Below are 60,948 nucleotides of genomic sequence, written 5' to 3'. Positions count from 1 at the left end.
CTTACAATAAAAGTACAAAAAATTAGCTGGGCGTGGTGGCGGGTGCCTGTAGTCCAAGCCACTCTGGAGGCTGAGGCAGGAGAATGGTGTGAACCCGGGAGGCGGAGCTTGCAGTGAATCGAGATTGCGCCACTGCACTCCAGCCTGGGCTACAGAGCGAGAATCCATCTCAAAAAAAAATTAATAAGTTACATTTAAATGCCATATACATATATTTAAAAAAAAAAAAAAAAGACACTTCTCATTTAAGACAGAATAGAAATTATTTAAAATTAGGGGTTGGGGTAAAGGATGAGCTACATATTCAACGCAAATTATATTAAGTATTCACTATTCTGCTACCAAAGTAGGTCAATTATACTAAAGAGAAGAAGACATCTACGTGGACTGAAGCATTTTCTCACTTTGATATATGTAAATAATTTTCATGTTGTCTAAATTCTTAGGGTTAGTCAGAAATATATAATTCTCTTACAGACAGGTCAACTAGGGGAAATAAGTTAGCACAATCATTTGAATTGGTTGTCTACACACTGGGCAGGGCTTATTCCTTTTCTTTAGCTTCTTTGCACATGTAAAGCAGGCCATAAGATGTCCTGTTTTGCCATGGACAATGCAACCATTTTTAGGTCGACCCTGACAAATCACACAAGGTTCAATGGCATTAAGGGGCAAACTAGATTCCACACTTTCTTCTTTGTCTTGTGTTTCTTCCCTTTCAAACTCTTTCACGTCTTCTTGGCTGCTATAAATAATGCTACTAGAAGTTGATGGCTGAGAATAGTCCTCACTTTCTTGTGATTGTGAGGCTTGTGTGATTTTATCATCATTTTCCTCAACACACGACTCTTTGGAATCATTCACTATAGTTTTTTTACAATCAGGAACATCAAAGCCCTCTTCAGCTGGTGTTGAGTTTTCCAGTTTGGCTTTCTCAGAGATTTCCCCTTTATCTTTCCCTTTATCTTCAGGAAGCCAATTCTCACGAAGGGCCCAACATCTGTTGCAATGTGATGGAAGAGGGGGATTCATTTCATTGCATGAAGTGCATTTCCAATAGTCCTTCAATGAAATAAGACAGAGTCAGTTTCTGTAACCCTTTAACTACTAGTCACAGGAATGCTAGCAACTTTGCTATGTCTAAGGTAAAATATATCATACAACTCAGTATTCAGTGTTTCATGTTTTATATAAAATAGTCACCGTGAACAGCATGAGGACTATAGCTAGTTATATATTGGTATATTGGAAATTTACTAAAAGAGTAGATTTTAGGTATTTTTACCACACACACAAGAAAGGTTAACTATTCAAGATAATGGATTACATTAATTTGCTTGATTGTAGTGATCATTTCACTATTTACAAGTGTGTCAAACATCATGTTATATGTCTCAATTATACACAAAACAGATTTTTAAAAGGTCAATATGTAACAGTCTCTCCTAAAGTACAGTAAGTACACCCATTTTTTTCACTCATACCATCCTGAAAACTTCTAAACTAAAAATGTATTAACTGTGATGTGATATTAATCATGTACTTATAAAGTTCTCTGTTTCAGGACACAAATGCAGTTGCTTCCTTTAGTTGAAGCAAGTCTATGGGATCTTTTACTCTGTCATGCAGCCTATATCCACGCCCACCCTAGACGCTATTCCAAGAGTCCATCCAACCAATCTAGATGAAACCTGCCTCCTAGAGAAAGACTTCCTAATCCACCAGTGACTAGAAGTACCTTAGAAGTGCTCTAAAACCATGGCTTAACTGAGTATTCCCTAACCCTATCCACAAGAGAAATGCTAAAACATTTTTCACAGCAAGCATTGCCGCTAAAACCTACCATCCTTGGTCAATAACCATAATATATGCCCTTTACTTGTCTATCCTTTCCTGTGTTCTCATCTCTGTAACTGCTCAATGCTTCTTCCTTTTCCCAACGTTTCATCCCGCAAACCTTTCCACCGTGTGATTTGGATAACAAACTCTCCCACATCCCCAGCCTTTTTACATAACCTATCTTTTTGCCTTAGCTGAAGCATGGTTCTTGCCTGAGGACATTTAACAAGTAAAAACTGGTAAGAGGTCTTTCCATAACCATTTTGAGATTGCTTCACAAATGACCTTAAGACAGGGGCAATAAAAATAGATTATTCATTCTTCTTTTTTCAAGTTATACAAGGGGGTTTTTCCACAGGTCATAAAGCCAAAGAAAAAGGTCTTGCAATATGGAGTAAAAGTACATCAAAAAGTCCAATAAATTGCAAGATCGATATCTAAAATAATTTGAGTCTTTGAGTCTTAAAATAGATTTAAAAAATTAAAAGTATCTAAAATATTTTACTCAACATCAAATGATTCAACTAGTTATTTAAATTATTTTCTAATACACTAAAAACTTTGGAAACTCTTGAATTTTCATCCTTTTTTGCATTTGAATACTTAGTAACTGTTTATAACTCAGAAAAAATGGAATTTATTTCCTATTTAAATATAATGAAGGCAATATTAAGAACAAAAACTAAAGCACGATAGTTTTAAAAACACCTATAATACCTCAGGAAGTCAGTGAAGTATGCATGAGATGTAAACATTTAAGCCTTAATTTCTTTAATGGCAAATCCTACCACATTTTATAATACGAATCAATAATAAAAATGTTTACATTTGACTGGGTGTGATGGCTCACACCTGTAATCCTGGCACTTTGGGAGACTGAGGCAGGTGGATCACTTGAGCCCAGGAGTTCGAGACCAACCTGGGCAACATGGTGACATCTCTACAAAAAATACAAAAATTAGCTGGGTGTGATGGCATGCAACTGTAGTCTCAAGCTACTCAGGAGGCTGAGGTGGGAGGATCACTTGAGCCTGGGAGGTGGGGGCTGCAGTGAGCCATGATCCTGTCACTGCACTCCAGCCGGGATGACAGGGCAGGACCCTATCTCAATTGAAAAAAAAAAAAAAAAATAGTTTACATTTGACAAGGTTGGCAAAATGTTGGTAACAGTTAAAGCTGGGTGATGAGTATACTGGAGATACGTTGAAATTTTCCAAAATAACATCAAAAAGTGCAAATTCAGCTGGGCACAGTGTCTCATGCCTGTAATCCCAGCACTTTGGGAGGCCAAGGTGGGCAGATCACTTGAGGTCAGGAGTTCATGACCAGCCTGGCCAACATGGTGAAACCCCATCTCTACTAAAAACAAAAAAATTAATGGGGTATGGTAGTGCACGCCTGTAATCCCAGCTACTCGGGAGACTGAGGCATGAGAATCGCTTGAACCTGGGAGGTGAAGGCTGCAGTGCACTGAGATTGCACCACTGCACTCCAGCCTGGGAGAAGGGTAAGACCTTTTTTTTTTTTTTTAAAAAAAAAAAAAAAAGTTCAAATTCCAGCACCTAAAAATAAAAATTATAGCTACATGTCTCATCACAACAAATAAAAGAAAAACGCTTTATTCAGACTTTACAAAAACATTTTAACTTTATAAAAATCAGCTCATTTCAGAAAGTAGGCTAGACATATTTTCCTAATCTTGACCTTAATGAAATTTTTTTTATTTCTTAAAAAAAGTAGATATATACTTACAGCTAAGGAAATTTCAGGATCTTCTTCAAATGAATCTGTATCACTCTCCCCTGCCTGATACACAGTAACTCGATATACCTAATAAAACACATTCGTTAGCATCAATTCATCACCCTTTTTCCTTCAATCAGAAGGCTTCCTAGTAATAAGTCCTAAACAAGCATCATGTACTACAATATATGAGAAAGTCTTAGACAATTTCAAATAGAGTGAGTGAGTGTAAAGGGGGAAAAAATGCAGGAGAGAGAAATCCTTACCTACAATGGTAAAAGTCAATACAAAGGATGTTTAGGATGAATAAAACAAAACATTCAGCTAAGTGGTTTTACTTTATAAATAAATAATATGGAGATATTAAATAACAGGGAAATAGCTAGAAATGTTAAAGGCAGTCACTTCTGGGAGACAGATCTCTGAGGGTACTATTTGACTTTAACTGTATGCATGTTTTACTTTTATAAAAAGTTAATATTAAAACAGTAATTGAATTATATTTTTAAAAAGTGAACAGACCATTATAATAAGCATGTTCATTGAGGTCTATTGATTTCTCGGCATTAGTAGTCATATAATAATATAAATCAGATAATAAAGAACTATGAAATCCTCAGGTCCACAAACCAGTGTGTTAGTCTGAACAAATCAAGAGGTAAAGATTTCAAGTGAAATCTGAATTTATTATTATTCCAATCTCAAAGTCAATGAACATGGAAAATATTTAATAATTTTCCAATATAATTAGAGGGGAAAAAAAATACTACCTCATCATCTTCATCTGAGAGTTCTTGTGCTTCTTCACTAAGGCTATAATCTTCTGAGTCGAGAGATTCAACTTCAAATTCTACACTAAACTGATCTGAAACTGAATCCTGATCCAACCAATCACCTGAATGTTCACTTACACCAGCATCAAGATCCTAAAACAAGAAAAAAATATATAACTTAATAAACATCAGCTCTTGACCTCTGTAACAGCTTCCTAACTCATCCCTGTGCCTCTGCTGCTGCTAGTGGTGTAACACTTGGGGGATGGGCCTGCTACTCCGATCCGGGGGGTCCCGAGGGAAATCGGTGGGGGGAGGACTGGGCCCCCCCACCCAGTCATCCTGGAGCTGGTTGCCACGCACATTTCCTCCTCAGATCCATCCTGCACACTTAAACTAGATTAAGATTTCAAGGTTATTACTATGTTATTTTCCCTGTTCAAAACCCCACTGCATAAAGGAAAAATGCCAAAGTCTCTTGGCATTGAAAGTACATACAGTGTGACTGTATTAACATCTTTGTCTGTCTTCAACTAGACACCCTTTCTCCCTTACTAAATATGGACAATCCTGCCAGATCTAGATTGCTTCCTCAACTAATCTTGGCATTTCAACTTCCACACTTTCCCCCTCTAACTAGAATAATTTCAGTTTCAAAATCCTATTCATCCTTCTTTGACTAAGCCTTTGTCAATACTGTAACTGAAAAGGCTCTTCCACCTTTAATCATCCTTACTACTTGTATAATAATGAATTATATAGTCTCACAAATAAATTATGCAAAACATAACTTTGCAGGCATGATTCTCATCTGAAATATATACACTTTGGGCTAAGACCTGTCTTTACTCAACTTTATATGTCCAAATTGGTAGAATACAAGTAACAAGACACAACACTTATAATACTTATGGGTTTTTTTTCTTAGAAAAATGTCTCTTGAGTCATAGATACTTACGTTTTTTAATAAACTTTGAGATTTTCTTTTAAAGAGCCTTTAGAAAATTAAAAAACAAAACCTGTAGCTGCTCACCTGATTCCTCATTTCAAGACTTCAATAAATTGTGTACGAACCTAATAAGACCTTCAGGCCAATAACATTTGCTGTTAGTGGCTAAGGGTAGGAGCATATATTAAGCAGAAGGCTACAAGTGGAAAAAGTCTAGCAGTCAGGATATGACTTATTCTACACTTGCCACTAAGTAGCTAATTTAACCTTAGACACATCACTTAACTTATTTTATCTATTTATTTATTTTGAGACGGAATCTTGCTCTGTTGCCCAGACTGGAGTGCAGCGGCCTGATCTCGGCTCACTGCAACCTTCACCTCCCAAGTTCAAGCGATTCTCCTGCCTCAGTCTACCAAGTAGCTGGGACTACAGGCGTGTGTGTCACCATGCCTGGCTAATTCTTGTATTTTTAGTAGAGGTGGGGCTTCACCATGTTGGTCAGGCTGGTCTTGATTTCCTGACCTCAAGCAATTCAACCGCTTCAACCTCCCAAAGTGTTAGGATTACAGGTGTGAGCCACCGCGCCTGGCCCTTTTTTTTGCTCTATCGCCCAAGCTGAAATGCAGTGGCATGATCTCGGCTCATTGCAACCTCCGCCTCCCAGGTTCAAGCTATTCTCCTGCCTCAGCCTCCCAAGTAGCTGGGATTACAGGCATCCACTACCACAACTGGCTAATTTTTATATTTTTAGTAGAGACGGGGTTTCACCATGTTGGCTGGGCTGGTCTCGAACTCCTGACCTCTAAGTGATCCACCACCTTGGCCTCCCAAAGTGCTGGGATTACACCGCGCCCAGCCCATATCATTTAACTTCTAAAGGCTGTAGCTACTTCATCTAGAAAAGGAGCTTAGATTAAATGATATCCATATCTGCATCAGTTCTAAAAACGGAAACAAAGTATATTATTTTTAGGCCTCTGATGTCAAAAGACTTTTTTAAGAGTAGTGTTAAGAAGGAGAGTAAAAGCAACATTCATCAAGTTGCAGCTCTAATTCCTAACAGGGGCTCTACTACCAATCAGATTAGAATCACAAGTCAAGTTAGGACACAATTAACACTCTAACAAAGCAACCCCACAAACCAAATACTTCAACTAACTAAAGTGCACTAATTTTAGAATAAGGGGGTAAATCACAAGAAACATTAAGTCTCAGAAAACATACTCTATGGTAGGGGGTGTGCAAACGGTGGCCCATCACCCATCTACTTTTATAAATAAAGTTTTATTGAACACAGCCATGCCTATTTGTTGACTTGTTGTCTATGGTTGCTCCTGCATTACAAGAGTGGAGCTGAGTAGCTGTGACAGAAACCACGGCCCTGCAGAGCCCAAATAATTAACTATCTGGCTCTTTACAGAAAGTTTGCCAATTCCTGTCCTAGGATACTATAAAAAAATGCAATATTGGGAGTGGTTTTTAAAAGTTTTGGCTAACGTTCATAAAAGAATGCCCCAGAAACTATTAAATTCTCTCTCTATATATATTTTAAATATTATATATAAAAATATATATTTAAAATGTTTTTATATAATTATATATTTTATATAATTATATATATAAATTTATATGTAAATTTAACATACAAATATGTATTATTTAAAAACATATATATATATATATTTTTTTTTTTGAGACAGTCTCGCTCTGTCACCCCAGGCTGGAGTGCACTGGCATGATCTCGGCTCACTGCAATCTCCGCCTCCCGGTTCACACCATTCTCCCACCTCAGCCTCCCCAGTAGCTGGGACTACAGGTGCCCGCCACCACGCTCAGCTAATTTTTTGTATTTTTAGTAGAGACAGGGTTTCACTGTGTTAGTCAAGATGGTCTCGATCTCCTGACCTTGTGATCCGCCTGTCTCAGCCTCCCAAGGTGCTGGGATTACAGGTGTGAGTCACCACACCAGGCCTAAATACTATATATTTAAAAAGCATCAGGCTGCGGGTGGTGGCTCATGCCTGTAATACCAATACTCTGGGAGCCAAAGCAGGAGAATCACATAAGCCCAGTGGTTTGAGACCAGCCTGGGCAACAGGCCGAGACCTCATCTCTGAAAAAAAAGAGTAAAAAAAATTAGTCAGGTGTGGTGCTACACACCTGTAGTCCCAGCTAACTCTCAAGGCTGAGGAGGAAGGATCGCTTGAACCCAGGAGGTTGAGGTTGCAGTAAGCCATCATCATGCCGCTGCACTCCAGCCTGGGCAATGGAGTGAGAGACTATCTCAAAAATTTTAAAAAAAAAAATTGTTTTTAAAGCATCAGATAGGCTTGCTCTGCAAAGATCTTAGATTTTTGCAGTCAGAAATACCTAGAATTGTTTGAATTCCAATTGCGACAGTTGTAGGAACCTTAAACAAGTTATTTAAAACCCCAGTCTTAGCTAAAAATGGAATCTAAGGCTGCAAAAATGACAGAAGATCATAATATAAACTGTGTGGTGTACAGTCTAGAACACAGTCTTAGTTTCCCACAATTTACTAAACCCCAAAGAAAAGATGGGAGAGGAATGCACTTTCCTTTAACTCCCTTCACAAACTGGTGAATGATGACACCCAGTGATGACTGTAACATTCTCAAATGAGGGAAATTAAAATGCAGAAGAGAAAAAAAACAGGCCCTACCAAAAGCTTTCACAACTAGGGACTTAACCTGAAAAACGAGATTTTGTTGTTCTTGTTGTTTAAGATGGAGTTTCGCTCTTGTTGCCCTTGCAATGGTGTGATCTCAGCTCACTGCAACCTCCACCTCCTGGGTTCAAGCGATTCTCCTGTCTCAGTCTCCCGAGTAGCTAGGATTACAGGTGCCCGCCACTACACCCAGCTAATTTTTGGTATTTTTGGTAGAGATGGGGTTTCACCATGTTGGCCAGGCTGATCTTGAACTCCTGACCTCAGGTGATCCACCCGCCTGGACCTCCCAAAGTGCTGGGATGACAAGCACGAGCCACTGTGCCCAGCTGAGATTTTTTAATAGATAGGGTTTTGTAAGAGAATGCAGGACAGGACTACCAAAAAGAAAAAAAGAAATACCCCTCTACTGCACACTTTGATAATGTGGTGGGAGTTATTAAGAAATTATTTTAGGCAAATAGAAAGGGAAAGTGGTCCTTGGAAGGTTTTTTGTAGCTCCAGAAACATTTCTTGTCTAGCATAAAATCCTGGCTCTTAAAGGCCGGCAACCTTTAAGATGCAAACGCAAGAGGGTCCACCCAACATGGCAATTCCCACTGTCGTCTTCTTGCCCTTCCCCCAACAGGTACCTAACAGCATGGCTGCCCCTACATAACCCTACATGTGTAAAATGTCATGGCACGCTGCATTTGCAGTATTAAAGGACTAGAGTGGGAGGGGTAGGTTTCTCGAGGGCTAAATGACATGCCTGGTTAAACCAACCCTCTAAGCCCTATGCAAATAAGACACCACTCCCTCCAGCCATCACATAAAACCAGCTAGTATGTGAGGACTCCTCTTTCAGCTTTAGAGCACCCCCACCCCGACTCTGTAAGGGGGAGCTTCTTCCTTCTGCCTTCTCCCTTCTTGCCTATTAAACTCTCTGCTCCTTTAAACCACTCCACGTGTGTCCATGTCATTTTACCTAATTCAACTCAAAACAAAAAATCTGATGTTCCTCTACTCCTCAAAGCCGTATCAGTAACAAGGCAGTGTCCCAGGTACAAAGCAAGAACAAGGACTCCATTCAGCTAGAATTCTGATATAACTTTAACAAAAACTATACATTTAATGGGGGTCCAGGTGTTGTGGCTCAACGTCTGTAATCCCAACACTTTGGGAGGCCAAGGCAGGCACATCACTTGAGGTCAGGAGTTCAAGACCAGCCTGGCCAACATACTGAAACCCTGTCTCTACTAAAAATACAAAAATTAGCCGAGTGTGGTGGTGGGAGCCTGTAATCCCAGCTACTCAGGAGGCTGAGACATGAGAATTGCTTGAACCTGGGAGGCAGAGGTTGCAGTGAGCCAAGATTGCACCACTGCACTCCAGCCTGGGCAATAGAGAGACTCAATTTCAATAAATAAATAAATAAATAGGATATGATAATCCTCTTTTTAACCAAACTTGTAGGTTGTGTACTCATCAAGTTTTAATTGGATTCAATTTTATCACACATATTTCCTCTCAAGCACCTCTGTTTTTTCACTGGATTTATTAAGTTTTTTCATTTTTGTCATTAATGATCTATCTCCCCATGAAGACAAGAATCATATCTACCTTGACTACTACTGTATCTGCAGTGCCATCTCAACTGAATGGAATCTGGTATAAACTTAAATTATCTACGAATGAAGAACCTGCTCTCAGACCGAGCAGGAGCTCATTATGCCATCTAGTGGTCTACATGAGTAACAGCTCCATTAAATACAGTAATTCTAGAGGGCAGGTATGTGTTCAAACAATCACTACTTTGGAAGAGAAAAATAAAAAGATAATACAGGAATTAATAATAACAGGTAAAAGACTAGGATTACTACCACAATTTGTTCCATCTCCTACATCTTCTAGAGAACTATACAAGGATTACAAGGATTACTAATATCCAGAATAATGACCATCAACACTGCCATATTACCAAAAACTGTATCCAATCCTTTTGTTTCCCTGGGCCACATTGGAAGAATTGTCTTGGGCTACACGTAAAATACACTAACAATAGCTGATGCGCAGGGAAAAAATTGTAAAAAAAAAAAAAAAAAAAAATTCTAATAATATTTTAAGAAAGTTTATGAATTTGTGTTAGGCCACATTCAAAGCCATCGTGGCATATGGCCCACAGGGCATGGGTTGGACAAGCCTGTTTAAAGACATACAAAACAAAATATTCCACTTGTCAAGCATTCTTGTTAACAAAAAAAGATTTTACCAAACGTCTTTCAGTGACATCTCTTAAGAAATGCTGCTCGCTATTATTTTGGAAGTCTGTATTAGTAATTAAAAAGTACGGATACTCTCCCGTCATCCATGCAATAATAAATCTGCATTTCTTTCTTTTTTTTTTTTTTTTGAGACTGAGTCTCTCTGTCACCCAGGTTGGAGTGCAGTGGCACGATCTCAACTCACTGCAACCTCCACCTCCTGAGTTCAAGTGATCCTCCTGCCTCAGCCTCTCGAGTAGCTGGGACTGCAAGCGTGTGCCACCATGCGTGGCTAATTTTTGTATTTTCAGTACAGACATGGTTTCATCTTGTTGGCCAGCTTGGTCTTGAACTCCTGACCTCAGGTGATCCACCCGCCTCAGTCTTCCAAAGTACTGCGATTACAGGCATGTGCCACCACACCCAGCCCAGTATAAACCTGTATTTTACAGCATAAATAAATAGAACTTACCTGATGTCTAGACCTATCTGGCAAATGTTAAGTTCAGACTATGTTGACTTTTTTGCTGATGGCTGTAATAAAAGATATTTTTACTCTAAATAGTCAAATTGGCCTTAAAATGCTAAAATATTTAACTGAACCAAATTTTGGGTTTTGTTCCTTTATTTCAAAATTCTCAAACAACTCTATGCTCCAATTTATTTGAATGTACTATTGGTGCAGTGGTCCACAAATATTCTCTAATACATAGAGTGACACCGATAATTACTAATACTACTACTAATTTTACCAATACTAGTGTTACTCCACTATTTTCCACATTTCTCACAATACCTTGGGTTGAAGGCAGAGATCAATACAGTAGTTTTATTTTAAAGTAAAATTTAGCACCGTGTTTTGCATCAATCTCGTAAGACACATGTACATTCGATCAGTATGCTTGTTAGGACTGCCAGGACTACAGTTTAACAGCAAGAGTCTTGCCTTACTTAAAAATGAGAACATTACCGGATTCGACGGCGTCCCTGTAGATTCACTGCTACTGCTTCTTTCACAACATATCTCCCTTATTACACACAGAGCCAGGCTTTCATCAAAGGAAAGGGAAATACTATCAGATTTGTGGCGTTTTCTTTGTCGTTCACCAGATAATTCATCTGAATTTTCTTCTGGATATGTAAGGAAAAAAACATAAATTGCTGTACTGTGATTTAGAAAATTGAGCTGTTTTGAGTACCTATCTGTACAGAAACTTAGTTCCAATAAAATTAGCTTCAAAAGTTAACACTGTTTTATTGAATCTGTCCAACTAAGAGTTACAACAGAACACTAGCTGTACATGTGTATTTGTTTGTTTATTTATTTATTTTCTGAGACAGGGTCTTGCTCTGTCGCCCAGGCTGGAGTACAGAGGTGCAATCTCAGCTCACTGCAACCTCTGCCTCATGGACTTCAGTGATCCTCCCACCTCAACCTCAGCCTCCCAAGTAGCTGGTACCATAGGAACGCACCACCACAGCTCACTAATTTTTCTATATTTTGTATAGACAGGGTTTCACCATGTTGCCTAGGCTGAGAATACTATTTTTTAAGAGGTTTCTATTCTTCTTTCAGAACTCTATCTCCATATATCACAATTTAATCCATCTAATGAAGTTTTTATTAACCAAACAATCTAGGAATTTTATTTTCTGCCAAAACCAAACTTTAAAATATAAGAGCTCTTTTTTTTTTCTGAAAAGAGCCAAAGTGGTTAATTTACTTATAAGGTATTCTTAATGTTTCCATTTCTTCAGTACCCTACATTTCTTCTTTTGAGACAGAGTCACACTCGACCATCCAGGCTGAAGTGCAGTGGTACATTCTCGGCTCACTGCAGCCTCCGCCTCCCAGGTTCAAGTGATTCTTGTGACTTCAGCCTCCAAGTAGCTGGAATTACAGGCGCGCACCACCATGCCTGGATAATTTTTGTGTTTTTGGTAGAGATCGTTTCACCATGTTGGCCACACTGGTCTCAAACTCCTGGCCTCAAGTGATCACAGTGCCTCAGCCTCCCAAAGTGCTGGGATTACAGGCCTAAGCCACTAAACCTGGCTCTTCAGTATCCTGTATTTTAAACAGAAATCAAAACCAGTAAAAATTTTCCATTTTATTTTAAATAATAAATTATCTCTGAATGGGTCAGAATGTTAGACAAATCTGTTAGACATGAGAATCCTACCTTACACTAGACATAAAAATGAATTCCAGGTGGATTAAAGATCTAAATATAAAGAACAAAACCATGCAAGTACCTATAACAAAATATTCTTATAATGCTGGGGTGGAGAAGTATTTCATAATACTGCAAAGCCCTCAAAAAAAAAAGACTATCAAGATTAGATCACGTCAAGGTTTACATGGCAAAATAACATACCAAACAAAAGTTAAAAGGCCAAGGTCAAATTCAAAGATAATATCTGCAACATATATAATAAAAAAATACCCATATCATACATATTATACAAAGTCCTACCATATCAAGATAGACTGGATTTTTTTTTTAAGGAAACAGGAAAAAGCAAGTCACAGAAGAAATACACATGACTAATAAACATATGAAAAATCTTGAGTCATGTACTTGAGTAATGGAAAAAAAAAATCTCCTACCTCCTAGGGATCAAAGAAATGCAAAGGGAAATGATCTCATTTTTCACTCACGAGAATGACAAAAATTAAAATGAGACAATATCAATGATTTGAGAAAGGATTTATTTATTTATTTATTTGAGGCAAAGTCTCACTCTTGTCCCCCAGGCTGGAGTATAATGGCGCAATCTTGGCTCACTGCAACCTCTACCTCCCAGGTTCAAGAGATTCTCCTGCCTCAGCCTCCTGAGTAGCTGGGGATTACAGGTGCTTGCCACCATGCCTGGCTAATTTTTGTATTTTTAGTAGAGATAGGGTTTCACCATGTTGGCCAGGCTAGTCTCAAACTTCTGACCTCAGGTAATCTGCCCGCCTCAGCCTCCCAAAGTGCAGGGATTACAGGCGTGAGCCATCGCACCCAGCCAAGAAAGGACATTTTTATACAGTTAGTAAGAATATTAAATCGTCCAACATTTTGCAGGCAATTTCTCTATCCTAGAGAAATATTTTCTATCCTAGAAATATATTCTCTATCCTAGAGAAATATCTCCATAATAATTTAAGGATATATGTGCAAAGGTGTTCACTGCAGCCTTATATGTAAGTATTTAATAGGCTTATGGTATTAAGTGAAATAAAATCCACATCCCTGAAACAGGTACAACTCTCACACCTTTGCTCATTTCATTTCCCTCTCTTGGCCTATCTAACCAAAAGTCATCTCCTCTTCCTCTCAATTCCCAAAATACTCTTACATCCCACTAAGAATTTTTATGTTTTATCTCCACAACTAGATCACAAGTTCTTCACATGAGCTCTTAATCCTGTTTGTATTCTCTATCTTAAAAAAGGTGATCTTGGCCGGGCTGCAATTATACATAATGCTGTAATTAATATCTCTACATATAAATCTTTGAATTTTTAACTATATCCTTAAGATAGATTCCTAGAAATGGAGTTGCTAGGATAATGTTAAGAACTCTAAGACTTTTTTTTTTTTTTTTTTTTGAGATAAGAGTCTCATTCTGTAACCCAGGCTGGAGTGCAATGGCACGATTTGGTTCACTGCAACCTCCACCCCCTAGGTTCAAGTGATTCTCCTGCCTCAGCCTCTTGAGTAGCTGGGATTACAGGCGCCTGCCACCACACCTGGCTAATTTTTGTATTTTTAATAGAGAGGGAGTTTCACCATGTTTGCCAGGTTGGTCTCGAACTCCTAACCTCAAGAGATCCACCCGCCTCGGCCTTCCAAAGTGCTAGGATTACAGGTGTGAGCCACTGCAGCACCAGGCCATTTAAGCTTTTTTATAATCTGAAAAATTTAATCAATTTTTACCAACTTATACCAACTTGTAGACCAACAGTTTATCAGTGCTAATACACAAGTTGTAAGGATGAGTAAAAAATTTATTTTTGCTAATTTGATAGACCAAAAGGACACCCTTTAGGCATTTTTTAATATCTGTAAAGCTAAAATCACCAAAATTCACCCTTTCCCCCTATTTATTAGTCATTTGTATTTACTGTGGGAAATTTCTGTGAACTGTCTGCCCTTTTTGCTATTTGAAGTTTCAATGTTTTCCTTACTTTTACGTAATACAGACATTAACAGTCAAATTTAAAGTGACTATCTTTCAAATATGTTGCATTCTATTTTTATCTTTTAAACTCATTTGAAATTCATTTTGGCATAAGGTACAGATGTAACTTCACCTTTTTCCCAAGTAACTACCATTTGTTCTAGTTCCACCTCTGCCCTAGACACCTCTGCCCTTCCTGTCTTCTGCCCGCATGTACAAGATTCTGGTCTGGGTTCATTTACTCTGTTTCACTGATCTGACATTCTCTTTCATCTGAATCATACGGTCTTAGTTACTGTGACTTCCTCAGGCTACGGTCTTCTCCTCTACTAACTGTTCTCAAGTATTTTCTCTGTCTTTTTTTTCTTTTCTTGAGACAGAGTCTCGCTCTGTCGCCCAGGCTGGAGTGCAGTAGTGTGATCTCGGCTCACTGCAAGCTCTGCCTCCCCAGTTCATGCCATTCTCCTGCCTCAGCCTCCCGAGTAGTTGGGACTACAGGCACCCAACACCACGCCTGGCTAATTTTTTGTATTTTTAGTAGACACGGGGTTTCACCGTGTTAGCCAGGCTAGTCTCGATCTCCTGACCTTGTGATCTGCCTGCCTTGGCCTCCCAAAGTGCTGGGATTACAGGTGTGAGCCACCGCACCTGGCCCTTATCTCTTCATTTCTAAAATGCTATTTACTTTCTGTTTTAAAATTCATAGGTACGTACTATCATTTATTAAAAACAACAATTTAAAATTTTAACTGTTAAGGTGACTAAGAATAAAGGCGAAAATGGAGTTTATATGCCTGCCTCCTATTATCTTTTTTTTAGACTAAGTCTTGCTCAGTTACCCAGGCTGGAGTGCGGTGGTGCAATTTTGGTTCACTGAAACTTCCACCTCCCGGGTTGAAGCAATTCTCCTTCCTCAACCTCCTGAGTAGCTCGATTACAAGTGTGCAACACCAGGCCCAGCTACTTTTTGTTTGTTTTTTTTTTTTTTTTTAGTAGAGACGGGGTTTCACCATGTTGGTCAGTCTGGTCTTGAACTCCTTACCTCGTGATCCACCGGCCTCAGCCTCCCAAAGTGCTGGGATTACAGGCGTGAGCCATCACACCCAGCCACCTCCTATTAGCTTAACAGAGACTTGGCTAACTATAAACTCCAGGTGGGGCACAGTAAACTGTGCCTGCTGTAGTCAGCCAGAAAAATATTGCTAAATAAGCAATTTGTAAATCTAATAAAATCAAGAATGAAAAAACTCAGAGGTTAATTTATCTCAACCAAAAAAAGGGAACAATTTAATTAAGTCTAAAAGCACTAATTTCATTAAAGAAAGAACATCAAAAAGCTGTGTGAATGTGTCAAATACTCATATATACCTGTCTCACTAATCGCTCTCCTTCTAGATGAGGTAGATGGTCTAGAAACCAAATGTGAAGACGAAGGTTTCTCTTCCTGAAGCTCTTGCACAAGGTCCTAAGCATTCAGGAAAAAAATAAAATACAACAAACTTAACATAACCAGTAAGCTAATTTGTTGTAAATAACCTTTCCAACTGGCAAATAATATTACATTAGAATGAGAAATTTACTTAAAGATTACCTTTTGATCACTCCCACCTTCAAGGTGACACCTGTTCTCACTCACAGATGTACCTGAGTCTGATGATTCTGAGAAAAAAGAAAAAGAATCAGAAACTTGGTAGGTGGGGGGAGGGCGGCTATTCGGTAGATATGTGATCAGTCTAACACAAACCCTTATGCAATTTAACCTTTCAATAAACATTAAACATGTATTTTCCAGGTGGCACCCTCATACTAAATGTTGCAGATGTAAATAAAATAATTCAACTTTAATGTAGAAGAGCAAAGTATAATCAAGACATTAAAAGATTGTAAGATAAATTAGCAGAGAGACAGGACAGTCATTATTTGGTAGGGACAGGGAGTGTCTGAGGAGCAAAAAATCAGGAAATATTTTGTAGGACAATGTGAAAATAGGGCTAGGAAAGGCCATTCCAGACCAAGAAAATGCCATGTGAAAAAGTATCCAAAAGCAAACTAACAGTTCCTGTTGCAGGACACCACAAGCAGTTCATTATTACTGGAATGTAGGCAGGTTCAGATTGTAAAGGATCCTGGGCGTCTAGCCAAAGCAGGACTCAGACTGTCATTCCCTTATCACTGCATTCTTCCCAGCAGATACTTCAGAATCTTCCCTAATGCGATGTTGCAGCCACTCACCATTAAAAAGGATTTTAGTCCAAGAAAGAAAACTGATTTCTAGCTCACAGAAAATATTACATCCAGAGAGCAATAATGAACTCCTAAATGGTAATTTTAAGCAGAGAGTGACAAATCACTCTGGCAAAATATAAGAAAAATAGGGCAGAGGCAGGAAAACCAGTATTAGACAATTGCAATACAAACTTAAAACGATTAAAGCCTAAACTAAGGCATGGAAGACAAATTCCAGAGAAATTAAATAGGTAAAAACCAACAAGACCTGGTATTTAATAATAGAAGGCAAAGAAGAAAGGAGTTAAGATGACTCCAAGATTCTGCCTTGGGTGAATAAATGAGTGGCACCATTCACGAAAAGAGAAACTTTAGAAAGATAAACAGATCGGATGGGAAGATAACAAACTGAGTTATTCAGACACATAGGTTTCATTTGTAGTTGGATATACAGACTTGCAGCTCAAAAAAAAGTTTCAGATTTGGTATATACAGACAATCATCATCAAATACCCTTTACTACCCCCTTGGAAACATTTTCATCTTAACAGTGAACTTATGCCTGGACATTAACATTTTGAAATTATGCATTATCATATGTTAATTTTCTCTTTATACTATGAGTAAGGTATTACACTAATTTTCTTAAGTTGTACATAATAGGTTATATTGTCCAGGAATTTTGGATTAGTATAAACAGATGCTACAAAAAAGATGTAATAAAAAGGAAGCCCTAGGCCAGGCACAGCAGCTCACGCCTGTAATCCCAGAACTTTGGGAGGCCAAGGTGGGAGGATTACCTGAGGTCAGGAGTTTGAGACCAGCCTGGTCAACATGGTGAAACCCTTTCTCTACTAAAAATACAAAAATTAACCAGGCGTGGTGGTAGGCACCTGTAACCCCACCTACTCAGGAGGCTAAGGAAGGAGAATCGCTTAAACCTGAGAAGCAGAGATTGCAGTGATTCGAGATCATGCCACCGCACTCTAATTTGAGTAACAGAAGAGACTCCATCTCAAAAAAAAAGTGACAAAGTTGAGAACATGGAATAGGAGTTCTGAAGTTAATTCTACTGATATCTAAATCAAACTCAGACTGCAAATAATTTGTAAGTTTCCATCTCAGTAATATAATTTGTCTAGTAACGTGCCAAAGTTTATTTAAACAAATGAAGGAATTAATACATCAGGGATACATACTTCAGAAAATTCAAAATACTACCACAAATACTATAATTGTATATTTAGCTATCATACAATTTCTTAAAGAGCTTTAAAACAATAAAATGCCAAATCATCAGCCTAATAACTACTTTTATTCTGGGATAAAATGGAGGTACTTTTCTGGGCTTTAAATCCTAACTTTGGAAGAATAAGTATTCAACACATTTATTAAATACCACATTAATAAAACACTATACTGTGTGATGCAGAATGCAAACCTGAATAGGACATAGGTAACAAAAATATAAACAAGTATAACGGCCAGGCGCAGTGGCTCACGCCTGTAATCCCTATACTTTGGGAGGCCGAGGTGAGAGTATCTCTTGAGCTCAGGTTGAGACTAGCCTGGGCAACATAGCAAAACACCATTTCTATCAAACATACAGAAAAATTAGCCAGGCATGGTGGAGCGCATCTGTAGTCCCAGCAACTTGGGAGGCTGAGGGGGAGGATCATTTGAGCCCTGGAGGTGGAGGATGCAGTGAGCCAAGACCACACCACTGCACTTCAAGCAGGGTGACAGAGTAAGAGTCCCTCTCAAAAACAAAAAACCCACACGTATAACAAAGCAATTTACAATAAAATCTGAATATGGAAGAGAGGAAGTACAAGGGAGCGGTCATTTCATTCTAGGAACTAAATAAGCTCCTGAGAGGTGTTTTTTTGTTTTTGTCTTTTTTAAGAAATGAGGTCTTGCTCTGTCACCCAGACTGGAATGGCATGACCACAGTTCATTGCAGTCCTGTCCTCCCGGGCTCAAACAATCCTCCTGCCTCAGACTCCTCAGTAGCTAGGACTACAGGCATGCACCACTATACCCAGCTGATTTTTGTAGTTTTTGCAGAGGCAGGATTTTGCCATGCTGCCCAGGCTGGTCTTGAACTCCAGGGTCAAGTGATCCTCCTGCCTTAGCCTCCTAAAGCGCTGGAATTATAGGCATGAGCCATCACACCTGGCCTAACAGCATTTCTTAACTGTAGTTCGAGGATGGGCTTTAGGAAGGGTATAGTGTATTCAAAAGCAAACTGTGGGGCCGGGTGCAGTGGCTCACACCTGTAACCCCAGCACTTTGGAAGGCCAAGGCAGGCAGATTGCAAGGTCAGGAGTTCGAGACCAGCCTGGCCAATAAACTGAAACCCTGTCTCTACTACAAATACAAAAATTAACCGGGCATGGTGGCATAAGCCTTTAGTCCCAGCTACTAGGGAGGCTGAGAGAGAAGAATTGCTTGAACCTGGGAGGCAGAGGTTGCAGTGAACCAAGATCGTGCCACTGCACTCCAGCCTGGGTGACAGAGCAAGATTCCTTCTCAAAAAAAAAACTAAACTGTGTACATCTCTTCCCAATTCCATGTTTTTAGCCTTCAAATGAGAGTATTATACTATGGAAGTCAGCAAGCACATAAATCAGGGCTTTTCTCATGGAAAGAAGGTTGTAAAACACTTATTGACTTATCCATGTATATGTACCCATGTGCATCTTTCTGGAACAAGAACCCAATGCTTTTATCAGCTTATTTAAGAGAGATGTGACCCAAAAATAACCAGTTAAGAACCAGAAGTAGGAACATAAAATTCCACTTCCACAAATTGGTAAACAAAATTTTGTCTATAATCAAAGAAAAAGACCCATCCTTCATCCTTACACAATGTCCTACCTAGGTAACTGTATTATTTCCCAAAGCCTTTCAATACATTTTCAAGGTAGATCACTCCTAAATAGGAGCTTTTGAAATTATAGACCTTTCAAAACAAATCCTAACTCTGATATCCCAAGTCTTAAATTAATGTAACAGGGTATTTAACCTTACATTAGAACCTCAGTATAATGTGGTTTTAGTTCATATGTACTTCTAATAAATTTATCATATTTTTATTACTATATTAAAGCAACTTCTAAAGAGAATCAATTACAAAACATGCACATGAACAAAAATGTCTTTAAAATCTTTTTATGGTATTTATTCATGATGCTCAAAATTAACTTACCCTGCTGATTGACTACTACCAAGTTTCTGTAGATCATGGTATATATTTTCCTTGTAGACAGAAAAAAAAAATAACAAGAGATGTATATTTTAAAATAATTTGTATTAAGCTGGATTTAACCAGACTTTTACATACATACTTAGTATGAACTACTGCACACATTCAAAACCAAATTTATCATTGGCAAGCTTGTAGGCACATAAAAGGACAATAATTAGTAGCACAATGATTACGTACAGCTACTTTTAATAATTATTAAAGTCTCTCTAGTTGAAAGATTTCACACTGCCAATTCCTGAAATGTGCTTTGTTTGGACTTTACCAAACCTCAAAAAATGGGTGTGCAAGCAGGAAGCAGTTTAACGTACTTATTTTCAAACAGGAAAGTTTTTAGCTATGTGCTTAGTAGCAAACTGCCAAAAAAAAGTATTGAGTTATGCAAAATCCATTAAACACAAACTGCCAAAAAAAGTATCGAGTTATGCAAAATCCATTAAATAGGAATTTGATTATAATCTTGACTTTCATCAAGCTTCAACTTCCTTTCTTGATCTTAACACTTATTAACAGAGGCTGGGTGTGGTGGCTCACACCTGTAATCCCAGCACTCCGGAAGGCCACGTAGGGTGTTATCACCTGAGGCCCAGAGTTCAAGATCAGTCTGACTAACATGGAGAAACCCCATCTCTACTAAAAATACAAAATTAGCTGGGCGTGGTGGCGCATGCCTGTAATCCCAGCTACTTGGGAGGCTGAGGCAGGAGAATCACTTAAACCCGGGAGGCAGAGGTTGCAGTGAGCCGAGATCATGCCATTGCACTCCAGCCTGAGCAACAAGAGCAAAACTCCAACTCAGGAAAAACAAAAAAAACAAAAAAAAACTTATTAACGGATAAAGCAGCATTCATTCATTCAATAAATACAGACTGAAAACCAACCATGTACCAGACACTGGGGAAAACAAAGAATCAAACAGAAATGTATATGCCCTGATGAAGTTTATATCCTAACAGGAGGATAATTCATTTACCCCAGTATTCGTTGATGTCAAAATGGATTTTTCCTTTTCTTTTTAAACTAAGGATTTGAGAGAGTGTTAGTCACAAAATATTGCTCCTCACTCAATATTAAGAGGAAATATGATCCCAACTATCTTTTTTCACCCTTGGGAATAAGGATACGGCAACCTAAACCCACAACATTTTAAATTCATATCCTTTTCAAGTCAGTAATTTCTCCTATTTCTTATCTCTCAACATTTAAAATTCAAATCCAAGGAAATCATACTTCCAAACATTATCCGAAGATTCAGTATTCAGACCAGGCACAGTGGCTCACGTCTGTAATCCCAGCACTTTGGGAGGCCGAGGCAGGCAGATCACATGAGGTCAGGAGTTCGAAACCAGCCTGGCCAACATGGCAAAACCTCATCTCTACTAAAAATACAAAAAGTTAGCTGGACATAGTAGCATGCACCTGTAATCCCAGCTACTCAGGAGGCTGAGGCAAGAGAATCACTTGAACCTGGGAGGCAGAGGTTGCAGCCTGGGTAACAGAGCAAGACATCTCAAAAAAAAAAAAAAAAACTAGAAGATTCAATATTCAATAGGTAAAAAAATTCACCAATATACCCATATATTTTTAAATTTATAAAATTAAATCATATATCCCAAGGCCAGGTATAAAATGACAACATATATGGATATTAAACAGAAGTGATTCGTCTATGAAAAAATAATTATATATTTATAATATATATTATATAAAAATTATAATATATATTTAAAAGCTAGATGAAATTAAACACAGTACTATATTTAAAACTAGGTTAAAACACAGTTGCACATAATATACAAACGACTGGTAAAAATAACTTTTGGTAACAAACTATAGTCCTTCTATTCTCTACTTTTCTTAGTTTTCTGTCATTTCCTAATGTTCAATAATATAATATATACTATATTTACAATAATGAGGTTGTTTTAAAATTATAAAATCCCTTGCTCAGTTGAGGAAGTTATCTATTTTAATAAAATAAAATCCCATTTAATTATCATCTTTTCAGCTATACTATTGAGCATTAAATACTAGCAGAAGCTAGTTAACTGTTCCAGGTGAAAGCATTCATTCTATTTATTAACAGAATGAATGCTAAGGCTCAACACCGATTGCCTGTGCTAAACCAAATGTGACAAAGAATTCCAAATGTAGGCCGGGTGTGGTGGCTCACACCTGTAATCCCAGCACTTTGGGAGGCCAAGGCGGGTGGATTACCTGAGGGTGGGAGCTCAAGACCAGCCTGCTCAACATCGCAAAACCCTGTCTCTACTAAAAGTACAAAAATTAGCCAGGCGTGGTGGCAGGCACCTGTAATCCCAGCTACTCGGGAAGCCGAGGCAGGAGAATCTTGAACTCAGGAGGCGGAGGTTGCGGTGAGCCAAGATTGCGCCACTCCACTCCAGCCTAGGCCACAGAGCAAGACTCCCTCTCAAAAACAAAACAAAAAAAGAGTAATTGAGATGGAGTGTTACTCTTGTTGCCCAGGTTGGAGTGCAATGGCGCGATCTCGGCTCACCACAACCTCCACCTCCTGGGTTCAAGCAATTCTCCTGCCTCAGCCTCCTGAGTAGCTGGGATTACAGGCATGCACCACCACGCCTGGCTAATTTTTTATTTTTAGTAGCGATGGGGTTTCTCCATGTTGGTCAGGCTGGTCTCAAACTCCTGGCTTCAGATGATCCACCCGCCTCGGCCTCCCAAAGTGCTGGGATTACAGGTGTAAGCCACTGCGCCAGGCCTAATTCTAGAATACCTGGGTTAAATTCTGCTGGTTAAGTGCCATTATGATAAGTGACCACAAAAATGATCTCCAAAATATCTAAGGCTCAAATTTAAGCCTTTACTACTTGGTGGTATACTGTTTCTGGGAGTGACTGGAATAAAAATTTATAATAGCTACGACTAATGCTTGAATGCTTGGTATGTGCCAAAAACTATGCTTTTTTTATACAACGTCTCTTTTCAAGAGCTTTAACCTCCACATGAAGTATTTAATTATCCCTATTTTATAAATGGGGAAACAGGTTTATAGAGGTTAATCTACCTTGTCACAAAACTAGTAAATGACTGGGCTAGGTTTCAAACACTGGTTTATAAGATGCCAGAGCTCAGGTTTTCAAATAACACGCCACAGAGCTAAAAAATTAAAAATTTCAGCATGTCTTTTATATGTTTTAACAGTTTTTCTCTGACAAAAGTGAACTGAAATGTTAGCCCAACGGGCTTTTTACAACGGACTAAACTGAAGAATTACCTGTGCTCTTTCACGGAGAAGCTTGGCACACCAAACAAATCTCCTAGAAGATCATTTGAACAATATACAATATGTTGTTGCTTCTCATCATATAATCGTTTAGTCATAATATACTGGCCAAGATAAAAAAGAACCTGAAATAGAAATATGATTTCTGAACATTAAAGAAAACTAAATGTTAGTTTTAAATACATTTAATAATATACTATTTATCTGAATGGGGTAAACAACCAGCAACCATATCCACAACTATGTAGAACCACCACCATTTTTACTTAGAAGCTACTTTTGGCTGGGCGCAGTGGCTCACACCTGTGATCCCAGCACTTTGGGAGGCCAAAGCGGATGGATCACCAGGTCAGGCGATAAAGACCACCCTGGTCCCATCTCTATTAAAAATACAAAAATTAGCCGGGCATGGTGGCGGACACCTGTAATCCCAGCTATTCCGGAGGCTGAGGCAGGAGAATGCTTGAACCCAGGAGGTGGTGGAGGCTGCAGTGAGCCGAGATTGCGCCACTGCACTCCAGCCTGAGCGACAGAGAGAGACTTCTCTCAAAAAAAAAAAAAAAAAAAAAAAAAAAAAAAAAAAAAAAAAAAAAGAAGAAACTGGCCCCAGGTCTTCTGACTCTTAATCCAGTGCTCTTTTTACTACACATACTAGCTTTCACTACCTTCCTGTGTGCCCCAGAACAAAGATCCTATAACTGAGAACTACATCAGACAATACATACATTACTGTTACATAGTTTAGCATAAGCATTCTAAGTCTTTATGATGGCCTTGGCCAATTTTCTCTTTTCTATCTACTGCTAAATCCAAACTTTTTTGTTTCCTTAACTGATTATACAATGATAGTAAGGTCAATCCCAAATTAGCCCTAAAAATACCATTTAACCTGGCACTTCCCTACAAGCACTGTCTTTGGATTTAACTGGCTAAACAGGCATCAGTCTTAAAGGAATATTCTTATGTGACTGTGGATTGGACAGATTGTTGTCCAGCAGTGGGAAAGGAAAAAGGAAGAGAACTTAGATTTATTCCACCAAATATCCCTTAAGGAAGTTTCTAAAAGTATAGCTGGAGAGGAAAAGGATACGGAAGCTCTTCCTGCCCCACTATACTGTTGTAGGAAAGAAACTTTAATGTTTTAAGTAATCTGAGTCCCACAAACTAAGTGGGAGAGAGAACAGGCATATTTCAATCACACTGAAATTTTGCCTAAGGTGGCTCAATCTCTCACTGAAAAGCATGAAAATAATGCCTCTGTGCACAAATTTAAAGCTGGGGAATGCACTAAAATGCTGGATCTATTAAATAGAATATATGGTCATGAATCAGCTCATCTCTACCCCAGAAAGATCAGTATACTGTACTCATGTATCTCTAGTGCAGAAGTTCTTAACCTGGGATCCAGGGATGCCCAGGAAGTCCTTGGATAGAATTCAGGGGGTCCATTAATTTGGATGGGAAAAAAATTATATCTTTATTTTCACAAACTTCTAACTAGAATTTAGCTTTTCTTTCGATTATAAATGTAGGCAACAAATCACAACAGTATTAATACCTGTGATTTCATCACCAACAAAAATCACAGGTGTTTTCATATCATACGGTGCTTATGGCAAACATTTCAAAATATGACTTATATTCCTCACTAAATCAAAATTATATTTATTGGCCATGCATGGTGGCTTATGCCTATAATCCCAGCATTTTGGGAGGCCAAGGCAGGTGGATCACCTGAGGCTAGGAGTTCAAGACCAGCCTGGCCAACATGGCAAAAGCTTGTCTCTACTAAAAATACAAAGAATTAGCCAGGCATGGTGGCAGGTGCCTGTAATCCCAGCTGCGTGGGAGGGAGGCAGAAGAGTGGCTTAAATCTAGGAGGTGGAGGTTGCAGTGAGCCAAGATCATGCCACTGCACTCCAGCTTGGGTGACAGAGCGAGACTCCATCTCAAAAAAAAAAAAAAAAAAAAAAAACACTGTATTTATTATAGCTGCTTCTAAATCTTAGTACTTACTGTGTTAATAAAAAAAGCACATATATCACAAACTACTATTTTGGTAACCGTATTTTAGTATGTTTCCTTTGTAATTCTATACATTTTATTTCATATATTTAAAAACATGATTCTTAGAAGGAGTTACCAGTCTAGGAAGGCTTTTACCAGTCTACCAAAGGGTTCACAGCATAAAATGGTCAAGTACCCCTACAGGGCTTCTGCTTATCTGAGTTCCTAGCTGAGAAATGAAACTCGAGTATAATTAGAATTTTCAGCTTTAAAATATAGTCCAAATGACCACAAAATTAAATGTTGCTTCTTAATGAAAAATCCTTCTATATGGCCAATTTCTCCCCACAGTCTTGAAAACTTTAAGTATGGCTACATGTAACTAGTAAGATATTAGTTATCTCTTGATTCAGCTTACCTCTTTCATAGTATAAGTGTCTTTTTGTGCACCAACAGACTTTAATAACTTCAAAAGCAATGGCTTTGGTCTAACCTATAAAGAGAAAAGAGCTGTTATTATACTTCCAAAATTATCCCAGAACTATAGACCCTGCAGCAAACATATCCATCAACTTCAATAAAGGGGGTTTGGAAAAAATGCTGGGGAGGATCTAATTATTATGCAAGTATCATGGAATCATCAAGTATCATTAGTTGTGATCACAGATAGCATCCAATCCAAGACAGGAAAAATTACTTTTTCCTTCAGCTATTTATATTACCTGCTTACTGCCTTACAAACAACCATAAATTCTTAAGATCCAATGAGCTTACTGTACTGATCCAATGAGCTTATTGCAAGCTAACTTAGAGAATCAAAGAGAAATGAATAAATCTTTAGAGTGGATCCTGTTATCAATCTTCTCTAAAGATTAGGTTCCTGAAAGCTAGAGAACTTAACTAACTAACCCAAGCTGACAAGAGTAATTAAGAACAGATCAGACAACCAACCCAAGTCCCTTAACTACAACTCACCATTTTCTTCCTACTATATCATGCTGCCTCTTAGTTGGTCTACATTTCAAATATCTACCTGACAAACATTTACTGAGCTAACACTATGCACTGGACAGTAGTAGGTACTGCAAAAAAAATTACAAATAAGACATATGACCTATATTCAAGGAGCCTGCCAACTAGATTATGGGTCAATTTTTTTCTGTAAAGAGCCAGACTGTTAAGTATTTTAAGCTTTTCATACAAATGGTTCTATCCAAGTAAAAAGTATAGTTACTATGTAAACTAACAGGCACGGTTGCATTCCAGTAAAATTTTCTTAACAGAAAGAAAGGAAGCTGGCTGGGCGAGGTGGCTCATGCCTATAATCCCAGCACTTTGGGAGACTGAGTGCTAGAGGTTCGCTTAAGGCTAGGTGTTCAAGACTAGCCTGGGCCATACTGAGAGACCCCACCTGTACAAAAAAATTTAAAAATTAAAACAAAAACAGGCAACAGGGCAAAGCTGGCCAACAGGCTAAAGTTTGCCTGCCACTTATCTAGAAGTTTTACAAATGGTATTGAGAAAAATAATTGCCATGGGGGAGGGGAATGTAATGTACTTATATGCATTTTCTCTCTTCCTTTTATCAAAATCTGCAAAACTCAAGTATCTTTACAGCTTGCCACCACCCACACAAACTGGTACCTCTGCACCTCTCTTTGATATGCCCCAGTCCTGTGTCTAAATCTGACAGCTGTTTAAAATCTGACAGTACCCCCACTGGGAGTGTCTTAAAAACAAATTTTTTTAAAATTGCCTATTTCCAGCTAATCAATAAAACAAATATTAAACAACTGAAAAATTTAAAATACATATTGAATTATTAATTTTTCTGATTGCACTTTTGTTTTGTTTTGTTTTTGTTGAGACAGAGTCTCGCTTTGTCGCCCAGACTGGAGTGCAGTGGCCGGATCTCAGCTCACTGTAAGCTCCGCCTCCTGGGTTCACGCCATTCTCCTGCCTCAGCCTCCCGAGTAGCTGGGACTACAGGCGCCCGTCACCTTGCCCGGCTAGGTTTTTGTATTTTTTAGTAGAGACGGGGTTTCACCATGTTAGCCAGGATGGTCTCGATCTCCTGACCTCGTGATCCGCCCATCTCGGCCTCCCAAAGTGCTGGGATTACAGGTTTGAGCCACTGTGCCCGGCCTGCACTTTTTTTTAACTGTGCGTATATATGCACTTTACTTTCAGGCAAAAGAATGAATTCTCTCAAAAAAGATTTAAGAATTATCTTTTTTCTTCTGAATTTTTAATATATGCTATATTAGCTTCAAATTAGATAAAATAACTCTAAGTAAAAATCTGTAATGGAAGATGGGTGTGGTGGCTCAGGCCTGTAATCCCAGCACTTTGGGAGGCTGAGGCAGGCAGATCACCTGAGGTCAGAAGTTCGAGACCAGCCTGGCCAACACAGCGAAACTCTGTCTCTATTAAATACACAAAAATTACTTAGGTGTAGGCCAGGCACAGTGGCTCACACCTGTAATCTCAGCGCTTTGGGAAGCCAAGACAGGTGGATCACGAGGTCAGAAGTTCAAGACCAGCCTGGACAACATGGTGAAACCCTATCTCTACCAAAAATACAAAAATTAGCCGGGTGTGGTGGTGGGTGCCTGTAATCCCAGCTACTCAGGAGGCTGCAGAAGAACTGCTTGAACCCAGGAGGCAGATGTTGTAGTGAGCTGAGATCATGCCACTGCACTCCAGTCTGGGCAACAGATCAAGACTCAGCCTCACAAAAAAAAAAAAAAAAAAAATTCTGTAATGGAAAGCCATCAGTATATTAGTGACTTAAAAGACATGTATTAATGAGAAATGGCTATAAAAGATAATAGCATTCGTAATCTTACATTGAAGAACAGGAAGATAAATTATAGGTAAAGATCTAAATATCTAAAAAATTTAAATCTAGAAGAAAATATAGGAATATATTTGCAAGATAGGAGAGTTCTTCCAAAGCATGATAAGAAATTCAAAAGCCAACAAATTTTACTTCATAGAATTGTTCTCAATGGGGAAAAGACAACATAAAAGCAAATGCTACATTAGTAAGCAACAAAAGTTAAATATACTTGAAACACATAGAGCTACCCCAATTACTAAGAAAAATTTTAAAGAACCAAAAGGAAAATGGCCAGAGAGGACGAGGCAAATCCCAGAAGAAACAAATGACAGCAAAATGGAGGCCTGGTGCAGTGACTCACGCCTGTAATCCCAGCACTTTGGGAGACCGAGGCAGGCAGAACACATGAAGTTGGGAGTTCAAGACCAGCATGACCAACGTGGAAAAACCCCATCTCTACTAAAAATACAAAATTAGCTGAGCGTGATTGCGCGTGCCTGTAACCCCAGCTACTTGGGAGGCTAAGGCAGGAGAATCGCTTGAACCTGGGAGGCAGAGGTTGCAGTGAGCCAAGATCTCGCCATTGCACTCCAGCCTGGGCAACAAGAGTGAAACTCTGTCTCAAAAAAAAAGGAAAGGTGCCCAGCCTCACCAAGAAACTAGGGAAAAAATGAATTTAAACAATGGCACAGTACCTTTTATCAAAAAAAAAAGGAATAATAATTAAAGATTGGTAATATTCAGTGTCGGCAGGAGTGAAACTGTTAGAGCCTTTTGGTGAGCAAGTTACCAGCAGCAATCAAATATGAGTAAAATTTAGGACTCATCAAGCCTGTAATCCCAGCACTTTGGGAGGCCGAGACGGGCAGATCACGAGGTCAGGAGATCGAGACCAGCCTGGTTAACACGGTGAAACCCCGTCTCCACCAAAAAAATACAAAAAACTAGCCAGGCGAGGTGGCGGGCGCCTGTAGTCCCAGCTACTGGGGAGGCTGAGGCAGGAGAATGGCATAGACCCGGGAGGCGGAGCTTGCAGTGAGCTGAGATCCGGCCACTGCACTCCAGCCTGGGCAACAGGGCAAGACTCCGTCTCAAAAAAAAGAAAAAAAAAAATTTAGGACTCAGGAGTTCTAATTCTATAAAATATTTTTCTTTTTTCTTTTTTTTTAGACAGAGTTTCACTCTTTTTTTTTTTTTTTTTTTTTTTTTTTTTTTTTTTTTTTTTCCTCTGAGACGGAGTCTCGCTCTGTCGCCCAGGCTGGAGTGCAGTGGCCGGATCTCAGCTCACTGCAAGCTCCGCCTCCCGGGTTCCCGCCATTCTCCTGCCTCAGCCTCCCACTCTGTCCCCCAGGCTGGAGTAAAATGGCGCAATCTTGGCTCACCGCAACCTCTGCCTCCCAGGTTCAAGTGATTCTCCTGCCTCAGCCTCCTCAGCAGCTGGGATTATAGGCACGCGCCACCATGTCCGAGTAATTTTTGTATTTTTAGTAGAGAATACAAAAATACTCAATGTTGGGTTTCACCATGTTGGCCAGGCTAGTCTTGAACTCCTCATCTCAGGTGATCGGCCCGCCTTGGCCTTCCAAAGTGCTGGGATTACAGGGGTGAGCCACCGCACCCAGCCTATAATTCCATAAAATCTTTCTTACAGAAATAGTCACACGGGATGGATGTACAAAGCAGCACTATCTGTAATACTCAAAAACAGGAGGCAATTTTTAAAAAGCTGTCAGTAAAGGCATAATTTTTAAAATGGTATACTCATGCTATGGAATACTATGCAGCCATTAAAAAGAATTCTGTAGACTTTATTGACAAGGATGCAAGTCACAGAACAACTACAGTTTCATCTTGTTAGTACAACAAACAGGACAATAACATAGATTTAAATTCAAATGTAAATATATGTGGGTATGCACACAGAAAAAATCTAAAAGGGAACATGGAGCAAAAAGACTGGAATTTTCAGGTTTTACTTTAAAATTTCTCTAATGACAAAAATCTTTAAAACAAGCATGAATAATTTTTGTGACTTTTAGAAATCATTTTTAAAAATTAAATACTGGGAGGTCAAAAAGGAAAAAAAAAATCAGTCACATAACAAACATAACTTCAACCACGCTTAACAATGTAATGGAACTAATTTTTAAAGCCTATGTGGCAAAGGGCTAAGAAAATACTGACCAGTACTTAACAGTTTTTAACTCCACGCAGTTATGCCCGAGGTAGCACACTTTAAGTTATGCACATACAATGTCATTTACAGAGCCATGCTATAATTGAGGTATATGAAATTTAGTTTATCACTTCATAAAATTATTAAAAGTTACATGAGACAAAAATACTAACCAGGGTCTCTTGTTCAGAAGCTGGAATCTGTGAGGTGGTTACAGCACCATCAGTAGGTACAGACATGTTGGTATTGCACATTTGCCTACAAGAAGGAAAAAAAAAGACGATGAAAACTGGAAATCATGAAACATCTGCGAAAAATTAATCATATATAAAGGACATAACGCCTTTGTTAAAACTAAAGCTACAAGCAAGTCGGTGCTTACCTGGATCAGCAGAGAAAAAGTGGTGTGCGTCCGTGCCCACAGGTCTACCCTCCAATCGCCACTGAACACAGCTGGGAAAATGCATGGTTTAAATAGCCCCAGCTGGAGACAAGTCAGGACTTAACTCCTTTTACTGCAGTTTCGGAACGTGTCTGAACTTGACCAGCTCAAGAGGAAAAGCTGAGTCAACCTGCCCATGGAACCGGCCCAATCCCGCCCAGACTACGCGCAGCATTCATAAGAGCGACCCGACAGGCCCCTGCGATTACCCGGACCCCGCCGCCGAGGCGGCCCCGCAGCCCCCAGCCCACGTGACCTTTACCCTGGACTCCCGCGGAGACCTCCGAACCACTCCCGCCCCCCACCGCCGCGAGAGCCGTCCGAAACCCCGCCCTCCTCCCTGGCTGCGACTGCCCCAGTCCAACAAAACCTCCGCAAAGCCACGTGCCCCGCGCCCCGAGCCCCCGGCCACAAACCGCACAAAGGCTGCGAGCGGGCAGAGGCTGGAAACCAGCGATGCAGGGGACACCGTCACAGCCCAGAACCAGAAGTGACCGGTCGCTGCCGGGCCGGTACTTGCTCCTCACCATCCGGGGTTTTCGCGCTTGGAGTCGGGGGTCCCTCGAGACTCCCCAGTTTCCTTCACGGTGCCCGCGGAAGCACGACGTCCTGGGCCTCGGGGACCATTCCACTCTCGGGGCCAGGGCACTGGGCGCTCGAATGCACTAATCCGGGGAGGGACGGGGCTCCTGGCTGCGAAAGCAGCAGGATCTCGGTCAGAGGGGTCGGGGCCGCCCCTCGGGCTCGGCTTCTTGCTCCATCTTCCCGACGCACAGGGCCGGAGAGGCCCCACGAGCAGCCAAGCTAGCCGCGGTGCCACGGTGCGCGCCCCCTACCGCCGGAGGGGAGCGCGCGGGGCGTCGCGGCGCATCCGGGCATTTGTGCGCGCGCACACACCCGGCCCCGCTTCCGCCAATTGGGTCAGGGGCTCGGCCGCACCGCCTCCGGGAAGATGGAGTTGGGAGTGTCGCCCCGCGGGCGCGGCGTACTCTGAGGCGGGGTGGGGGTCTTGGCCGCGAACTGGGCGGGTGGGGCTCGGCCCGGGCGCGGCGCCTGCCTGGCTTGGCACTGGGACACTCCTTTAGCCGTTGCGCTATTTTTGTATTTCCTGTATTTACAATTCCCGCCCGTGGTGGAAACTGCGACAAATGCGGATCTCCGTGTCGCTGTTACCAAAAAGAAACCAAAATTAACAGCTGTTTAATACGTGAAGCCCACTGCACTAGCCGCTGGAGTTGTACACAAATGAGTCAAGGCCTGTTTTTAATAAAGATTAAAAATAGCACTTAAGGCAGGCTTATACACCGGTGCATACAGCTGTTGTGGTTGGAGAAGACGCTGGTTACCGTTGGTGGGGAGGGGAGCGGTTACTTTTAGAATGTTTGGGTTTGGCCGGGCGCGGTGGCTCACGCTTGTAATCCCATCATTTTAGGTAGGCCGAGGCCGGTGGATCACTTGAGGTCAGGAGTTCAAGACCAGCCGTGGCCAACATGGGAAACGCCGTCTCTACTAAAAACTACAAAAATTAGCCGGGCATGGTGGCGGGCACCTATAATCCCAGCTACTCGGGAGGCTGAGGCAGGAGAATCCCGTGAACCCAGGAGGCGGAGGCTGCAGCGAGCCAAGATCATGCAACTGCACTCCAGCCTGGGCGACAGGGCAAGACTGTTTCTCAAAAAAAAAAAAAAAAAAGTTTGGGTTTGTTAATCTACACATTCATTATCATTAAAATATATATTTATATGTTATGCACTGATTCTGACTCACCTACTTGCCCACAGAGGTGTGGCAAAAACGTTTTTGATGCGGTCTCATAAGTTGAAGACATAAAGAATTGAGTTAACTAAACCCAAAAACACAGCCGTTGCAAAGAAGGAACACCTTTCTTTGGCCAGTACGTGATTAGCTCTTTGTAAACAAGGGCCTTTTTTTATAAAGTTATATCCTTCCCTTCTGCAGCTTTTTTTTTTATAAAGTTATATCCTTCCCTTCTCCTGCTTCCCAGCCTACCAGAAAGTAACCTTCCTTAAACATAGTGGTCACTCAGTTGATTGAAGTTGATTGTCAATATTATTAACTTAAGAGATTTAATATGTGGCTTTTAAAAAGGTAATCTCCATCAGATCAAATACAGTGGGGTTTCTAATTGTTAGACTCAGTGCTTGAAATTGGATGAAAGAAAATCTCAAGCAGTGAGAAAATGTAAGCATGAAAAGAAAGATAAGTGATAACGCTGGGCACGGTGGCTCTCGCCTGTAATCCCAGTACTTTGGGAGGCTGAGGTGAGCGGATCACGAGGTTAGTAGTTCAAGACCAGCCTGGCCAACATGGTGAAACCCTGTTTCTACTAAAAACGCAAAAATTAGCCGGGCCCAGTGGTGGGCGCCTGTAATCCTAGCTACTCGGGAGGCTGAGGCAGAAGAATCGCTTGATCCCGGGAGGCGGAGGTTGCAGTGAGCAGAGATCGCGCCACTGCAGTCCAGCCTGGGTGGAGAGCAAGACTCCATCTCGGAAGAAAAAAAAAAAAAAGATAAGTGATAGAGGTTGATATTTGTTAAATATCAAGTGAGCGAATAGGTTTGTGCTATAAAAGTTAAGAGACATAATTAATTGCTTAGTGAATGCTGGAGGCAGTTCACAAAGGCCTCAGAGAAGATCACACATATTTTATGTCTTGAAAGATGGTGAGACTTAAATAAACGCAGAAAATATTCCAGGCACAAGAAAACTATCAAAAAATACAGAAAGGAAAATATAAAGAGGGCTGTTTGAGTTACAATAAATCAGTTTGACTTGCATGAAAGTCAAGAAGAAGTTTTAAGAACTTGGAGTCTTCTTAAATGCCAAGCAAGGAAATTTGGGCTTTAGACAGAGTAGATATTAGGAGCATAAAAACAGGTGATTTGCTTCAAACTGTATTTTAACAGGACCACCAGGTGTTGATTCAAACTCAGAATAGTCGGGCCAGCTGCCTTCTGGACCGACTTTCCCCCTTCTCATTGGCCTTGTGCTTTGAAAAAATTCTCTTGACAAAGTTATTAGAGTAGAAACAAAAGGCAGAACTGATAAGATTAGTCCTTTTCTAATGGAACCAGAAAAGAAGGGGCAGAAATGAAGGCAGAAGGGAGAAGCGGGGGTGTGGGAGAGAGAGAGAAGCAAAAAGGATTCACTCAAGAACCTGGTATTCAAAACTATGTGTACCAGCACTACCACAGCGGTACGACTCAGTGTCCACCTAAAGCATGATAATACTGCTTACCAAAAAAAAGTATGGAGGGAATGAAAAGTTGGGTTAGTTTTAAGTGATGCGTCACAGAACAGAATTCAGTGGTAAAAAGCTTAGGCTGGGAACAGAGCTTGAAACAGCAAAGGAATGAGAGGAACGACCAAAAAGCCAAGGGCCATATAGTGATGTCTGAAAAATCAGAATCAAGTAATAATATTGAATACTGCAAAAGTCAGAGAAAATGCGGAATAAGAAAGCAAGCGATCTGGAAAGTGGCGAGTAAGATGGAATATGAGGAGGTCGCTGAGAGCTGGGAGGAGGCGGTAGACAGCGGGGAAATAGACGTCTGGAAAAAAAAAAACTGAAGATCACACAAAAACAGCAGGAAATCCAAATCTCCCAAAGTGCCCATGGTGATTCAGGACGATAGTTTTCCCCAGGTACCCCCTCCACCGCATCCTCGAGAGGCCCACCAGCAACGGTGTGGTCAACAGCCCCAGGTCCGCTAGCAGACCCGCCCTTCCAGTCAAGTCCCTGGCACAGCGGGAGGCCGAGTACGCCGAGACTCGGAAGCGGATCCTGGGCAGCGCCGGCCCGGAGGAGAAGCAGGAGAAACCCATCCTCGATAGGCCTTTCTCTGATCTTTTCCCCTTCAGGCTAACCAGGATCTCCCAACCCGAAGACAGCAGGCAGTCCAATAATGTGATCAGACAGCCTCTGGGTCCTGATGGGTCACAAGACTTCAAACAGCGCAGATAAATGCAGGCAAGAAGATATGGCGCGACTGCCGCGTCAACGCCTCCTGCGTCGTCCGCCAAGGGTTGCACTTTCGTGGCGGACAGCTGGACTTGAGCAGCGGGAACCTGACTTACTTGCCCGGTGATCCCCGTTGCTCCGCCACTGTGACCTTGAACCCCATGCACTGTGACCTCTCCCCTTCTCCCCTTCCCACTGTGATTGGCACTTCCACAAGGACTGTCCCAAGTCAATGGAAAGGGTGGGGGTTAGAAGAAGGTTAGGGGGAACCCACCAAGTACTCAGAGAGTCAGACAGGGCCAGAAATAACGGTTTATCATGCTCATTAATTTGGGATTTCAAAACACAAATGAACTCACACCCACCCACCCCAAGTGCATGTCTTCATCACTTAAAAAGTGAGTTCCCTTTGGAAAAAAAAAAGAAAGCAAACCATCTGCTTACTCTAAAAGCAGTTGCTATTGTTTATGACTTTACCATTTAAAAAAATACAGACCAGCTGCTGCTGTTTGCTTGCATTCCCCAGTTATCCTGTGTCACTTTGCCCTTTGTTGTGCTTACTTGAAGTTTCTCTAGAGGCAAACTGCTTATTTTTAGTAGCGTTGTTCTTGATGCCCAAGAGGTGTTCCAAGAGGTTGAGATACTTCGAGTGTCTTTATATTCTTTGGGACATAAACTCTGCAAAACAAGGCTCACACCTGTAATCCCAGCATTTTGGGAGGCCAAGGTGGGAGGATCTATTGAGGCCAAGAGTTTGAGACCAGCCTGAGCAACATGGCAAAACTCTGTCTCTACAAAATGCAAAAAAATTAGCCAGGCGTGGTGGCACTCACCTGTAGTCCTAGCTACTTGGAAGCCAGAGATGGGAGGATGGCTTGAGCCTGGATAGGTTGTGTGTGATCCTGCCACTGCACTCCAGCCTGTGTGACAGAGTGAGACCATGTCTCAAAGAAAAAAAAAAAAGTCTACAATAGACTTATCTTGACCCAAGGGCCATTTCATACTTTATTAGTCACAACTAATCTTTTTTCTTTCTTGTTTTTTTTGAGAAGGAGTCTCACTCTGTCATCCAGGTTGGAGTGGTGGCACGATCTCAGCTCATTGCAGCCTCCACCTCCCAGATTCAAGTGATTCTCCTACCTCAGCCTCCCGAGTAGCTGGGATTACAAGCTTGCACCACCATACCCGGCTACTTTTTGTATTTTTAGTAAAGACAGGGTTTCACCATGTTGGCCAGGCTGGTCTCGAACTCCTAGCCTCAGGTGATTCACCCACCTCGCCCTCCCAAAGTGCTGGGATTACAGGTGTGAGCCACTGTGCCTGGCCACTACTAATCTTTAAAGTATGGTGAAAACGAAACAAGATTTAGCTCAGAAACCGTGTTTACAATGCTGAGTTTCACAATATTTATGAGACTATCTAAAATTACAGAAGTAGTTCAAATTCCATATGTCTTTCCAAACATCTGGAACTGAATAGTGTTATCTGAAAGGCAAAATCCGGGCTGGGCACAGTGTCTCACGCCTGTAATCCCAGTACTTTGGGAGGCCAAGACAGGCAGATCACTGAAGGTCAGGAGTTTGAGAGCAGCATGTGAAACCCCGTCCATGCTAAAAATACAAAAATTAGCCAGGCGTGGTGGTGCAAGCCTGTAATCTCAGCTACTTGGGAGGCTGCGGCAGCAGAATTGCTTGAACCTGGGAGGCAGATGTTGCAGTGAGCCGAGATTGTGCCACTGCACTCGAGCCTGGGTGACAGAGCAAGACTCTGTCCTGGAAAATAAAAAAGTAAAAAATAGGCCAGGTGCGGTGGCTCACGTCTGTAATCCCAGCACTTTGGGAGGCTGAGGCGTGTGGATCACGAGGTCAGGAGTTTGAGACCAGCCTGGCCAGCATGGTGAAACCCTGTCTCTACTAAAAATGCAAAAAATTAGCCGGGTATGGTGGTGCACGCCTATAATCCCAGCTACTCTGGAGGCTGAGGCAGGAGAATTGCTTAAACCTGGGAGGCAGAGATCATGCCACTGCACTCCAGCCTGGAAGACAGAACGAGAACGAGACTCCATCTCAATAAATAAATAAAGTAACAAATAAAAAGCAAAATCCCAGCAAATAGTGGATACAAAGACTTTTTGTTTTTACTTTGAAAATTAATCAACTTTTTGTTTAATTTGACTGAAACATGCAGAAACATTCACAGAACAATATTCAACAAAAGAAACCACCACCTGAAGTTCTGCTCTGAAGAAAAAAAAAAGAAGAAAAGAAACCACTACCCAGAATTCATATTTGTCATTCCTGTATCAAACATATTTTTTTCATTTTTATTTATTTATTGTTGAAACAGAGTCTTGTTCTCTTGCCCATGCTGGAATGAAGTGAGCCGAGATTGTGCCACCATGCCTGGCTAATTTTTAGTATTTTTTAGTAGAGACGGGGTTTTACCATGTTGGCCAGGCTGGTCTCGAACTCCCGACCTCAAGCAATCCACCTGCCTTGGCCTCCCAAAATGCTGAGATTACAGGTGTGAGTCATTGAGCCTGGCCTAAATATATTTTTTCAATGAAACTGCTTAAAAAATTAAAATCTCACTGTTATTCTTTATCCCATTCCCCTCTTCTTGATAATGATCAATTTGATGCCTGCCCACTAAGTCTGTGTTTTATACATTCACTGTAAATTTATGAATCCATAAACAACAGGGACAGTAGACTGCATACCTATAAGAGAATAGTCAGCCTTAGAGTAAGTTTCAATATGTAACAGGAAAAGCTCTCCTTATCTTTTTCAGTATTGTTTTGGCTCTTCCTGGATGTTAACTTTTAGAACCAGTTTGTCTAATTCACAAAAAAAATCCTCTTGGGATTTTGCTTTGCGTTGCATTGGATTGTTAGACTAATTTGACTTCTTTTCAGTATGAATTCTTCCCAGATAAGAACATGATATATCACTCCATTTTTTAGGTCTCTCTTAACATCCTGTAATAATGCTTTATCGTTTCCTCCTTAAAGGTCTTGTATGTTTGGCTAGCTTTTTTCTGAGGTGCTTAAGTTTTATTGCTGTTTATAAACTATACCTTTTAAAATTTTATTTTCTATTTGGTTATTGCTGACATATGAAACAATTACTCATTTTTGTGTTTTGATCTTATAGCCAGTCAGCAATACTGCTTTTTTTTTTTTTTTTGAGACGGAGTCTCACTCTGTCACCCAGATGGGAGTGCAGTGGCATAATCTCGGCTCACTGCAGTGTCTGCCTCCCTGGTTCAAAGAATTCTTCTGCCTCAGCCTCCTGAGTAGCTGGGACCACAGGCACATGACACCACGCCTGGCTGATTTTTGTATTTTTACTAGAGATGGGGTGTCGCCATGTTGGCCAGGCTGGTCTCAAACTCCTGACCTCATGATCTGCTCACCTCGGCCTCCCAAAGTGCTGGGATTACAGGCTGCATTTTCTTTTATTATACAGTACTATTAGTTTTTAAGTGGATGCTCTTGGGTTTTCTTTGTAGATAATATCATTTGCAAAAATCACTAACTTGTCTCTTCCTTAAACCTCTTTTTCATTTTCTTACAACCATTAGAATGCAATAGTAGCAATGATAGTGGGCATCCTCATCTTATTCATGACATTAGTAAAAATGCTTTTAAAATGTGATGTTTGCTGTAAATTTTAGGTAGATGCTCTTTATTACATAAAAGTTTCCTTCTATTCCTGGTTTTCTGAGGTTATAAAAAAGTATGAATGAGTGTTCAGTTTTATACACTGCTTTTTTATGCATCTAGAAATCACCATGTGGCTTTTCTCCTTTAATCTGTCTATGTGGTGAGATTATATTGATAGATTTCTAATACTGACCTTCCTTGTTTTACTCAGATAAAATTCTACTTAGTTACAAAAGATCTCTTTTTTGGACATTTATGGACTGATTTTTTAACGGGAAAAGTATTACATGATGATATGGGGGCATAATTGAGTTCCTGCTCTTAGAAGATAACAAATATTTCAGAGATTTTAGTAAGAATATTGCCCTGTTAAGAACATTCAGTTCTCTAAAGCTAAGTTCAAATAAGGCCCAATTCTTGGCCTGAGACTCTGGTTCCCACAGAGGCAATACAGGCTGAACTGGTTTGATAACTTTTACCACTGAGAGCCTTTTTTTTTTTTTTTTGAGACAGAGTTTTGCTCTTATTGCCCAGGCTGGAGTGCAATGGCGCGATCTCGGCTCGCTGCAACCTCCGCCTGCTAGGTACTAAGCGATTCTCCTGTCTCAGCCTCCCAAATAGCTCGAATTACAGGCATGTGCCACCATACCCAGCTAATTTTTTTGTATTTAGTAGAGACATGTTTCACTCTATTAGGCTGGTCGTGAACTCCTGACCTCAAGTGATCCACCCGCCTCAGCCTCCCAAAGTGCTGGGATTATAGGCGTGTGCCACTGCACCCAGCCACGACTGAAAGTTTTAAGAAAGGACCAGTAACAATAGAAGTCATCCTTTGGTGGAATGAAGAGTTTATAATCTCCCGGCTGACCTAAATCTGAGATCTGTGATCGTATCTTGTCTGACAGTTACAGAGCCACTCAGCTGGCAGAAGAAAGGTAGTGAGGTTGAGCAGCATCCCCACTCTTTGGGGTGGAAAGGTTGCTGGAGTTTCCCCCAGATTAAGTGGTTCCTGGAGAAGATGGAAGGAGTATAAGCAGTTCTGCTGGTAACTCCTAAGATGGCCACTACCTGGGTAATAGAATCCTGGAAACAAATGAGATAGGATATCTATTGGTAGTATGTGCTGGACTAGGGCAAAAGAAGTTGAGCTTCATTCACATACCGCTGCTCAACTTCCTACCAGGACCATGCCACAAGTCTTTGGAGAAATACCATTTGGACACCTGCCAGATGGAGGGAACTGATGGTCAATTGGTAATAATCAGAGAAACTGGGACAACCAGTAGAAAGGGGCAGAAATGTTTCCTATCATCTAGCTGAGGTTGTTCATACAATGAACCACAGTTATGTCCTGCTAATAAAAAGGCAACTAATTTTGAAGGGCAATTATGTAAAGAAATGTAATTTTCCTCTCCTTCCTCCTTGCCACCCCAACTGGTATTGGGATGGCAAGAGTCATGTGTGGTTTTCTATTGCTGTGTAACAAATTACCATAAATGTAGTAGCTTAAAGCAACACAAATTATTAGCTCACAGTCCATATATCAGAAATCCAGGTAGGCTCACCTGGTTCCTCTGCTTCAGGTGTCATAAAGCCTAAATCAAGGTGTGGGCCAGCTAGAGGATCTAGGGAAGAACCTGCTTTCTAGCTTATTAAATTGTTAGCCAAATTCAGTTCCTTGTGGTTGTAGGATGGTAGTCCCCTTTGTCTTGCTGGCAGTGAGGACCACTCTCAGCTCCTGAAGGCTTCCTGCATTCCTTGCCACACACTCCCCTCCATCTGCAAGCCAGCAACAGGGTGTTGAATCGCCCTTGTGCTTCGAACCTGACTTACTCTCCTGCTACCAGCCAGAAAAAACTCTGACTTTAAAGGCTCATGTGATTTGATGAGGCCAACCCCGATCATCTCCCTTTTGCCATGTAATGTAACAGAATCATGGGAGTAATATCTCCTCATAGTCACAGGTTCCTCCCACACTTAAAGGGGAGGGGATCATCCATAGGCAAGGTCACTGGGAGTCATTCTTGGAATTCTGAGTACAAGTAATAATTGGGAAGACAGAATGGGATGTGACAAGAAGACCTATGCCCTACATCCCACACCCCCATTCCCAGTTCCAGGTCACCAGGGCCACAAGTCCAGCCTGCTCTGGTGAGAGGAGGAAAGCTTTGAACCAAATATTACTTGAAGTTTCAAAATGAAGAAGTCAATATTAATTACTGAAATGAGACTGCTTTAAAAACTAAAAGAACTGGCTGGGGGCGGTGGCTCTTACCTGTAATATCAGCACTTTGGGAGGCTGAGGCGGGTGGATCATGAGGTCAGGAGATCGAGACCATCCTGGCTAACACGGTGAAACCCCGTCTCCAATAAAAAGATACAAAAAAAAATTAGCCGGGCTTGGTGGTGGGCGCCTGTAGTCCCAGCTACTTGGGAGGCTGAGGCAGGAGAATGGCATGAACCTGAGAGGCAGAGCTTGCAGTAAGCCGAGATCACGCCACTGCACTCCAGCCTGGGCGAAAGAGTGAGACTCCGTCTCAAAGAAACTAACTAACTAAAATAACTGAAAGATTATGGATTTGGATTAGATGTCATTGAGGGAGGCTGCTTCCCAATGAAAAAGGGTATTACATGGTACAGTCACCAAAACACATTTGATTGCAGTAAAACTCCAATAAGGAACCCTTTATATTGATCTTTTTAAATTAGGGCTTTTTGTGTGGGTTTTAGAGATTTGTCTATATTGTTCTTTCCTTATATACTCTTGTCCAGTTTTGAGATCAAGGTTTTAATGGTATCATAAAATGAGTTGAGTAGCTTTTTGTATTCTCCAAAACAGTTTGTATAAAACTGGAATGATCTGTTCATTGCAGGTTTGATGAAACTAGGCTTGAAGATGTCTTGGTATTAGAGATTTTTGACTACCATTTTTAATTTTTAAAATAATTATTGTTTAGGGCCAGGCATGGTGGTTCACACCTGTAATCCCAGCACTTTGGGAGGCTGAGGCAAGCGGATCACTTGAGGTCAGGAGTTTGAGACCAGCCTGGCCAACATGGTGAAACCCTGTCTCTATGAACAATGTTTTTGAAAAATTAACTGCTGGGCCGGGCACAGCGCCTCACAACTGTAATCCCAGCACTTTGAGAGGCCAAGGCAGGCAGATCACCTGAGGTCAAGAGTTCAAGACCAGCCTGGCCAACATGGTGAAACCCCATCGCTACTAAAAATACAAAAGTTAGCCAGGCGTGATGGCGGGCGCCCATAATCCCAGCTACTCAGGATTACGAGCATGAGAATCACTTGAACCCAGGAGGCAGAGGTTGCAGTGAACCGGGATCATGCCATTTTACTCCAGCGTGGGCGACAGAGCAAGACTCCATCTCAAAAAAAAAGAAAAAGAAAAAATTAGCCAGGCATGGTGGTGGGCGCCTATAATCCCAGCTACTCAGGAGGCTGAGGCAGGAGAATCACTTGAAGTCAGGAGGCGGAGGTTGCAGTAAGGAGAGATTGCACCACAGCACTCCAGCTTGGGCAACAGAGTGAAACTGTCTCAAAATAATAATAACTATAATAATAATTATTATTATTGTTTAGATTTGTTTCTCCTGAAGTCAATTTTGTTTATGGTTTTTCTAGAAAATTATTTATCACAACTTTCTATTTTTTAGATATGATCTTTTGATTTATGTGTCTACTATATCTGTAATTATGTTGTCCTTTTCAATCTTATAATATGTTATTTAATATTAGGGATGTCAGCCAGGCATGGTGGCTTATGCCTGTAATCCCAGCTACTCGGGTGGCTGAGGCACGAGAATAACTTGAACCCAGGAGGCAGAGGTAGCAGTGAGCCGAGATCACACCACTGCACTCCAGCCAGGGTGACAGAGTGAGACTCTGTCTCAGAATAATAATAATAATAATAGGGATGTGTTCTAATAAGCTAGAGTGAGTGGGTGATCATAGTCCTAATGGAGGCCTATTCCCAGCAATATGAAGAGATATTTATGGCCCAAATACAGTCATGCACCACCTAACAACAGTTCAGTCAGTGTGGACCACATATACAACAGTGGTCCCATCAGATTATAATGGAGCTGAAAATTCCTATCACCTGTTGCCTAACTGTCTTGATACGGTAACAAAAGGCATTACTCATGCATTTGTGGTGATGCTGCTGTAAACAAACCTATTGTGCTGCCAGCTGTATAAAAAAATAGCACATACAGGCCAGGTGCAGTGGCTCAGGCCTGCAATCCCAGCACTCTGGAAGGCCAAGGCGGGCAGATCATGAAGTCGGGAGATCAAGACCATCCTGGCTAACACGGTGAAACCCCGTCTTTACTAAAAATACAAAAAATTAGCTGGGCGTGGTGGCGGGCGCCTGTAGTCCCAGCTACTTGGGAGGCTGAGGCAGGAGAATGGCGTGAACCCGGGAGGCAGAGCTTGCAGTGAGCTGAAATCACACCACTGCACTTCAACCTGGACGACAGAGCAAGACTCCATCTAAAAAAAAAAAAAAAAAAAAAAAAGCACATTCAATTATGTGCAGTACACACACTTGATAATGATAATAAGCCACTGTTACCAGCTTATGTATTTACTATACTACTTATTGTTGTTTTAGAGGGTACTCTTTCTACTTGTTAAAAAAAAAAAGGTATTCCAGAGGAAGGCCTTGATATCATATGAAATGGCAACTGCATGAGTGGAATTGCCCATGAGGACGCTCCAGTGGGACCAGACATGGAGATGGAAGACAGTGATACTGGTGATCCTGATCTTGCATAGGCGTAGGTGTGCATTTGTGTTTTAGTTTTTAACAAAAATGTTTAAAAAGAAAAAAAAAGTAGGCCAGGCATGATGGCTTATGCCTGTAATCCCAGCACTTTGGGAGTCCGAGGTGGGTGGATCACCTGAGGTCAGGAGTTCGAGACCAGCCTGGCCAACATAGTGAAACCCTGTCTCCACTAAAAAAAATTAGCTAGGCATAATGGCACATGCCTGTAATCCCAGCTACTTGGGAGACTGAGGCAGGAGAATTGCTTGAACCCGGGAGGTGGAGTTTGCAGTGAATGGAGATCACACCAATACATTCTGCCCTGGGTGACAGAGCGAGACTCTTTTAAAAATGTAAATAAATAATAGAAAAAGCTTATAGAATAAGGATATAAAGAAAGAAAATATTTTTGTACAGTGTATTCATGTTTTAAGCTAAGTGTTATTACAAAAAGTTTTTAAAAATTTTTAAAGCTTGTAAAGTAAAAATGTTGGCCAGGCATTGTGGCTCACGCCCGTATTCCTAGCACTTTGGGAGGCTGCTTGAGTTTAGGAGATCAAGACCAGCCTAGGCAATATGGCAAAACCCCATCTCTACAAAAAATGCAAAACTTAGCTGGGTGTGGTGGCGTGTGCCTGTAGTCCCAGCTACTCAGGAGGCTGAAGTGAGAGGTTGGCTTAAGCCCAGGAGGCAGAGGTTTGTAGTGAGCCAAGATAGCGCCACTGCACTCCATCCAGCCTGGGCAACAGAGCCAGACCCTGTCTCAAAAAAAAAAAAAAAAAAAGTTACAGTAAGCTAAGGCTAATTTATCATTGAAGAAAAAAGATATTTTAAATAAATTTAGTGTAGCCTAAGTGTACAGTGTTTCTAAAGTCTACAGTAGTGTACAGTCATGCCTTAGGCCTTCATATTGATTCACCTCTCACTCACTGACTCACCGAGAGCAATTTCCAGTCTGCAGGCTCCATTCTTAGTAAGTGCTTTATATACATGTGCCATTTGTTTCTGTTATACTGCATTTCTGCTGTACCTTTTCTATGTTGAGATATGTTTAGACACACATACTTACCGTTGTGTTACAGTTGCCTATAGTATTCAGTACAGTAACATGCTGTACAGATAGTAGCCTAGAACAATAGGCTACACCACATATTCCTATTCCAAATGTGTAGGCTCTACCATCTCAGTTTGTGTAAGGACACCTCTATCATGTTCACATAACAATGAAACCACCTAAGCAGAACATATTCCTGTTTTAAGTGACACATGACTGTACTTGCTTTCCCAGCCTCCCTTGAGGGAGGGGCTGTTACCTAGACTTAAAATTGGGAACTAGTGGTATAAAAGCCAAGATCTAGTAGCTCCATTCTTGGTGGGGGGAGAGGTGCCTGAAGGTAGTTGGGAGTTGCAGTATAGCAGGTCAGCGATACTGGAATAGTCCAAGCTGTGGTGCCCAGTGTCCTGCAGAGGTGAGGATGTCCTCACTGGGCTGCTTTGGGGCATGATTTGAGGAAACAGCTGCACCCAGCCTCCACCGTACTTGCTCATTTTCCAAGCTGCTGCTTCAGCCTTTCCAATGGTTCTTTAAGTCAATATCATTTAAATACATTTTCTCCCTAAAGCATACAAGGTCAGTGTTATGGGTTGAACCGTGAACCCCAAAATTCTTATGTTGTCCTAACCCCTCGTATCTCAGAATGTGACCATATTTAGATTGTTACAGATGCAATTAAGATGAAGTCAATCCAATGTGACTATGTGACTTATGTCAGATGTTTGGGGTCAATCTGTTCCCTAGAACCCAAAGTCAATGGCAGAAAGTTAAGCCAAAGAAGCACAATGACCCATCTTGCAGGGCATGCCTGGCTGAGGATAGCTCAGGAGAGTATTCATTGGCTGAGAGTCTTAGCAACATAGTACATTTACCCTCATTGGCTGCGGCAAACAGTGCAGCTGCCTTACCAGCCCTAATTGGTCGTGACCATAGGTGGCACTATGAACAAAAGTGTAAGAGATTATTATATACAATGTGGGGATTGCACATTTAACTCACTCCAGCTCAGAGAGGCAGATAGAAAAGTCGCACTTTAATTTTGCCTATAAGTGTTCCTGAGGCTGTACCTGCAGTGTAATAGGAAAAACTAATTAAATGTCCAATATTATTTAAATCTGGATGGATCTGTTTATTTAATCAGCAATTTAGGCAGTGTCTCTTAAATAGAAATGTCAGTCTTTTTTTTTTTTTTTTTTTTTTTAAGATTTCCCTGACCCTCTGCTTTTTTTTTTTTTTTTTTTTTTTTTTTTTTTGTGACGGAGTCTTGCTCTGTCACCTAGGCTAGAGTGCAGTGGCCGGATCTCAGCTCACTGCAAGCTCCGCCTCCCGAGTTTACACCATTCTCCTGCCTCAGCCTCCCGAGTAGCTGGGACTACAGGCGCCCGCCACCTCGCCCGGCTAGTTTTTTTTGTATTTTTTAGTAGAGACGGGGTTTCACCGTGTTAGCCAGGATGGTCTCGATCTCCTGACCTCGTGATCCACCCGTCTGGGCCTCCCAAAGTGCTGGGATTACAGGCTTGAGCCACCGCGCCTGGCCTGACCCTCTGCTTTTCTAAGTCAGTATCCTAGTATTTTAGCGGGGAGGGACCTCCTGGCCATGTGCTGTCCTGTCAATTCTGCTCACATCTACTGCTTTCCAGCCCCAAGTCTTTTATCCACCTTTTTACTCTCCATTCTGTTAGCCTCTGATGCTGCAGCCCGGAGGTTCAAGCCCAGTCCCCAGTAATAAAGTCTAATCCTGTTTGGTTTGCTCTGTGAGTTTTGTTAGTGTAAAATTTTAGATGTTATGAATCACGGTCATTTTCTTCCCCATAATATTACTATGTAAATGATTTGTTTCTGCAGAGAGTTATAGGCAGACAGTTTGAAGTAGAGCTAATTATATGCAAGGCAGATTTTAAACATCTCATTCATTTATTCACTCATTCAGTAAAAACTTGCTAAGTGCCTACTAACTTGGATGCTCTGCCCTGGGGAATACAATAATCATAATTTTAAAATTTTATATATATATATATATTTTTGAGATGGAGTCTTGCTCTGTTGCCCAGGCTGGAGTACAATGGTGTGATCTTGGCTCACTGCAAGCTCTGCCTCCTGGGTTCACGCCATTCTCCTGCCTCAGCCTCCTGAGTAGCTAGGACCACAGGCGCCCACCACCACACCTGGCTAATTTTTTGTATTTTTAGTAGAGACAGGGTTTCACCGTGTTAGCCAGGATGGTCTCGATCTCCTGACCTCGTGATCTGCTCGCCTCAGCCTCCTAAAGTGCTGGGATTACAGGCATGAGCCACCGCACCCAGCCAATAATCATAATTTTTAAAAGAAACTGTCCCAGCTACTCAGGAGGCTGATGTAGGAAGATCACTTGAGCCAGGGAGTTCAAGGTTGTAGTGAGCCGTGATAGTGCCATCACACTCCAGCCTCGGGTGACAGAGCAAGACCTTGTTTCAAAAATCAAAACAAAACAAAACAAAAACCATAGTTCCTTTTTTTTTTTTTTTTTTGAGACGGAGTCTTGCTCTGTCAGCCTGGCACATGCCACTGCGCTCGACTAATTTGTTTTTTTTGTATTTTTAGCAGAGATGAGGTTGCACCATATTGATCAGGCTAGTGTCACACTCTTGACTTCAGGTGATCCACCCACTTTGACCTCCCGAAGTGCTGGGATTACGGGCGTGAGTCACCGTGCCCGGCCCAAAAACTATAGTTCTTACAGTGGAAGGTGGAAGAAGTTCCAGTTGAAAATAGTTAGATGTTCTAAGCAGCATGTTGATAAAGGTGGGGAAACCAAGCGGTGTGTACTTAGAAATGGGAGAAGACTAGTAATCATTAACTAGAGAGGTCTGTTGATCTCTAGGGCCTCACTTATTCAGCAGAGGTTTAGGTGGCAAGCATAAGGTTAAAAATCCCAGGCCTTTCCAGAAGACTGGGGAGTCACACAGATGGGTGGACCAAGAACTGTTGGACATTTAATTGCTTTCCCATTTTTTTGCTGTTATCAATATTGTTGTTTCTCAGCATGATGGTGCAAACCTACTCAGGAGACTGAGTCAAAAGGATTGCTTTAGCCCGGGAGTTGGAGATTGCAGTGAGCTATACTCGCACCACTGCACTCCAGCCTGGGCAACAGAGCAAGACCCTGTCTCTAAAAATGATAATAATAATGCTGTGATAAACTTCTCTGCACAAAAATCTTTATGCAGGGCTGGACGTGGTGGCTTACACCTATAATCCCAGTACTTCAGGTGGCCGAGGCTGGAGAATCACATGAGGCCAAGAGCTCAAGACTAGCCTGGGCAACAAAGAGAGACTTGGTCTTTACAAAAAAATTTTAAAAACTTAGCCAGACTCAGTGTCATAAGCCTGTAGTCTCAGCTGCTCAGGAGGCTGAGGTGGGAAGATGGCTTGACCATGGAAGTTTGAGGCTGCAGTGAGCTGTGATCTTGCCACTGCACTCCAGCCAGTGTGACAGTAAGACCCCATCTAAAAAGAAAATCTTCTTGCACATGTTTGCTTTCTTAGGATAAACTCCTGAAAGTGGGTTTTCTGGGTTACAGGGCATGAGCATTTTTGTGGCTACGCAATTTATGGTCTCATGATGAATGTAAGAGGGTACTTGTTTTCCCATACCCTTGACAGGACTAAATTTGGGAAAATATGGATTTATAGGTCTCTATTAAAATGTTTCCCAATTTTATATGTTTAAAAATTTCATTTAAGAACCATTTCAATCCATTGGAAAGTGCTGTAGAAAAAAGGAATTTGCTCTGTGTTGTATATCAGTGAGTGCTGGGTCTTTTTTTTTGTATTAATATTCCCGAGTTGAAGTCGAAGTGTTTATCAATGCTTTAACTTGTGGGCTTAATGGAGAGGTGTGATACAAGGAAAAAGGGGTGGTGGGAAATATTTTTTTTAAAAACATAACAGGCTGGTTGTGATGGCTCACTCCTGTAATCCCAGTACTTTGGGAGGCCGAGGCAGGTGGATCACTTGAGGTCAGGAGTTCGAGACCAGCCTGGCCAACATGGTGAAACCCTGTGCTAACTAAAAATACAAAAATCAGCCGGGCGTGGTGACACGAGCCTGTAATCCCAGCTACTTGGGAGGCTGGGGCAGAAGAATTGCTTGAACCCAGGAGGAGGAGTTTACAGTGAGCCAAGATTGTGCCACTGCATTACAGTCTGGGTGACAGAGCAAGACTCCATCTCAAAAAAAAAAAAAAAAAAAAAAAAAGGAACATGATAAGAAATCAAGGTGAAAAGAACAAACATAGGAAAGGAAAATGATGGGAGAGCAGAGGGGCCTGGACTCCAGCCGCCACACGGGCTTTTGCCTGAACTTGCCCATTTTCCTATGTCATTGCTGTCTGGTGTTTTCAGTTCACAAGTTGAGCAACTGCAGCTTCCTTTATCATTAGGAGAGGAAATGAAAGAGCAAGGGTACAAGTAATTACTGGGGCCAGCACATAATGTTTTTTGTTTTGTTTTGTTTGCCTGGCTTGTTTTGTTTTTTTACAGGGAAAACCCATGTGTTGCAACATGTTCAATCACCAGGATTTTAGTCCTCTGACCTTCAGACGTTAGTCATTCCTTCCTCATAAACAGTTCCCTCCCTAGTGTTTGAACTGGTCTTTAGATTAAACACAACAGGGCCCTTCTAACCTCTCAGAAAAGTCTGAGAAATAAATTCAAATTCTAATAAGCAGCATTTCTGAATGTTAAAATGTGTATGAATTGGGTACATATTTTATATGTTTCATTCTCTCAGGATCTTTCCTATTTAGTGAAATTCACTGAGCTAAAATGTAATGTTAAATACTTAGAAGAGGCTTTGGTTATAAAATGACTGAAGAGGAATTTCTCTATAAATAGGGTTAGGGTTAGGAAACCTGCAATAGCAGTGGCTCCACCTAATGACCAGAAAATGACACAGTCTAACTGTGATGTTTTCAAGCTTAGAGGCAGTCGGTCATTCACTTTAAAAGTAAAGCGACATGGTTTTTATCTCTCACCACCTTACTTAAAAGTGATTCAGGCAACTTAAAAAGTGATTTAAAAACATAAATTCAGCACATAAAACACATAATCCATAAAACACAGCACATAAAAGTATGATAGAAAATTATTTAATAGAGTAATTTTAAAAAGTAAATTGTAGTTATTCTTAAAAGAAGACTAGAGTCTTTGCCACAGTTAAAAAGTAAGTAAAAGTAAGTGGGTGCGGTGGCTCATGCCTGTAATTCCAGCACTTTGGGAGGCCAAGGTGGATGGATCACAAGGTCAGGACTTTGAGACCAGCCTGGCCAATATGGTGAAACCCCGTCTCTACTAAAAATACAAAAATTAGCCGGGCGTGGTGGTGGGCGCCTGTAGTCCCAGCTACTCGGGTGGCTGAGGGAGGAGAATGGTGTGAACCTGGGAGGCGGAGCTTGCAGTGAGCCGAGATTGCGCCACTGCACTCCGGCCTGGGCGACAGAGCCAGACTCCGTCTCAAAAAAAAAAAAAAAAAAAAAAAAAAAAAATTCATAACCTTCGCCGTTTTTGAGCTTGCAATATAGTAAAGGAGAAATGCAAAAAGCCAATAAATATATAATTGCAAACTGGGATGAGGTATTAGAAGGAAAAGAACTGAGTTCCCAAAAGACAGACTAGCAAGACTGATCTTGCTAGTCTGAAATCTGACTGAGATACCGTGAGTAATGATCACTTGATTACTCAGAGAACTGCAGCATTTTGGTACTGTTGGTGGTATATTAATATTTTCTTGTTCGTATCTGTGTCCTTGCATAACCTTTTAAAATTTGGCCATGCTCTTTGGCCTGTAAATTGAGAGTTCTGTGGTAAAAGGCACTATTTTCCACTTCTTCCTACTTTTCAGAGTATAATACAGGGTGCTGTATGCAGGGGGCCCTTAACTCATGCTCCTGCCTGAATAAAGGGCTATTTCTTTGAGTCTCATTAGTTGGGAAAGTGCCCTTGCTTAGATTGCTTTGCCTAAGAATTTTGTATCCTAGCATCTCAGAGTGCCTGATAGCTGGGTGCAGTGGCTCATGCCTGTAATCTCAGGCCTTTGGGAGGCTAAGGTGGGCAGATCATCAGGAGTTTGAGACCAGCCTGGCCAACATGGTGAAACCTTGTCTCTATTAAAAATACAAAAAGTAGCCGGGCATGGTTGTAGGCACCTGTAATCCCAGCTACTTGGGAGGCTGAGGCAGGAGAATCACTTGAACCCCGGAGGCGGAGGTAGCAGTGAGTTGAGATCACACCACTGCACTCCAGCCTGAGCAAGACTCTATCTAAAAAAAGAAAAAGAAAAATAGTGCCTGACATAATCAGTGCTCAATAAATATCTGTGGAATAGTGAACAAAAGACCAAATAGATGATTAATTTTTTCACTATACTGATACACCTATTTTATTTTATTTTATTTTATTTGAGATGAGGTCTTACTGTGTCAGCCAGGCTGTAGTACAGTGGCATGATCATGGCTCACTGCATCCTTGACCTCCCCAGGCTCAGGTGATCCTCCCACCTCAAACTCCTGAGTAGCTGGGACCACAAGTGCATGCCACCATGCCCAGTTAATTTTTGTATTTTTTGCCATGTTGCCCAGGCTGGCCTTGAACTTTTGGGCTTAAGTGACCTTCGCATTTTAGCCTCCCAGAGTGCTGGGATTACAGGTGTGAGCCACTGCGCCCAGCTGATATGCCTGTTTTCATGTCCGGTTAAATCACTCATTTAATCATTTATTCAACAGATAATTATTGAACACATACTAAGAACCAGGCATTGTGCCAGTACTGGGGATACAAAGGTAAACAGAAACAGACAAGATCCTGCCCTTGTGGAGCTTCTACTCTAGTAAGTACTTTAAAGTCAGAGGTAGACTATTGATCAAGCAGATATAGCACCCTTTTTGTTGTCGAGAGAGAAAAGGAATGTGTCCATACCTTAATGCAACCATATAATTCCCAGAAGTTCAGAGCAGGGCTCCTTCATGAGCAGAAGGTACAGTCTGTAATTAGGGCTGAGATGCAGGTGGCTACGCCCTGGACTGGGGTTAGTCTCTTGGGTTTAGTCTCTTAGAAAGCAATGTGGTTTGCAGTTCTGTTGCAATCCAGATGATGGAATGCCTACCACGAAGGAGCAAGCCCGACCTCAAGCGATGGGAACCTTTTGAGCTAAATTCCATCCTTCACCCAGTGCCTGTGGATTGGAATGAGTGGAGTGGGTGAGAGCGGGCTGAGAGGAAGCAAAGCTGTGGAGATTCCACAATGTTAAGACTAAAGGGAAGGATCAGCACAAACACCTCAAGAATGTGACGTGATGGGTGGTCTCACTGCCCTTGTTTGGGAGAAGGTTGTGTTTTCCTACCAAAGCTGACAGCTGGGTTCCCTCACCCCTGAGGGTGATTGATGTTTGTTCCTACAGTGGGAATTACATCCTCCTTGCCTCTCTGTGTAGATCTGACCATAGCCATCATACCCTTGTAACCCCTTTTTGGGACCATTATGGAAATTAGAAAAGTCACACAATGACCAACCTATACAGAGGAACTTGTCACAGAGTGGACTGTTCAGTTCCACAGTTCATTGTTTTTTGTTTATAATTCAATTAGAATAAGACAGAGCTTCAAAAAGAAGCAATGCATCTATGACTGCTCAAATTGAGAGAGAAACTTTTCAGGGGAATTTTTCACAAACTCCTTTTCGCTGAGCTTATGGCTACTGTTCCCCCCTCAAGTGATAGATTCCAACAAGGTGTCAGAATGGCTTTGATAGCTTCCAGTTCCCCAGACCTAAGGCAAAGAACGATAAATAAGGTCACACACACACACACACACATACACACACACACACACACTTTTATATGCATTAACAAGGCAGTTTTAATTCATTGAGTGATTTTCTCTAAAAGAGGCTTTAAAGATTATGAGTGTAGGTTCTGTGGCCACACTGCCTTAGTATTCTAGCTCTGACACCAGTGTCTGCATCTGTAAAATGGGTTGTTGCAAGGATTAAACATGTTAATATCATTTTTAATGATAATAACATGGAATCCTCACTGAAGGCAGTTTTTTTTTGTTGTTCTTTTTGTTTGTTTGTTTTTCTGAAACGGAGTCTCGCTTTGTCGCCCAGGATGGAGTGCAGTGGCGCGATCTCAGCTCACTGCAACCTCCGCCTCCCAGGTTCGAGCAATTCCTCTGCCTCAACCTTCTGAGTAGCTAGGATTACAGGCATGCACCACCATGCCCAGCTAATTTTGTATTTTTAGTAGAGATGGAGTTTCACCATGTTGGCCAGGCTGGTCTCGAACTCCTGACCTCAGGTGATCCAACTGCCTTGGCCTCCCAAAGTGCTGAGATTACAGGCGTGAGCCACAGCGCCCGGCCTTGAAGGCATTTTAAGGGCCATAAAAATACTGCTGTTATCTAGCCTGACTGCTCTCATTCTTGTCTCCCAAATGCCAAGATCATTCCTGCCTCAGACTTTTTTCCTTGCTGTGTCATCTTTCCAGAAACTTCTTCCCAGTTTTGTGCATGGCAGAACTAGTTTTTCATCCGTGAGCTTTGGGCTCAGATGTCACTTCCTTAAGGAAGTCTTTCAAAAGCTGCCCCCGCCGCCCCCCAACCCCTAGTTTATCCATCACATTCCCCTCGTTTATTCTCTTCATGGACCTGATCATACTCTGAAGTCATCTTAGTCCCTTCTCTACTTATTAAATGTTTGTCTTCTTAAGCTCCATGAGGGCAGGGACCTTGTGATCTTTTTCACCATGACATCCTAAAAGCTTAGGGCAGCCATTCCCAAAGTGTAGTTCATGGACCACCAAAAAGGTCTCGTGGGCTCAGAGCTCTTATAACAATACTAAGATTTTACTTGCTTTTTGCACTTTTTGGACCTTTGCATGATGGCACAAAAGCAATGGGAGGTAAAACTGTTGTTACCTTAGCATGAATCAAAGCCATGGCACCAGCTATATTAGCAGTCATTGTTCATCACTATGTACTCAACAGTTTATAAAGCCAGTTTTTCTTAAAATTCACTGAAGAATGTCCTTGAAGAAGCAGTCACAGTTATTAATTTTATTTAGTCTTGATCCTTGGGTGCACATCTTTTTAGTATTCTGTAGGATACAACGGAAAGCACATATAAGCACTTCCACACACCAAAGTATATACACTGGTTATCTCAAGAATAACCTTTCTAGAGATTGAATTCTGTGCTGCAGTATACTGCTTTTTTCATGGGATACCATTTTTACTTGAAAGAACAGCAGTAAACTATGGTCAAGAGCATAGAACTGAAGATTTGGATACGAGAATTATCAGCTTAGAGATGATAAAGACAGTGTCTAAACTGTGTGCAACACTGTTTTACCCACTGGGGACAGACTAGTATTTTGCTCTCATGGAGCTACTAAGAGAATAAAGAAAGAGTAGAGGTCAGAATCATAGTTCGTTGAATATCTGAAGCTGAGGGGCTTCGAGGAGAAAGGCAGGAATGAAACAACTTTAGAAAACACAGTAATGAGGCCAGGTATGGTGATTCACTTCTATAATCCCAGCACTTTGGGAGGCCGACGCAGGCAGATCGCCTGAGCTCAGGAGTTAAAGACGAGCCTAGGCAACATAGAGAAACCCCGTCTCTACCAAAAAAATACAAAAAATTAACTTGGCATGGTGGTGCATGCCTGTGGTTCCAGCTACTTGGGAGGTTGAGGTGGCAGGATCACTTGAGCCTGGGAGGTAGAGGTTGCAGTGAACCGAGGTCACGCCACTGCACCCCATTTTGGGCAACGGAGTGAGACCCTGTCTCAAAAAAAGAAAGCAAGGTAAGGCAAGGCAGGGCAGGGCAGGGCAAGGCAGGGCAAGGCCGGGCAAGGCAGGGCAAGGCAGGGCAAGGCAGGGCAAGGCAAGGCAACACATTAATGAAAGAAACACCTCTGTAGCACAGTATTGGTTTATTATTAGCAAAACAGAGTAGTCATGGGGGCTCCAAGCTAAAATGTAGAAACAATCCCGTTATAACGGTAGCTATAAAGGTTTTATTCAGCAAACTGTACTTATACAAAGAAAGGATCTTGCTTTTGCCCTTTTTCGAGAGAATCTTCAGCATGAGAACATTCAGCATTAATTGCCCAGTGCCAATATGACAGATATTCCTAATTACAAAAACTTTGCCAAATTTACAATGAGAATAATGATTAATTTGTGTCACATAGATTTTTTTATTCATTCCCAAAGTGATTTAAGTTTATATTACAATCACAAATCTTATACTTTCAAAAATAATGCTCTTAATAAACTCGTCCTGAATTTTTCTTCCCCAAAGACATCCACACCAACCACAGCATAAACAAGGCTTTCCCACTTTTCCCCTTACTGCTGTGAGTAGCATTGATTCAGTACCAGCCCCAGGTCTGCCTCTGTTCCCTCTGAATCAATGTTCTGTCTAAAAGGTAGGCATTGGAGAAAACAGACCTCCTTGTCATAGACTGAAGGGCAGCAAACTACATTCCTTCAGCCTTAGGCCTGATGGGGAAAATGCTTCAAATCACAAGAGAGGTAAGGCTCTCAGAAAAGCATGCAGACATTTTTAAAAACCTTGACTAAAAAGTGTGACTAGCTGGGCACGGTGGCTCATGCCTGTAATCCCAACACTGGGAGGCCAAGGCGGGCAGATCACCTGAGGTCAGGAGTTTGAGACCAGCCTGACCAACGTGGAGAAACCTGTCTCTACTAAAAATACAAAATTAGCCAGGCATAGTGGTGCATGCCTATAATCCCAGCTACTTGGGAGGCCGAGGCAGGAGAATCGCTTGAAGCAAGGAGGCATCAATTGCGGTGAGCCCAGATCATGCCATTGCACCCCAGCCTGGGCAACAAGAGTGAAACTCCGTCTCCAAAAAAAAAAAAAAAAGTGTGAGTAGGCCAGGCAGGATGGCTCACGCTTGTAATCCCAGCACTTTGAAAGGCCAAAGTGGGCAGATCTCTTGAGCTCAAGGTTTCAAGACCAGACAGGGCAATACGGTGAAACCCCATCTCTACAAACAAAATATTTTAAAAAATTAGCCAGTTATGGTGGTGCATGCCTGTAGTCCCAGCTACTTGGGAGGCTGAGGCAGGAGTATCACTTAAGCCTAGGAGGTCGAGGCTGCAGTGAGCCATGTTCGTGCCACTGCACTCCAGCCTGGGTGACAAAGTGAGACACTGTCTCAAAAAAATACAAAATAAATTAAAAAGTATGATTTTAGAAAATGTTAAGATTTAAAAATAAAATTTTGAGCAAATGTAAATAAAAAGAATAACTGGTCTGGGATAACCAGATATCCTGCATTTTAGAAATAATATTTCTAAAATGGGAACTGGGGCCAGAGAAGTGACTTAAAATGTCCCTCTTGGTCCCTCCCTCTATGCTTCACAGCATAACCCATATTTATCTACTTATTTTTAATTTAATTTAATTTTACTTTTAGAGTCAGGGTCTCACTTTGTTGCCCAGGCTGGAGTGCAGTGGCACAGTCATGGCTCACTATAACCTCAAACTCCTGGGCTCAGGCAATCCTCTACCTCATCTTTCCAAGTAGCTGGGACTACAGGTGTCTACCACCATGCCCGGCTAATTTTATAAATTTTTTTAACAGAGATGGGGGTCTTGCTGTGTTGCTCAGGTCTTGAACTTCTGGCCTCAAGTGCACCTCCTGCCTTGGCCTCCCAATCCAATCTGGGATTGCAGATGCAGGCCACTGTACCTGGCCCCCATATTTATTAATCACATTTTATTCATTCATTCATTTAACTTTCCTGTGAAGTTTTGCAAATGGCTTCCTCAATTCCCCCGTTAAGCTTTTTTTTCCTTCTCAAACCATGCTTATATTCTTTCTGGCTCCAGTCACATATTTTGGGTCAGATAGTCTAGTCCTAGCACTGTACTTTTAATATCACCTATAGTGATTTCAGAGACTTCTTTGAAGCCACAAGACCATCTGATTCAATACCAATATTTTGAAATCTAATGACTCACAATTCTAGAACATTCTCAACATTAAGTTTCTTAAAGATGGTTTAAATACTTTTTACATTTAAATACATGTACAGAAAACAAACTCTTTTCATTTAAAACCTACCAAATATAGCCACACATGGTGGGGTATACCTATAGTCCCAGTTACTCAGGAGGCTGAGGCAGGAGGATTACTTGAGCCGAGGAGTTCAGGGCTGCAGTGCACTATGATTGTGCCTGCAAAAAGCCATTGCACTCCAGCGTTGGCCACAGAGAAAGACTCAGGTTTTTATTTTTTGGGTTTTTTTTTTCTCAGACAGAATCTTGTTCTGTCGCCCGGGCTGGAGTGCAGTCTGGAGTGCAGTGGCTCATTGCAACCTCCACCTCCTGGGTTCAAGCGATTCTCCTGCCTCAGCCTCCCAAGTAGCTGGGACTATAGGCACACGCCACCACACCCAGCTAGTTTTAGTATTTTTAGTAGAGATGGAGTTTCGCCATGTTGGCTAGGCTGGTCTCGAACTCGTGGGCTCCAGTGATTCTCCTGCCTTGGCCTCCGAAAGTGCTGGGATTACAGGCATGAGCCACTGCATCTGGCCACAAGACTCAGTTTCTTTTCTTTTTTTTGGGGATGGAGTTTCGCTCTTTTGCCCAGGCTGGAGTGAAGTCGTGTGACCATGGCTCACTGCAACCTCTGCCCTCTGGGTTCAAGCAATTCTCCTGCCTCAGCCTCTCAAGTAGCTGGGATTATAGGCACCCACTACTATGCCCGGTTAATTTTTGTATTTTTAGTAGAGATGAGGTTTTGCCATGTTGGCTAGGCTAGTCTCAAACTCCTGACCTCAGGTGGTCCACCACTTCTACCTCGCAAAGTGCTAGGATTACAGGTGTGAGTCACCGCGCCTGGCCAGCAAGACCCAGTTTCTAAAAAACAAAATAAAAAATAAATCTTCCAACTATTTGTAATATGATCTCTGTTCATCTTTACTGTTATAAACGTTCCTCAGGTACTTGAAAGGAGTGTGTGTTCTATGCTTGTTGAATACAGATAACCTATTAGACAAGTTTACTAACTTCCTGGCTGCCTGCTCTATCACCTCTACTAGAAGTGTTTAAAATCTCAATTTTCCTTTTAATTTTCTTACTGTTTTCTGGGTTGTTCATGATTGCTATGTTCGTGGTGGATTGTTCTTTTTTTTAAAAAAAAAAAAAACCCTCTTGATCCTATTAATACTTTTTGCCTCAAATTCTATTTTGTCTGCTATTGATATTACTACCTTAAATCCCCTACCCTGCCCTTTTTTTTTGAGGCAGGATCTCACTCACTCTGTCACTCAGACTGGAGTGCAGTTCACCAATCACCGTGGCTCATTGCAGCCTCGACCTCCCTGGGCTTGGGTGATCCTCCCACCTCAGCCTCCCGAGGAGCTGGGATTACAGGCACATACCACCATACCTGGCTAATTTTTGTATTTTTTATAGAGATGAGGTTTCACCATGTTGGCCAGGCTGGTCTCGAACTCCTGATCTCAAGTGATCCACCCACCTTGGCCTCCCAAAGTGCTGGGATTATAGGCATGAGCCACTGCACCCAGCCGGCAGCCAACTGTTTAGGGACTGGCACTGGGGCCCAGACCCTACCTTGAGTGGTACTGGTCTAGAGGACTTATTAACTGCATGATCTAGGAGTAGTTCATAAATTCTGTGATGGTCATTCTTTGGGTGAACTTCATTTCTAGCAGATTCTAGATAAGCAGCATGGCTTCCTCTGATTCTGACACCTGAGGGTGGGGAAATTCAGACTGTCTCACTTAGGTTGTGCATCTTCACACTGGGAAGGAGGGTGAGGCCAAAGTTGTGTTAGGAGATAAATGATGAAATTCAAGAGCTCCATGGTAACAGCCCTTGTCTTTCCTCTCTGGGGCCACACACTGCAGTGTGGGGAGAGGAGTGGACAGAAGGAATGTCAGCGTTTCCTTGGCAAAATCTCTTGAGTTTCAGAACAGCAGTGAGATTTTGGAGGTATGAGAGTCACAGGTTTGACATCCCTGTGAGGAATGCTATTTGAGTACAAGCACTGGATGTCCTCATGATGTTGTGATTTCAGAAGAATAGTCCTGTGTTTGGCTGAAAAGTTCTGCATCCCATAACTCCATGCGAATAAGCAGCCATTTCCTCCCAGCACACAGTTGCTCACCAATGTCCATGGTCCTATGGTCCCATGGCACTGGGAGGCCTCTCATGCAGCTGTCTCCCACTGTGGTCTTAGGAAATTCCTGGAACATTATTAGAGTGAGTTTTTCCTAGATCTGCTTACTGAATACCTGTAGAACTTTCACACTGATGGCCAGTTCCAAGACTTAAGCATGACCTTGCGACCATTGGTGATAGTGCTTTCTTGATCTGCTGACTCAATTTGAAGCAGAACTGGGGGTACTACTAGGAATGAGGGGTGACTAAATGGTGCAAGGCTAGGGGTTGGGGCTAGGGCAAGGGGTATATTGGGTAACTGGGGATGACCAGTGTCAGAGAGCACAAAGACGATGGTGAAGGGCTGGTAGGCCACCTCCTACTTGGTGGGAAATTCTGTTCCTGGCTGGAACTGGTTCATTCCAAGCCAGCAACAGCTCCAGGTTTGGACGCCATTTGTGAATCTACGTGCCACCAGACCAGTCCCTGTCTCCCATACACCCCACTCTCTGGAGTTTGGAAAAACGGAAGGGGTGGGGCTAGCTACTAGTCTTTTTTTTTTTTTTTTTTTTGAAACACAGTTTCATTCTGTCATCCAGGCTGGAGAGCACTGGCATGATCTCAGCTCACTGCAACCTCCGCCTCCCGGGTTCAAGCGATTCTCATGCCTTAGCCTTCAGAGTAGCTGGGACTACAGGTACACACCATCACAGCCGGCTAATTTTTTTTTTTTTTTTTTTTGAGACGGAGTCTCACTCTGTCTCCCAGCCTGGAATGCAGTGACATGATCTCAGCTTACTGCAACCTATGTCTCCAGGGTTCATGTGAGTCTCCTGTCTCAGACTCCTGAATGAGTAGCTGGGATTACAGGCGCCCGTCACCGTGTCCAGCTAATTTTTGTATTTTTAGCAGAGATTGGGTTTCACCATGTTTGTCAGGCTGGTCTCCAACTCCTGACCTCAAGTGATCCGCCTGCCTCGGCCTCCCAAAGCACTGGGATTACAGGTGTGAGCCACCATGCCTGGCCTTTTTTTTTTTGAGACAGAGTTTTGCTCTTGTCACCCAGGCTGGAGTGTAATGGCACTGTCTCGGCTCACTGAAACCTCTGCCTCCCGGGTTCAAGCGATTCTCCTGCCTCAGCCTCCTGAGCAGCTGGGATTACAGTCGTACACCACCATGCCTGGCTAATTTTTGTATTTTTAGTAGAGATGGGGTTTCACCATGTTGGCCAGGCTGGTCTCCAACTCCTGACCTCAGGTGATCCGCCTGCCTTGGCCTCCCAAAGTGCTGGGATTACAGGCATAAGCCACCGTTTTTAACGGTGCTGTTTTTAAAGTTTTTAACCAGTGCTGTAGTTTGAATAGTTGTCTCCTCCAAAACTCATCTGAAACATAATCCCCCCATGTGGCAATATTGAGAGATGGTGCCTTTAAGAGGTGATTGGGTCATGAGGGCTCTGCCCAGTGAGACTGGTGGCTTTATAAGAAGAGGAAGAGAGACCTGAGCTGTCATGCTCAAGCCCCTCACCATGTGAGGCCCTCCACCACCTCGGGACTCTGCAGAGAGTTCCCAGGAACAAGAAGTCTCTCACCGGATGCGGCCCCTGTACCTTGGACTTCTCAGCCTCCGTTACTGTAAGAAATAAATTCCTTTTCTTTATAAACGACCCAGTTTCAGGTATTCTGTTCTATGCAACAGAGAATGGACAAGACAATGAGTACACTTAGTTGTTGCTTCCTGAGTTCTAAAGTCTAACAGAGCAGGTCCTCCATTCTTGCCCCTTTTTACCCCAAATGCTCACTGGCATTCTTGCAGCTGCAAGTAATAATTAAAAGTGGCTAAGCCAGGCTGGCGTGGTGGCTCACGCCTGTCATATCAGCACTTTGGGAGGCTGGGGCAGGAGGATCACTTGAACCCAGGAGTTTAAGACCATCTGGGGCAACATAGCAACACTCTGTCTCTAGTTGTTATTATTTTTTTGAGTAAGCCAAATAGAGGTTTACTTTTCATCTAGAACAAGAAGCCATGTTGGCCAGTCTGGTCTCGAACTCCTGGGCTCAACTGATCCATCCACCTCAGCTTCCCAAAGTGTTGGGATTATGCATGAGCCACCGCACCCAGCCACAAGACCCAGTTTCTTTTCTTCTTCCTTTTTTTTTTTTGGTTAGAGATAGGGCATCTAACGGCATTGTTTTAGCTGCTCAACACTTTGGTGTTTTTTTTTTTTTTTTGAGACAGAATCTTGCTCTGTCACCCAGGCTGGAGTGCAGTGGCGCAATCTTGGCTCACTGCAAGCTCCGCCTCCCGGGTTCATGCCATTCTCCTGCCTCAGCCTCCCCAGCAGCTGGGACTACGGGCCCACGCCACCACGCCCGGCTAATTTTTTTTTTTTTGTATTTTTAGTAGAGATGGGGTTTCACCGTGTTAGCTAGGATGGTCTCAATCTCCTGACTTCGTGATCCGCCCACCTCAGCCTCCCAAAGTGCTGGGATTACAGGTGTGAGCCACCCCGCCCAGCGCACTTTTTTTTTTTTTTTCTTGTTTTGTTTGTTTGTTTTTGAGACAGGGTCTCCCTCTGTTGCCCAGCATATAGTACAGTGGCATGATCATGGCTCACTGTAGCCTTGACCTCCCA

The 60,948-nt window shown here is 41.8% G+C and overlaps 1 protein-coding gene and 1 pseudogene across 4 annotated transcripts; one reads left to right on the top strand and one right to left on the bottom strand.

Annotated features, from left to right (window-relative positions):
• Positions 1-221: 221 nt before the first annotated feature.
• Positions 222-31,489, bottom strand: MDM2 (MDM2 proto-oncogene). 4 transcript variants are annotated; one of them, XM_073020933.1, is made up of 12 exons: positions 31,163-31,466; positions 30,576-30,646; positions 30,367-30,451; positions 25,594-25,668; positions 23,160-23,293; positions 19,847-19,896; positions 16,001-16,068; positions 15,778-15,874; positions 11,210-11,370; positions 4,353-4,508; positions 3,592-3,669; positions 222-1,062 (listed from the first exon to the last, which is right to left on the bottom strand). In XM_073020933.1, exons 3-12 carry the CDS (start codon positions 30,445-30,447, stop codon positions 487-489), a joined length of 1,476 nt encoding a protein of 491 aa, XP_072877034.1. In that variant the 5' UTR covers positions 30,448-30,451; positions 30,576-30,646; positions 31,163-31,466; the 3' UTR covers positions 222-486. The 4 variants fall into 4 exon arrangements, with proteins under 4 accessions (XP_072877034.1, XP_008002162.1, XP_008002161.1 ...); XM_008003971.3 differs by having other exon boundaries at positions 4,494-4,508; XM_008003970.3 differs by lacking the exon at positions 30,576-30,646 and having other exon boundaries at positions 31,163-31,489.
• A 2,159-nt stretch (positions 31,490-33,648) lies between these two features.
• LOC103238686 (SUZ RNA-binding domain-containing pseudogene) lies at positions 33,649-34,652 on the top strand (annotated as a pseudogene).
• Positions 34,653-60,948: the final 26,296 nt, after the last annotated feature.

Source organism: Chlorocebus sabaeus, chromosome 11 (assembly GCF_047675955.1).
Source record: "Chlorocebus sabaeus isolate Y175 chromosome 11, mChlSab1.0.hap1, whole genome shotgun sequence".
Lineage (NCBI taxonomy): Eukaryota > Metazoa > Chordata > Mammalia > Primates > Cercopithecidae > Chlorocebus > Chlorocebus sabaeus.
Note: the sequence above shows the minus strand (reverse complement) of the source record. Positions and strands in the feature narration are given on the sequence as shown.

What these genes read in the sequence shown, in the direction of transcription:
- MDM2 (XM_008003970.3), bottom strand. Translation starts at nt 30,447, where the DNA reads ATGTGCAATACCAACATGTCTGTACCTACTGATGGTGCTGTAACCACC. An exon ending in ACACTTATACTATGAAAGAG is followed by an intron (nt 23,294 to 25,593) that starts GTAAGCTGAATC and finishes TTTCTATTTCAG; the next exon opens with GTTCTTTTTTATCTTGGCCA. An exon ending in ATCCTGAAATTTCCTTAGCT is followed by an intron (nt 1,063 to 3,591) that starts GTAAGTATATAT and finishes ATTTCATTGAAG; the next exon opens with GACTATTGGAAATGCACTTC.